The sequence below is a fragment of the Eumetopias jubatus genome, unplaced genomic scaffold (genome assembly GCF_037043125.1).
Source record: "Eumetopias jubatus isolate StellerSeaLion01/CBP00866 unplaced genomic scaffold, mEumJub1_p1.0 scaffold_4, whole genome shotgun sequence".
In the NCBI taxonomy this organism is placed as follows: domain Eukaryota; kingdom Metazoa; phylum Chordata; class Mammalia; order Carnivora; family Otariidae; genus Eumetopias; species Eumetopias jubatus.
Window position 1 is genome coordinate 108,979,535 of NW_028274810.1, and position 69,588 is coordinate 109,049,122.

The 69,588-nt window shown below is 53.5% G+C and overlaps 2 protein-coding genes across 2 annotated transcripts; both read right to left on the reverse strand.

The window, feature by feature from the left end:
- Positions 1 to 4,756: 4,756 nt before the first annotated feature.
- Positions 4,757 to 6,298, reverse strand: LOC114201089 (lymphocyte antigen 6B-like). Its single transcript, XM_028093588.2, has 3 exons — positions 6,243 to 6,298; positions 5,832 to 5,936; positions 4,757 to 5,203 (listed from the first exon to the last, which is right to left on the reverse strand). The coding sequence occupies exons 1-3, from the start codon at positions 6,286 to 6,288 to the stop codon at positions 4,971 to 4,973; spliced, it is 384 nt and encodes a 127-aa protein (XP_027949389.2). The 5' UTR covers positions 6,289 to 6,298; the 3' UTR covers positions 4,757 to 4,970.
- Positions 6,299 to 16,967: 10,669 nt separating this feature from the next.
- Positions 16,968 to 28,328, reverse strand: LOC114204070 (cytochrome P450 11B1, mitochondrial-like). The gene is made up of 9 exons (XM_088022724.1): positions 28,090 to 28,328; positions 27,485 to 27,640; positions 22,592 to 22,791; positions 22,257 to 22,460; positions 21,815 to 21,969; positions 20,642 to 20,808; positions 20,132 to 20,210; positions 19,837 to 20,034; positions 16,968 to 19,596 (listed from the first exon to the last, which is right to left on the reverse strand). Exons 1-9 carry the CDS (start codon positions 28,326 to 28,328, stop codon positions 19,483 to 19,485), a joined length of 1,512 nt encoding a protein of 503 aa, XP_087878850.1. The 3' UTR covers positions 16,968 to 19,482.
- Between the last annotated feature and the right edge of the window lie 41,260 nt (positions 28,329 to 69,588).

The following is a 69,588-nucleotide window of genomic DNA, read 5'->3' on the forward strand; positions in this document are numbered from 1 at the left end:
ACAGGGTCTGTGGCTCTGCAGCTCAGCCTCAGGCAGGCCCTCACTTTCCAATCAGCTTGTAATGCCTGTGTCTGACATGAAATTGGGAAGATAAGTCCTTAGAATAAAAGGCTAGAATGGCCTCAGAAAGGTCAAGAGTGGACAAACGGGTGAACACCTAAAACCGCACACTCTTAGACATGGACCTCGACTATTCTGATTGCTGTAAATTTGGTAAGCTGGATTTTTACGACTGGTCAATCGACCATGGTTTCCCTTGCTAGAACACGGCCGCCAGCCCCGCCTGCCGGTCAGTTCTGCCTTGGGAACAAGGGCAAGTCCAGGCTTAAAGATGCACCTGCAGTTTCTGCCCCTGCCCTGGCCAGGCATACCGACCACCCTCCCGCCCCGCACGCAGCCGACCCCTGCAAGCCTTGTCAGAGATCAGACCCAAAGGACAGACCTGGGGAGAGTTGGCAAGGAGGGGACTGTGCCAGGACAATGGAGGTTCCAGGGGTCTCTGCCATGTCCCACCCCCCATGCAATTCTTCTACTTGACTAACATTCCCTGTGCACCTCCTGCACCTGGCCCAGAGCAGCAGGACTGAATGATGCCCCTGCCCCCAAGGAGGTCACTCAAACAAGCAGGGAACCAGCCCAGTGACAGGTGCTGGGAAAACCTGTTGAGAAATCGCTCACGGGTGGGGAGCTGACGCACCACCCTTTGGCTGTCTTCCCTCGGCCCCTCCTGGGGGGGTGGGGTGGCTGTGAGGGCGTACATTTGCTCCGGCAGACTTACCTCTGCCCATCCACTCGTCAATAGTGGAGTCAACGGGGTTGTGACGGGCCTTGATTTTTAAAAACTAACACCATGTCTTAAAGATACTTTAATTTCAGGACCAAAATCTGGTTCTTTAAATGGTTGTGTCAGGAGCTGGGGTTCAGCGGCTTCTCCTTCAGTTGGTACTTAGTGTGTTTCCAGCTTTTTGTTATTACAGCTCTATAGATTGCCTGCATACCTCTTTGCGCCCAAATCAGTATTTCTGTTGGACAATTCCTAAGAGAGAAATTTCTGGGAAAAGGAGAATTGCCTGCACGTTTAAAATGTTGGTTCTACTAACCAATCGCTACCCCCCTAACCCCCCCAAAAAAGGTTGCATCAGCTTATATGGTGTATAAGCTCATTTCTCCACCCCTTACAAACACAAAGTTCAGCCAGCATGGACATCTTTGCTACTTCCCAGAATATTCAGGAGAAGAGCTGCTTTTCACTTACTTAGTGGTCAGGTGCATTTTCTCACCTATAAACTTCCTACTTACATCCTTTGCTCTTTTTTATGTCGGGATGTATATATTTCATATTAATTTGGGGGCATTATAGGTCCTAGATATTAACCTTTGCTTGTTACACTATTGCAAATATTTCCTCCTTTTTACCGTTTGCTGTTTTTATTTTTTTTTAAGATTTTATTTATTTATATGGGGGGGAAGAGAGAGAGAGAGCATTTGCAGGGGGAGGGGTAGAGGGAGAGGGAGAAGCAGTTTCCCCGCTGAGCAGAGAGCCCCACGTGAGGCTCGATCCCAGGACCCTGGGATCATGACCTGAGGCGAAGGCAGACGCTTAACGACTGAGCCACCCAGGTGTCCCTTGTTTGCTGTTTTTACATCTGTTAAGGTTTGTTATGCAAATATTTTTATTTTTGAATAATTTAAACTTTATAAACATTTGTCCAAGCTATTCTGTACTAAGGCTATCAAGAAGAACCTCTCATCTTCTCTAAATTGGGTCGCCTGGGTGGCTCAGTCGTTGGGCGTCTGCCTTCGGCGCAGGTCATGGTCCCAGGGTCCTGGGATCGAGCCCCGCATGGGTCTCCCTGCTCCGCGGGAAGCCTGCTTCTCCCTCTCCCACTCCCCCTGCTGGTGTTCCCTCTCTCGCTGTGTCTCTCTCTGTCAAAAAATAGGTGGGATCTTAAATAAATAAATAAATAAATAAATAAATAAAATAAATGGTTGTTTCTAGATTTCTTTCTCTTGCCCTGCTCCTGCGTCTGCCTGCCTCTGTGTGGCTCTCTCTGCCTGTCCCTACAGCTGTTTCTCTTCTGCTCATTCCAAACGGGTAGGATCTTGTCCCAATGCTGCAGATTTGGGGCGCTGGCCTGAAACCTCACGTTTATCTTTGCGTTACATTCACACACATGCCCGCATCTGTCTTCCATTTGTCTGTCTGTGCTGCTGGTACCACAATTTCGGAGTATCTCCAGCTTTACTCTAGTTTTGATGTCTGCTAAAGTTCCTTGTTTATTTTTCTTTTCTCTTTTTTCCTAGTATTACATATTTAATCTTCCAGTTGAGTGGACACACACATAAGTCCCGCTGGGAAAGTATTTCGAGTGTCTTTAAATGTAATGACACATCTCCCACTGTAGAAACAGCCCCAAGGCCGGGGTTAAATGCATGAGAGTGGGGCACGCTTGATGCTGTGGAGACCCCAAGAGGCCACGTGGCCACCGGGCCACCTCTGAGTCCTGAAGGCCAGACGGGGCTTGGGCTGAATTGTTAGAGTTCGCGGGATTCCAGGGGCTACATCTCACCTACAGAGAGCAATTTCTTGGACTCTTTTTTATTTTTCAGAGTTCAGTGTTAAGAGTTGTCAGTTAGGTAATTAATTTACAGTTCTGATGTCAAGGTCCATGCGGGGCCAAGGCCGTCAGTGGGCTCAGGGCTTTGGAGCGGAATGGCACGCACTCTACTTTCTTCATTGTTAGGCTTACGTTGCATTCATGCTGCAGGTGCATTGTGACAGGCATCCTCCATCTCACTGGCCCTTCACATCCACTTAAAGAGGCAGTGGATACTAGCTTTTTCATACTATGAAGTGAGGCAGGGGTCCCCGAGACCCTGTCGGGTTCGCTGATTCGCTCGAAGGGCTCCCAGAACTCACGAGAGCTGTCGTGCTCACAGTTACGGTTTATCACAGGGAAAGGACCCAGACCGCCAACAGCCAGGGGAAGGGGCGCCCAGAGCAGGGCCCAGGAGGGTCCATACTGCCTCTCCCCGTGGAGTTGCGGGCCCCGAAGTGACAGCACATACGAGTGTTGCCAGCCGGGGAAGCCCCCAGCCTCGGTGTCCAAGGTCTTTATCTGGTTCCCGTCATGCAGACCCGGTTGGCTGCCCGCGTGGCTGACCTCAGTCTCCAGCCCCTCCGGAGGCCGAGCTGATACCGTGTGGCCCAGAGCCCCAGGGGAACAAGGACACTGGACTCAGGATGTCCCCGGGCTCAGCAGTGACCTCCCAGCAGCTGAGGACAGAGGCCCGACCTCCCTGGGGCAAGATTAAACTTTTTACTCATGAGGACCCATGCAGCTTCCTGCGTTGGACCTTCCTGCCCCTGTTGCACAAAAGCAGCCCCTCTCCCCTGTTTTGACGCAGGCGTCCATGGGATCCTGGTGCATCTTAGCTTGGATTTCAATGGGACCATCCCTCCTCCTGTAAAACGGCCTGAATTGTGTCCTTTCCAAATTCAGAGGTTGAAGTGCTAACCCTCAGGACCCCAGAAGGTGGCTGTGTTTGGAGATGGGCCTTTTAAAAAGGTGATTAAGGACAAGATAAGAACAATTATATAATTGTTGTCCTGATAAGAAGGGAAAACCAGGAGAAAGGTCACAGGAGGACATGCGGAGGAGAGACGCTGGGTGCTCACCAGGAAGAGGCCCCCAGGGGCCCAGCCTGACCCGCACACCTGGGCCCCAGACTTTCAGCCTCCAGGACCAGGGGACACTAAACGCCGTTTGTTAAGGCACCTGGCTCGTGGTGCTTTGTCACAGCAGCCTGAGCCGACCAGCACTCAGACTCTGACCAGGGCCCTTCACCAGATAAAGGAGAAAAGGAGGTGAGAGCCTCCACCCTGAGTGCCTTCTCCCCCAAAGTTTAGTAAGGTCTTTGGGAAGAACCCGCCTCTTCTGACTGTGTAGGGAGGGCCATGAAGCATACCCTCCTGCCCCCCACAGCCACTCTGTCTGCCAGGCCCCAGCTCAGGGGTCTGAGTTGAGGGATGGGCCAGCCCTGCCAGGTGCTCCCGCGGGTCACCCCAAAACCGCAGCTGAAGCCACCGGGACTCCTCCCCCATTGCTTTGGAAGGAGGTGGACGAGGAGGCTAACCGGCCACCAGGCTCTGGCTGGCGTGAATCCTGGCACCCCAGCCTGTGGCCACCTTGTCCCCAGAGGGCACCCAGGTCACTCTTCCTCAGAGCACCCCAAGCACCTCCTGTCTGGCGGCCTCAGCACCACAGGAATGATACACTTTGTGGTTTTGTTTAATGGTTTCGCAAGGAGGAAGGAGGCATTACCCCAGAGACCTTGGGGGAGAACAGAGAACACGTCTCTGCCTGTGCCAGGCAGGCACGCAGCTGGGTTTCAGGTTGGGTTCTCTTGAAGCAGATGCTGAGGCAGGACTCACAGGCACAAATTTTATTCCGGAGGCTTCTGGGGGACCAGTGAGGGAGCGGGGGAGTCAGACACGGACGGGAGGCACCACAGGAAGGGCAAGCTGCAGGCAGAGCCCCAGCCTGACCAGCGGCTCTGGAGTACAAGTCAGGCCTCAGGTTCTGCACTCCAAAGCCACGTCCTGGCTGCCGCCGCCCCCCCCTCCCCGCGGGGGCAAAGGAAACTCTCTTCTGCGCCGCTGGGGGGCAGCTCCCTGAGAACTCTGGCAGGGCTGGTTCTGCCAGCTGAAGGGCTGGGGAGGACACCCAGAAAAAGCTGAAGACCCTGGGAGGTTCTCTGCAGCGGTGTACTGGGGGTGGGGTACCTCTGATGGCCTTGAAGATTTGGGGTAAATTGGCCGGGTCCTTTGTGACCACCCTGCCTAGTCCCCCACCTCCTCTGTACTCTGTCCTCCATTGATGTGCTCACAGACAGCTTGATGGGGATGGGAGCCTCGGGGTCTGGGAGTCCTGAGTTGGGCTGCCTCATGCATGTCCCACACCTCTGGGTCACAGAAAGGCCCCTGGGAGGGTGACAAGGACACTAGCCACAAGCATCAGGCCCATGGCGGTGGCCCCTAGTCCCTGGTTCCCAACTCCGTTACACAGGTCAGTTTCGCAACAGTAGTAGTAGAGGCGCATCTCCTTGACTGAAGCTCTGGGTTGGGTGGGTGGGGGGTTCTCGCAGGACTGCGCGCAGGTCTTCACTGCCATGGTTAACTTCTTGTCATGCAGGTCCATGCCTGTCACATGGGGGAAACATCCAGAGGCTGCGGGTCTGCTGACCGTGCCTAGAACCTTCCTCCTGACCCCAGAATGAACTCATCCTGGAGCCTAAGTCCCGAGAGCCCATGGAGCTCCTCTCCGCCTTGGCACCCACCCCAACAGGGTCGGGAGAACTATGGTGGCCCCAGAGCCCCTGGCTGGACCCATGGTTGAGGAGTGCCCTCGAACCCCGAGTCTGGCTCATGCTATGAAGCCACATTTGGAGTCACAGGAAATCCCCTGAGGATTCTTTCTGACTTCTGGCTTTTTTTTTTTTTTTTAGAGAGAGCGAGGTAGGGAGGGGCAGATGGAGAGCGAATGTGAGAATCCCAAGTAGGCTCCCCACTGAGCGCAGAGCTCCAGCCCTCCACCCTGAGACCCGTGGCCCCAGCAGAAATCAAGAGTCAGATGATCACTGATTGAGCCACCCAGGTGCCCTGGACCTCAGGCTTTTTTTTATGGTGTGAGACTTGTCACACCTCTTCCAGGTAGGGAAGCGGCCCCACCCCATGCCTGCCCTGCCCTGCACCCCCTCCGGGTCCCACCTTACCCTCTTGGCTTCTAGGAAGATGGAACCTGGGAAGAACAGGGAGAAGAGGGACTTACTCAGCTTCTGTGAAAGGCAGGCCTGGGCGCTGCGGGGGCAGACTGTAGGTCCCGAGCACGTGCTCCCCTCCGTGTTAGTACAGTTGTGGCATCTTAAGGCCCAAGCTGTGGGGGGACAGAGGTCAGCATCAGCCACCGGTGTGCCAAAGCCCCAGGGCCTGGCCATGGCAGGAAGGGAGGCAGGTCCCAATCTGCTGCCCAGGACCTGGGACCCAGGAGAGACTTGGGTGCAGAATCAAGGTGCTCAGGGAGGAGGGGCAGGTGAGGGAGGACCAGGAAGGTCGGGAGAGGCCCCTGGAGGAGGAAATCGGGTGAGCTGAGGAGTGGGTCAGAAAGTACAGCGGAAGCCACGCGGCAGGGAGTGGGAGAGATGATGCTGGGCAGAGGTGTGTCTCCGCCCTCCCGTCTCACCTCCACCCTGGCACAACAGGGCCGCCAGCAGAACAATAGCCCTCATCCTGGCAGCTGCCGCCCGCGCAGAGAGCTCTGGGCTGGGCCAGGCAGGGCCTTATGTAGCTGCCACTCTCCTCCTCCTCAGTGGGCTCCTTCCTCCCACTGGACGGGTCACTGTCACATGTGTCTTGGACGTGACGCCCCGCCCCCACCCCCTGCCCGCCCCGCAGCCTGGACCAGACATACCCCTACAATAAATGTCCTTCATCCGAGGCTCAGGCAGACAAGTCATCAAGACAATACCTGGCCGTACTTCTCAAGTCCTCCATCAAGGACGGAGGCAAGGGGGCTTGGACTCATTAGTTCCTTCTGGGGTCTTTGGGGCAAAGAACGTTGAAAGGAGGCAACAGCCTGAAGCAGCCTCTCAGAGACGTGGAGGGCTTAGAAGTCTATATTTATCCCACAGCTGCGTGTGAAAGCCGCATGTCCGTCTACAAGACGCACATGCCTGGCTTAAGAAAACAATGCTTTAAAGCAGCCCTGAGTACACCTGCTCCGAGAAGTGGCACTCTTCTGTGGCTTTGGAGGCCTGGGGCTCCCACGTACCAGAGGTGCCCACGCGGCCTGGGTGCCCACGGGCGCTCACAGACAGGAGTCTGCGCCCGAAGCCACAGCGCAGCAGGTGGGCGGCCTCAGGCATGGAGCTCAGCCTCTCCAGCCTCCCTGCCAGGAGCTAAAGGTCCCTACACCTCCGGGGGGCGCTGACAGGCGGACCAGGTGAGCGGAGGCCTCGTGACCTGGCGCTCAGGGATGGGGGGTCTTTGGGCCCCGGGGGAAATGGAGGGGAGAAGGATGGAGAAGGAAGTGTAGGAGCTGTTCTGCAGCAGGGTAGGACTTGGATGTCATCACTCAGGGGGACCACAGCCGTAGGGGGCCGGGAACAACACCAGGCTGCAGGAGGTGCGAGCAGCAGAGCCGACGGACCACAGGGGGGGGCGCCTGGGGTAGATCGGCTGGTTTTTGTTGGTTTGGGGGCTGTGCGGGGGAAGGAAGAGAGGGACAGCTGTGGGGGCTGCAGGCAGAGGACGCTGTTCAATGGCATCGACGTAAGAAGGCAAAGAAGCAAGCAAGCCACTTATCATTTATGGAAGCCTCAGACCTTCTGAATATCCTCCTTGTATCTTTTTAAAAAATCATGTTGGGGGCACCAGGTGGCTCAGTGGTGGCTCAGACCATCTGCCTTCGGCTCAGGTCATGATCCCAGGGTCCTGGGATCGAGCCCCCCATCGGGCTCCCTGCTTCTCCCTCTCCCTCTGCCGCTCCCCCTACTTATGCTCACTCTCTCTCTGACAAATAAATAAGATCTTTAAAAAAATATAAAAAATCGTGTTAAAATATACATAACATAAAATTTACCATTTTAACCATTGTTAAGTGTGTGGTCTAGTGGCACTAAGCACATGCACACTGTTGTGCGAACTTCACCCTGGCATATCTCCAGGATTTTTCCATCTTCCCACGCGGACACTCTGTCCCCCTCCCCCAACCCCTGGTTTCCCCCACCCCCACTTCCATCTCTGTGAACGGGGCGACTGCAGGTGCTTTACAGGAGTGGAATCCTGAAGGATTTTTTTTTTTTTTTTTTTGGTGGAAGGCTTATTTCACTTATGTCCTCAAGGTTCATCCACATTGTAGCAGGTGTCAGCCTTTCCTTCCTTTTTAAGGCTGAATAATATCCTATGATGTGCACAGTCCGCATTTTTTTGATCCGTCCGTCCATCCGTAGACACTGGGATTGCTTCCATGTTTAGCCATTGTGACTAAGGCTGCTATGAGCGTGGGTCTGCAGATCTCTGAGACCCTGCTTTCCGTATGTGCCTGCAAGTGGAATTATGGCATCCTAAGGGAATTCTGTGTCTAATTTTTTGAGGAGCCTCCATATTGTTTTCCACAGCAGCTACACCATTTTATATCCCCACCAACAGCACATGGGTTCCAGTTTCTCCACATCCTCACCACACTTGTTATTTTATTTAATAACAGCCATCCTAATGGGTGTGACTGGTCCCTCTTCATATCTCAATAGCCCTTCACACTGTGGTGGCCCCTTCCCCCGAGGCGACTTTAGAAATCTACATTTCCTAGCCTCCCCTGCTGCTGTGGGTGGACATGTGACTTGGCTCCACCATTCAGAAGTGCCAGGTGGGACTTGACCGCAGACTGGGTTCCCAAGCCCACCAGCGGGCACAGAGGGTGGCAAGTTCGAGGCAGCCCTGGAGCCAGCTCCTGGGATGGCAGCTGTGCGTGGAGCCTAGGAGGCACGGTGCAGGGGTCAGCGGCCGCTGTGGACAGCCGCAGAGGTCAGAGCAGGCCAGTTCTGCGGGGTGTGTCTGGGAATGGTTTCTGAAAGCCCAGCCTGCAGTTTTGTGCGGGGGGCTGCTGGGGCATTCTCTGCACTGAAACCTCACCACTTGAAGCCTGGCCGCATGGGCTGGCTGGGGTGGCCAGCACCCTGAGGCTCATTCGAGATGGAGAGTTGTGTGTGGCTTTGTCAGAATCTGCACTTTGTGTCACAAGATCCCCATGATGCTCATGCACAGTAGAGCTTGAGAAGGACTGTTAAAAACAGCAACAAGGGGCGCCTGGGTGGCTCAGGCGTTAAGCGTCTGCCTTCAGCTCAGGTCATGATCCCGGTGTCCTGGGATCGAGCCCCGCATCGGGCTCCCTGCTCAACGGGAAGCCTGCTTCTCCCTCTCCCATCCCCCCTGCTTGTGTTCCCTCTCTTGCTGTGTCTCTATAAAATAAATTAATAAAATCTTAAAAAAAAAACAGCAACAAAATATTTCCTTTTAAAGCAGCCTAAGTGAGTTAATCGTGTGCAGAAAGGCCCCTGGTCTACACACATTTGTCATAGAGCTTTGCTCTGGCTCAGACCTCTCTGCTGGCCAGTTCTGCTTCCCTCTCTCTACCCACCAACCTTCTCCTTCCTGGTCAAGCCTGCCCTCCTGGCTCTGCCTTGCCTCACCTCAAGAGGCAAGGAGGGGTCTGGCTGCGGGTGGGGACTGCGGGCTGCCCTGGGAGGGAGGCTATTTGTTTTTTTCTCATGGCTGTTTGTCAAGGGAGAGGGTACTGGTGACTAGGGAGGTGGAGGGCTGTGGTTCCCATGATACTGGGAAACATATGACTCCACGTTGGCACCCGATGAGGAACCCTCAATGCCTCTGTTTATCTGCCCACCCTTTTAGAGCCACTATCTGAGCAGGAAATGTGCATCAGGACTCTGGCATTTACCGAAGGTTTTCAGTCTATTCCGGGAATTTTCAATGTTCATTATGTAATTTAGGCTTAATTACAACCTCCTTCTGTACCTGAGAGTGTGGAAGTAGATGAGGCCAATGACTTGCTCAAGATCATAAACTTGATGGTGATAAAGGATTGAACCCTGAGCCAATGGCTGAATCATTCGGTTCACCAGGCCACTAAATTGGGTGTTGGTTAAGGGTCAGGGATTTTCAGGGCATGAGCGTTGCAAGAACAGAGGCTCAAACATGAGATCTGGGTAGGGTAGATTTCAGTTAAAAGATACTGCATTCTCAGGTAGGGAGAAAACAATAAAACAAGACAAAACCAGGGAGCCAGCAGGCTGACCATGGCTGTGTGTGGGTGTGCGGGGAGGGCCCTAGAGAGATGATGGGGCTTCCTGTCAGCAAGTGGGGTTTGGGGCTTGGGAGAGAATGACTGGCAGATGGCAGGTTCCCAGATGAGGTCATGGGATGGGGTTGCTGGATTCCAACGGAAGGGGGATCATCAGATGAGGCCAGAAACTGGGTGCTGGGGGCCGAGGTCTTCTGTGAACGGAAAGAGAGATCAGGCAGCAGGTGCCCTCGTAGGATGGGCACGGGCAGGACCTTTGGGGCAATGGTATCCCATGAGGAATCTGGGCAGGTGCCTCTGCGGAGAGCAGCATATGACCCCTGGGCTCACTGCCTCGACACCGTGTTGGACAGAGGCTCTTGAGGAGTCCCAGCTCATTCCACTCCCTACTTGCCAGACGGTTCCTCTGGAAGATCCAGGTGCCGAGTGAGTTCCTCAAACTCCACTCTTCCTGGTTTCCCTGTCCTTAAAGCCCAGAAGGAGGAGTGGTGGGGTACCACAGCTGGATGCTGTTTGAGAAGGCGGAGGCCGTTGCCAGATCTGATAAGCCAAGTTCTTCCTGCCCCGAGGCCACGTTGTGCACAGTTTGCATCAGCAACAAGGGAGAGTCCTCTGAAAGCACAGGTTTGGGGAGGCCCCTGCTCTTGAGACAGCACCACAGCCACCTCCTAACTGGAGCCTACAGGGGCGGGGGCAGCCGGGTCTGGCCAGAGAGGGCAGAGACGGTCGCTGCCCAGGGAAGGGCCCTGAGGAGGTTTTTCTAGCAGGCTTATCACCCTGCTGTCCACTCTCAGGGTCTGGGGGTCGGAAGGCGTACACCCAAACCCACTCCCCTCGGCCCGAGCAGCCGTGAGGTCTCACTGCAAAAGAGATGACCCTCACAAGGGTTGATGGTGCCCTGGCTGAGAAATGCTTCTTCAGAATGGCCTGCAACCTTGGCTTTGGTTGGAAGTTGACGGTGGCGAGTGTTGCTTCTCTTCCCTCTCTCCTCTCAAAGGTCACCATCCCAGGGGCCCTCCGTCAAGCATTGTGAGGAGCATCTGAGTCCGGTCCAGTGGTCCCCAGGTCGCTGTGAGTGCCGAGTTACCGCGAGGGTGTGTCTGCCCACAGAGGCTCCCTGAGCGCCCCGAGCAGCCCGGTCCCCTTCTGTCTGCCCCCTTTTTCCTTCCAGCTCTTGGGCCTCCTCCCTCCTGCGTGGTCTTGCCTCCGAAGAACGGACCCATGTTCACCTCCATGGTGTTCACGTCCGCCTCCCGCCGGTTCTAAATGTGGAAGCTTCTCATCGACCCGCTCCCCTGTGGGTGTCGTGGGGCCCGCTAATCCTCTGAAAGCGACAGTGTCCTCTTTTAATTTCTTTTCTTCACAGTTGGGTCCAAGGGCGAGGGCCCCCCCACAAGTGCACTCTTTCCTGAGCGCGATAAGTTGGGGGGTCTAGTGTTTGTGACTCAGAGAGAGTCTACATGGCTCCTGCTGGCGGTGTCCCCCCCTCACTCGTCCCAGGGAGGGTCACAGCTGCAGCGGGGGCTCCGCGGCGGGGGCCTCTGGCTCCTCAAGCCCCCAGCCCCACTGGACCAAGCGCTGCTTGAGAGCGGGGACCGTGACCCTGTATGGAGGCTGCCCTGGCCCCTGTGCCTGCTCCGAGTCACAGTGCCCGTCCGGGAGGGGCACCGACAGCCCTAGCCGGGTCCTCCGTCCGCTCCCTTCCCACTTGATTAGATAATCCTCAGGCTTCCACTACCTCAACTTCCCACACTTGGAAGCCGGTGGCTTTGCTTCTTATTGCACTGAGGACGTCGTGCCCACCACCTCGCCCGCCCTGCCGCTCCAGGGGGCCCCGTGGCCAGCCCCCCACTCCCCAGCAGCACTCGCCCCCTCTCTCTGCTCAAGGACACGGCTCCAGGAGTCGCTCCTCTCTCTGCCGCCCCTTGGTAAGGCATCGCCCCCACTGGCGTATCAGCTGGGACGACACCCTTCTTTTCCTGATCTTTTGTATTCTGCCCGCTATTCCCCAACCCTGTTTGTCTACTTTTTTGTAGGAAAATGGCAGAGGCTCGTCTCTGTGCGCTGTGGCTGCATCTTCTCTTGAACCTGCTCCAGAAGGGTTTGCAGCCCATCACTCCACGACCACAGCTTTGTTCGTGTTCTCCTGTGACTGCTGCAGTGCAAACCTGGGCGTCAACCTCAGCCCCAGACTCACTGCCTTACCAAGGCACTCAGTGCTCCCCCCCCCTTCCTGGACGCCCCCTCCCCCCCGCAGGGTGGCTCCAAGCCCCGCTCTGACAGTGCCCCCTGGCTGGGTTTTCAGACTCCGTAACTGAATTTTCCCGTGGCCTCTCTGGTGGCTTCACGTGTCCCTGTACAAAGGTATTTCCATCTCCTGCTTCCCTGCTCAGGAAAAAAAAAAAAAATCAAAACTTGGAAATAAGGTGAAAAGATGGTGACTTTATCGGGGAGAGGCTTGCTGTCCTCCGCTGAGCTAGCGTACCCTGCTCTCCCCCACCCCTGGCCTCTACCCTGCCCTCAGCGCACATGCCCCTCTGGACCCCGCTACGTGCGGACTCTCTGACTAGCATGTAAACTCCATGCAGAAAAGGCCTGCTTTGGAATCCCGTCTGTACCCCAAACCTGCAAAACTACTTGACGAATGGTAGGTGCTCAATAAATACATATTCAACGCCAAAATGAGCTGCTGTTCGTGCAGCTTCTAAAATACCATCAGTTGTGAAGTCCTTTGAACAGTGTGTGCACGCACGGGATGGACTGAAAGAGAGAGGCCTGGGACTGAGACCACAGGAAACTCCGCCGCCCCGGCCTCATGCTGCTGCGCTCACAGGCCCAAGGCCCGGTCCCTTCATGGGCTCTTCTCTCCATAAAGGAAAATTAACGATTAATTTTATGACTGCACCAGAACAAAGGCAACACTGCCCCAGGTTGGATTCATTACATTATCATATGTATTATGATATTATGATACATCGACACTATCATTATCACTCTTTCACTGTCATTTACAAAAATTAAAATGAAAACATTCCCCTGGACCCGGAAAGATAACTGAAAGCATGGACCCCATGCCTCCCTGGCCTGATGGAGAAGTCCTAGGGGTGCTGGACTCCATAAGCAAGATCAAATCGTTCGGGGAATCCCAGGCCCTGGCATGGAGGAGCACGGCTGGGGAGCAGGGGAGGGAGGAGGGGGAGTGTGCATGGGTGTGGAGGAGGGGTGTTGAGGGAGGAGGGGGAGCGTGCGCGGGCGTGGAGGAGCGCGGGGTGGGGGTATTGAGGGAGGAGGGGGGAGTGTGCGCGGGCGTGGAGGAGCGCGGGGTGGGGGTTGTTGAGGGAGGAGGGGGAGCGTGCGCGGGCGTGGCGGAGTGGGGGAGGAGGGGGAGTGTTCCCCGGGTGCTGCCTTGGGCAGTAGGGCGGGGGAGTCAGGGGCCGGGTGAGGGACTCAGTCGTTCTCCCTCCGCAGGTGTCAGCCAAGGGGGTCGTTCTCACCGCCGAGCTCCTCTGCGAGGGTGGGGTTTTCGTTCCGGATTCACGGATGGCGCCCCGTCGTCCGCTCCGTGTCTGCTGCCTCCTTGCCCTGCCGCCAGCCCCCTCCACCTTGGTCAGGCCTGGTGTGGGACAGAGGAGGAGTGCTTTCTCTAGTGGCCAGGGACACGAGCCTGGCGCCCTCCGCGATCCGCAGGTCCCTCCATGACTGCCCGAGGCAGCCTGGCGCGCGGCTTCTCGCGGGGCTTCACGCCGGGCGCCGGAGCCTCCCCGGACCGAGACAGCAGAGGTGCTTGTGCGGAGGACTGGCTGAGTGTGGCTCTGCCCCGTGCTCCGAGCCATTTCTGGCACAGAGGCCGCGTCTGCGCGTCTGCAAACCCGTCAGGGGGAGCTGAGTGTCGGCTAGGGAAGGCTCTCCTGTCAGAATCTGGGGCGGGCTTGGGTGGGGGGAGCCCGCTGGGTACTTTCAGTGTCTTTGCTGCACTGGATCGGAACCCAAAGTAGACAGAGGGGTGTCCGGCAGCGGGGGAGGTCCCCAGGGGCTCCTGTGGAGCCTCTGCTGCCAGGCCTGACCCCTGGCCTCTGTGGGGGCATGCCCTTTCTGCTTTCCCCCAGATATGGGTCATTTCCTGGCGGACTGTCAGGACATCCTGCCCTCCTGGGGAGTGAGATCAGTGCCTGGTCTGGACCATTCTGGAGCCCCAGGGCCTCCTGGGATCTGGCTCACTGTTTTCCAGATGGACAGGCGTCAGCTTTGCTTCTCCTGGGGTCTTCGGTGGGATGAGGCGGGCCCCAGGCACAGCACCCCAGCAGACACCAGGCCAAGGGCTCCCTGAATCTGGGTCTTCCTCCAGTGGTATCTGCTACAAGGGATTGTGTGCCCACTCACAAGGAGGTGTGCTGGCTGGCTTCCCATCTGGGCGATGTCCCACCTTCCAGGCAGCCCTCGCCTTCTGCTCTGGCTGCTCTCTCAGATCTCACCTGGGAGGAGGGCCAGGGGATCTAGGTAGCAAGTGTTCTTCTCTTGCCTTATTTTGTAAGGACAGAGAGCCTCTGAGCGGAAACAGATCAACCACGTCTCACCCAGGGGCAGTTAGGAGAAGGAGGGCTGTAAAGTTTGCATGCCTGAGCACCAGACCCTGGAACTCTGGAGGCTCCACCTGGGTGAGAAGCACAGGTGCACCAGAAGGGCTCCTGGGACGGAAGACCTGAGGGTGCGGGAAGTCTCTGTTAGCAGAGCATCCCGGACCTGGCCGGTGATCGCAGGGGCTAGTGTGCACGCTGCATGTGCGCAGCCCTCCTTGGGTGGGTGGGTACAGGGTGGCGTCAGGCCCTGGGGAGACGTTAGTCCAGTTTCCTGGGGGCGGGGAGGGGCGGCCTACTTGCTTCTCATTTCAACTGCTGAGGCATGGAGGGAATGCAGGACACGGGGCCTCGTAGACCCCGCTGAATCCGAGTTAGTCCCAGTCGGACCAGAGTCCTTCAGGCAGTCCAGCGGGGGTCTGCTTCCCCAGGGCAGCTCCTCCTCCTGTCCCCTGACCCCAACCCCCCCTGGCAGGAAGGCCGCCCCCTGCCTGGCTTTGTGGGGGAGCCCAGGAGGACACCGGGCCATGTAGTCACGGGGACGAGGGTTCCAATCCCCACTGTCTCACGCCTTAGCCTTTTGTCCTCAGGCAAAGATCTTCTTATTTTGGGCCTCCATTTGCTGATTGATAAGGTGGAAGAATGACAGTTCATCCTCCATAGCCTTGTTGACATGTGACCATTAGAAACTGTGGAACAGGTAACACCTAAGGACTCGAGGCTGCTAGTGGTTGATATGTTAAAGCAATATCATAACTCCTGTGGTTATGCCTTCAGCATGGTTTTGCAGATGAAGGAAAAATCCAGAAGACCAGGAGTTAAATTGCCCGTCCAGGCTCAAGCAGTGGGGACTAACCCTGCGGCTCAGGCTGCCCAGGCTCCCCACAGGGATGCCCACAGCGGGCCAGCAGGGAGAGCTCATGGTTGCCGGAGGGAGCCTGGCCCTGGGCAGGAGCCCCTGCTGCTGTGCCCGAAGGCCCAACCTCAGCACGGTGCCCTTGGCATCTGCCGAAGGCAGAGACAGGGTGATTGGGAGTGTGCTGCTGAGGGACAGGCGCCACAGCCGGGAGCCGGTCGCATCCGGACGTCCCAATACTCCAGAGCTCAGTGCTGAAGGGTGTGGCCCACGGGCCCTGGGGTCAGAGACTGGTCAGTGTGTCTGCACACGGCCGCCGCCGCTGCTGCTGGGCCCACGCTCACGCTGTATATCCCGCATCGTAGCTCAGCTCACGTGCCTTTTTCTTCCCTTTAAAGGGAAGCTCTAGGCCCAACATGGGGAAGAGGGGCTCGAACTCCGGAGTCTGTCAGGCATCCGCCCCTCCCCCCAACTTTCCTTTCTTTGAAGCAGATTCTTTTTTTTTTATTTTTTAAAGATTTTTATTTATTTATTAGAGAGAGAGAATGAGAGACAGAGAGCACGAGAGGGAAGAGGGTCAGAGGGAGCAGCAGACTTCCTGCTGAGCAGGGAGCCCGATGTGGGACTCGATCCCGGGACTCCAGGATCATGACCTGAGCCGAAGGCAGTCGCTTAACCAACTGAGCCACCCAGGCGCCCTGAAGCAGATTCTGAGTAGTCCCTTTGGTGAGGGTCTGTGGTTAATGAGCTGCTTGATTGAGTGTTTCCTTCAGCAGGTACTTGTGGCTTTGGAGGGGGCTGAGCTAGGTTCCGTCTTATAAGTCATTCCCTTCTGCATTGTGGACACTTGTGCCCTGCTCCTCTGACATCTGATGATGTCATCACAGATGCAGGGGACATTTGTCTATGATTTCTTTTTTTTAAAGATTTTATTTATTTGACAGAGAAAGACACAGCGAGAGAGGGAACACAAGCAGGGGGAGCAGGAGAGGGAGAAGCAGGCTTCCCGCGGAGCAGGGAGCCCGATGCGGGGCTCGATCCCAGGACCCTGGGATCACGACCTGAGCCGAAGGCAGACACTTAATGACTGAGCCACCCAGGCGCCCAAATGATTTCTATGCTTTTGAAAGATTACTTATTTACTTGAGAGAGAGAGGAGGAACAGAGGCAGAGGGAGAAGCAGACTCCCCGCTGAGCAAAGAGTGGACGCCCAGGACCCTGGGATCATGACCTGAGCTGAAGTCAAGTTGGACGCTCAACTGACTGAGCCACACAGGGACCCCTATCTCTGATTTCTAGAGGCTTTTAGATTTTTCTCTTCACTATTAATGTTTTGCTTAAAATACAGTACAATCTACACATGTGCTATGTGGTATATGAGTGTGTGGAGTGGAGCAAGGTGTTTGCAAGAACATATGACCCCATGTACACACCACTATAACGGTGACCTGACTGGTTAATACCTGGTGAACATCACTGTTGCAAACACTTATGTATGAACCTTATTTTCTTTTTGGTTTACTGATGGCTAGCGTTCCAGTGAATGGACACACCAAAAATCAGCAAACCTTTTCTTTTAATTTAAATTCAATTAGCTAACATAGAGTACATCATTAGCTTTTTTTAAATTTTATTTTATTTATTTACTTGAGAGAGAGACAGAGCAGGAGCTGGGGGAGGGGCAGCGGCAGAGGGAGAGGCAGACTCCCCGCTGAGCAGGGAGCCCAGTGCAGGGCTCCATCCCAGGACCCTGGGATCAGGACCCAAGCCCGAGGCAGATCCCTAACCGGCGCAGCCCCCCAGGCGCCCCAGGGCAGGACTTTGAAAGACTATGCCTGTATCAGGAGAAGAGAAGGAAGCTGAGTTCCGCAAGGCGGGGGGTGAGGTGGAACACCCATCCGTTCCCGCCTGAGAACCAGGATAAACGCCCTCACGTTGGCTCAGGATTCTTGTCCCTCGCGTCTTCGGGGAACCCCCAGGCTGAGTAATGAACACAAAAGGTGGCCCTGGGCAGGGGACCATGCTTGGGGGACTGGAAGGAGCCAGAGAATCGCTCAGGTGCAGCGCAGCCTCAGCCCAGGCCCCCTGCCCGAGGAACACATGTCCCGGTTGTGGACGTCCGCGATGTTAAAGGCAAGGCTATTCCTGCACGGGAAGTCCTGACGAGGCACTGGAACGAGGATCATCAAGCGGGGTCCCTCCAGATCACCTGGAGGATTTTCAGAAAGAGCCCAGTGGACGTCCGCAGCCAAGAGCCTCGGGGAATTCCAAGCAGGACACACGAAAAGGGACTTCCACAGAGCGCTGGACAGTGAGACTGCAGGAGCGCCGCGGACATAGAGACGATTTTGACCCCAAGACGCTTTACTGCGAGGTTGTTTCCAAGATGTGTGCGGTCACTCCCAACCCCACGTCCTTTGATGGGGGGGAAGAGGCGCGGGGAGGGCCCGAGGAGCGGGGTTCTCGTGGCACCTCTGCCACGGATGAGCCGCGAGGCTGTGCAGCTGGACGGATTCTCCGAGCCTCGGTTTCCCGGCCTGGGCCACACGGGTCAGCTCAGTGCTCCCCTGCCAGGGCTGCTGTGAAGAGGAGGGAACACGTGTGCCCCGCAGCACAGAGGGACACACACAGGCTCTCTCCGGGGGGGGGGGGGCTTCCATTCCAGGCCTGCCTGCCACCTCGCGTCACCACAGAGCAGGGCCTCAAATAGAGAGGCGACTTTTGAGCGGCGGAGAAGGAATCTGCGTTCATCGAGCGCCTGCTGAAGCAGAGAGCTGGGCACCTTCCAGATGCCAACTTGCTGGGTCCTCCCCGGGGCCTGTGAGGTGGGAGTTCTCGAACACAATGCCCCGGGAAGAACTCGAGGCTCAGACGGATGAAGGGCTGGGCGCGATGGAAAGGCCGGGCCCCGGCTTGTGCCCGTGTGCCCGCAGGGTCTGGAGCCCCTCTTCTCCGCGGCCCCACGGCCCCTTCAGCCGTCTCTGGCCGGAGCGGGGAGAAGCCGACGCTACTGGCAGCAGTCCTCCTCCACCACCGATCGGCCAGGAGGGTGCAAATCCTTTCCCTCTCCAGGGAATCTGCACGGGAACATAGGCCCTAGGGGCACCTGGGCGCGGGCAGGGCTGGCTCAGCCAGGGTGCGGCCCCGCCTCCCTCCCTGCCTTGCTGTGAGCTCAGGGTCTGGTTCTCCCTAGTGGAGGTGGGGGTGGTGTTAGGAGGGAGGGCGAGCAGAGCGACCCCACCACCCAGCCTTGCCTCCCGGCCCCTTTCTACTCGGGGGCGGGGGCACCTGGCCCCAGGCAGCACGGGACAGGCTGCTCGCTTCTGCCAGCCAGGAGACCCCAGCCGGCTCTCAGCTGTTCAGAGCCTCTTCCTCCCACGACGTCAGGGCTGGCTCCTCTCCTGAGGGCCACTGCCAGAGGGCCGCCAGGCACTGCACACAGAGGGCTTCATTAAGGGGAACACGTGGCTGTGCCTGGCTGAGATGGCCCCAAGCCGCCTTCTAGAGACTTCTCTGTGGTCACCCTGTGGCCAGCCAGAGGAGTTCACCATCCTCCCTGCTTTCAGAGGAGTACCATTGGCCCAGGTGTCCACGTCAGCGCCGCAGTGGCTATTCTTCTAATACACACTGCTCTTGACCCACTTCTCCGGGCCCTTGGCTGGGTGCTTCAGCCACAACGCAGAGGACTGGCAGTGCCAGGAGGAGCCCAAGTGGACTGAGCAGAACAGCTGGGGGGGCGACCAACAGCCGAGCTTGAAGCTCTAGGCTGGGCAAGAGCATTGCCGAAAATGAGTACGGCGTTTGAAATGGCAACGAGCAGGACAGGGACCCCAAGCTGGCAGCTCTTCATGGGGGCAGAGTTGAGTACAGAGGGGAAAAGAGATTGGACAGGGAGGCGGGGGGTTCGGCGGTTCCGAAGACCCTGGAGCTAGTGTTGGGGCGACAGAGGCTCAAAGGCCCTCCGATGGTGCTCCTTGCTGGAGAAGGTGCTGGGGGGACTGGGCACACAGCCAGGACCTGCAATCAAGGGTCATCCCCCTGACCCTTTGTGCAAGGTGCTGGCTGCCCAGTGCCGTGGCTCAAGAAGCAGGGCCCTTGGGAGAAAACAGGGGTGACCTGGGGTCAGGCAGAGGGGGGCTGGCGGAGTGGCTGGCCTGACAGCGTGGTGACGTGACTAGCTGATGGCCCGGAAAGTGAGGAGGGGGAGGGTGGAGGGTATCAGTATGAACTGGTAGATCATCTTTACATCCTCGTGTGTTAGGGTCTCCACCAGAAAGTTGTTCAGCACCTAGGACAGAGGCGCGGGTTCCAGGAGCACAACTCCTCAGTCCCATGGTCCGGGCCTCACCTCCCCCGCCCTCCTGGACCCTACTCCTTGGGCTGGGTGCAGCGAAGGAGAAGCCAGTGGTTCTCAGCCAGGCCGCCCAGCACGCCCAGCCCCCACCCTGCCCACAGGCCAGGCCCTGCCCAGTGGCATCTCATTCTTCCCCCCGCCCCCCGCGCCCCGGGGCGGCCCAGGCCTGCTCACATGGTGCAGCAGGAGCAGCATCTCTGTCTCTGCCAGGCGCCGCCCCAAGCACTGGCGCAGGCCAAAGCCGAAGGCCAGGTTGGGGGACCTGGTGCCAGAGCTCCTGTTGTCCAGCCAGCGCTGGGGATGGTAGCGCTCGGGCCTTGGGAACACAGAGGGGTTTCGACCCAGGGAGTAGAGCTGCACCTTGACCAAGGTCTGCGGACAGGTGGGGAGGGGCAGTGTCAGTGGCCCCCTGTGGGCAACGGTCTTTGGGGCTTGGCATCTGCCGGAGGGACTGTGGGGCCCCACTCACCCCTGCCGGGATGTGGTAGTTCTGCAGCACCACGTCCGAGCCCACCTGTCGGTCCACTGAGATACCCACAGGGTACAGCCTGTGCATAGGGACATCCAACAGGGTCCTCACCTGTCACAGGGACCCTCGCCTCCCTTCTGCGGCCTTCCTAGCCCAGGAGCCACTGGCCAAGGGGAGCGCCCCGCCTCCCTCACAAGTCGCTTCTGGCACCGGGAAGCCCAGATCATGAGGAGCTGGTTCTTTGCACCTCCTGAGCTCAGACAAAACTCTCCCAGCCTGAGCAGCCCCGGCCAAGGAGGGCACGGCCGAGGATGGCACCCAGGGCACTGGAGCGGGATCCCAGAGGAAGAAGTGTCCCTATCCCTTCAGGGAGAAGGAGAGGAGGTACGGGGCATGCATCTTGGGCAAACTGCTCCTCAGCCCCAGGATCTGTCTGCAGGCCCCACTGAGCACTCCTCTCCGGGCAGTGGGGCCAGAGCAGCCGGGGCAGCCAGGGTCTGCCACACCCACCTCAAGGTCTCCTTGAGGGCCGCCCGCAGCAGGGGCAGGTCTGTGGTTGCCCTTTGGGGATTCTCAGCAATTCTGGCCTCGGCCACCAGGCTCTCCTGGCGTAGGGCCTGCTGCACATCAGGGTTCCGAGCCAGCTCGAAGAGAGTCATCAACAAGGGGTAGGCTGTCTGCAGGAGCCACGGGTACGGGGTTCAGACCTTGGCACAGGCCATGCACCTCTGTCCCCCAGGGCATCTCCCCCAGGAAGATGGTCTTCCCTTGGGGGATCTGAGACCTCAAGATCTAAAACCCGCCTCATCTACCTCCCTTGAATCCCTCAGGGAAGGTGTCCCCGAGTTTGGTGAAGATCCAGGCCTCCTCCTCCAGCCACCTCAGGGCCAGCTTCTCACCCTCCTGGGGGTCCACCTACTCAGCTGTGGGGGCGGTGCAGGTAGGGTGTTGTTCTACATCCCTGGACCTGTTGGCACCCATTGGGTGATCTCCCCTGGGCACCCAGAGGCAGGTCAGCCCAGACCCTGGGGTCCTAACATGAAGGGTCCAGGGTGGACCCTAACTCAGGCTGCACCTCAGCCTCTGCTCGGGGAGTCTCTCCACCCTGGGGTCTGTGCCTCTGCTCAGAAGCCTGGGTGCCTGGCCCAGAGTGGGACCTCGGGGATGCAGGCAGATGAAGGTTGGGTCTAGGGGCAGGAGGCTTCGGCCGCACTCCACGCCCTGGGACCTGCCTGCACCTCCCTACACCGCACCCCTGCGAGCTGGGTCGCTATCTGCTCTCTCTTCTACAAGCTGGAGCCCCGTGCTGCCCTTTCCGTCATCAGCCCGTCACCTCCAAAGCGTCTGTAATGAGAGCCAAATGTACTCTGTCCCTAGGAGGGGCTCCTTGTGCAGGCATCCCTCCAGCTGCATCTCAGCCCTCCCCCCTTCCCAGGACCCAGACGTTTGAAGGGCGTCTGTGCTGCTGCATGTCCCTGGGCCTCAGCCATTCTGCAATGGGCCTGTAGCATGGCTTCTCTCCCAAGCAACTGCAACCCCTTCCCTGCCCCCCCCCACACCCCCCTCAGATCAGAGCCTTCCATCGGCTCCAAACAGGGGCCTGTAGGAACCACTTGGCATGTGGGGATGCTGCCTGTAGTTTGAGGCTCCATGTCCTAGGGCAGAGCGGGTCGCTAGCCTGACCGTGTCCACGCTCCCGGCGGTGAGTTCGATGGAGTTGGCCCTGACTGACTCCAGGGTCATGTCCGCGTGCATCAGCAGCTCCCCCACGATGCCACTATAGTGCTGCGGGCGGCCGAGGGCCAGCTCCTGGTAGATCTTCTGGATGGCATTGTTGGCTGTGGGGCACAGAGGGACCCGGGCCTGGTGCTGGGCAGGCTTCTCCTCAATCCCCTGCCCGGGCAGCCCACCACACCCCCAGGACTCCCTGCTCCTGTGCCACATGCTCAGGACCAGCCCAGCCCAGCCCGGCCTCCTTGCCAAGTCTCTTGGGCCACAGAGACGCCACGAGCCCCCCGAGGTGGCCTCGGCCCTCCCCCCAGAATTTGGGGAGTGGACACTGGGGACCCTGGTGTCCTTGCTACCCAACTCTCTTCCACAAGCTGGCGCCGTCTCTGGCCCTCACCATACTGGAAGATGTAGTCCCAGGACTCAAAGTGCTCCTTCCACACCTTGGTGCTTGTCCAGCGTGATAGGCCCCTGGGCATGAACATGAGCTGTGCGGTGGACTTCAACATGGCCTCCAGAGCCTGGATAAAGTTCAGGCTGGCAGGACTGGGGCTATGGCCGAGGAGACCCAGCCGCTCTCCAAAAAGGGCTAAATTGCTTGCTGTGGAGAGGGTACGGTTGCTGAGCCTCGCGCAGCCAGTGGCCTCATGGAGGCCTCCTCCTGCACACCTGCCCCGTCCCAGTCCAGGTCCCTGGCCTGCCCCTGCCACAGCGAGCCTGGCACCTCCCTACCTTCTATGGTGTAGTAGAAGATGCTTGTCTGGATGTCCAGGGTCAGACTCCCCCGGGCATTCTGCAGCACTCTTGACTTCAGGGCCTTTGAGAAATCCCTCGCCACCCCGTCCACCATAGGGATGTACTTCTGCACGGCCTGTGGCGACAGCACGTCTGGGTTGAGCTTCATTCGGTTCGAGTGCCATTCAGGCCCGTTTCTGTAGAGTAGAGAGAGGAGCTTCAGGGAAGCCAGGGTCAGCAGCTGGGGACCAGCCCTGGACCCCATCTTCCTTGTCTCCAAGGGGAAGGAGTGAGGCAGGGAGCTGCCTCTGGTCCTAGGGAGCAGGCTGCCCACCTGTCGGCCTCGGCTGCAGCCCTTTCTCTCAGGGAGGCCCTGTGTGCTGTGCCCAGCATGCTCCAATCTAAAGTGGGTTGAGCCCAGAACTTCTGCCTGGCCGTACCACGTGGGTTCATGGCGTTTGTTTGTGCACACCCACGGGGTCCCTTGCTGGCACATCAGCACCCATCCGGGCCCTCCCTTTCCCGGGAGGAAGGAGGAAGGCTGGCCCTCCTGTCGACCTTTGCCACCCTGCTCACACCACGTCCCAGTGTGAGAGGCCCCTGGCACCCCTCACCTCCCACCCTCCCTGTTGCTGAGAATGCTGCCCCTGTGCCAGTCACACCTAGTCCTGTCCTCGCCTGTCTCTTGCTCCTCCAGGGCAGGAGCCAAACCGCCTCTCACGTAATATACTCCAAACAGAGCCCAGACTTTTACTTCTTCCTTTCCAATTTGCGTGTCTTTTATTTCTTTTTCTTGTCTGATTGCTGTGGCTATGACTTAAATGGGTAAGGCAGAAGTAATAAAATGTTCTCCCCACCTATAGATGGCATGATATTATATATAGAAAACCCTAAAGGCTCCACCAAAAAACAAAACCATACAAAACAAAAACTAGAACTGATAACTGAATTCAGTAAGGTCACAGGATACAAAATCAGTATACAGAAACCTGTTGCATTTCTGTAGGCTAATAACGAAGTAGCAGAAAAGGACATGAAGGAAGCACTCCCATTTACAATTGCACCAAAAATAACAAAATGCCTAGGAATAGACTTAACCAAGGAGGTGAAAGCCCCGTACTCTGACAACTATAAGACACAGATGAAAGAAACTGAAGACGACACAAAGAAATGGAAAGCTATGCCACGCTGAGGGTTTGGAAGAACAAATCTTGTTAAAATGTACACATGACCCAAAGCAATCTACAGATTCAGTGCAATCCTTATCAAAAGACCAAAACATTCTTCACGGAACTAGAACAAATGATGCCAAAATTTGTATGGAACCACCAAAGACCTTGAACAGCCAAAGCAACCTGGAGAAAGAAGAACAAGGCTGGAGGTACCACAATCCCAGATTTCAAGCTATACGACAAAGCGGTAGTGATCATTCTGTATGGTGCTGGCACAGAAGCAGGCACATAGATCAGTGAAACAGGAGAGAAAGCCCAGAAGCAAACCCACGACTGTATGTTCAATTAATCTAGACAGTCTCTTCAACAAATGGTGCTGGGAAACCTGGGCAGCCCCACGCGGGAGAATGAAACTAGACCGCTTCCTTACACCATACACAAAAATAAACTCGAAATGGATGAAAGACCAAAGTGTGAGACCCAAAACCATAAAACTCCAAGAAGAGAACACAGGCAGTAATGTCTCTGCCATGGGCTGTAGAAATATTTTCCTAGACGTGTCTCCTGAGGCAAGGGAAAGAAAAGCAAAATTAAGCTATCGGGACCTCACCAAAATGAAAAGGTTTTGCACGGCGAAGGAAACCATCAACAGAAGGAAAAGGGGAAGCTACTGAGTGGCAGACGATATTTGCCAATGATACATATGATAGCCTAAATATCCAAAACAGATAAAGAATTCATGCGATCGCACACCAAACAAATAAACGGTCCGATTAAAAACGGCAGAAGACCTGAACAGACATTTTTCCAAGGAAGACATAGTGATGGTCAACAGACACACGAAAAGAGGTTCAACATCACCCATCATCAGGGAAATACATATCAAACTACAATGAGACATCACCTCACACCTGTCAGAATGGCTAAAATCAAAACCACAAGAAATGACAGGTGTTGGCGAGGATGTGGAGAAAGGGGAGCCCTCATGCACTGTTGCTGGGAATGCAGACTGCTGCAGCCGCTCTGGAGAAGAGTATGGAGGTTCCTCAAAAAGTTAAAACTAGCTCCACTACTGGCTATTTACCCAAAGAAAATGAAAACACCAATCCGAAAAGATACCTGCACCCCGATGTTTACTGCAGCACTATTTACGATTGTCAGGATATACAGATAGATATTTATAAATAAGATGGAATATTACCCAGTCACTAGAAAGAATGGGAGCTTGCCATTTGCAACAACACGGATGGATCTAGAAGGTAACATGCTAAGCGAAAAAAGTCAGAGAAGATTAGCATAAGATTTCACTCATATGTAGATTTTAAGAGACAAAGCAAAGGAACAAACACAGAAAGAAAGAGACAAACAAAAATCAGAGTCTTAAATACAGAGAACAAACTGGTGGTTGCCAGAGGGGAGGGGGTGGGGGTGGGGGGGAATGGGGGATGGGGATCAAGAGTACACTCGTCATGATGAACACTGAGTAATGTATAGAAGTGTTGAATCATTCCATTGTACACCTGATACTAATATAACAGTGTATGTTAATTATATCTCAATTAGAAAGAAGGAAGAGGAGCAGGAGGAGGAGAAGCAGGAGGAGGAGGAGGAGAAGAGGAAGAGAAGGAGAAAAGGAAGAAGAGGAAGGAAAAGAAGAGGAGGAAGAAGAGGAAGAGGAGGAGGAGGAAGAAGAAGAGGGGGAGGAAGAGGAGAAGGAAAAAAGAAGAGGAAGGAAAAGAAGAAGAGGAAAAAGAGGAGGAGAGAGAGGAAGAAGAAGAAGAAGAAGAGGAAGAAGAAGAAGAAGAAGAAGAAGAAGAAGAAGAAGAAGAAAGATGAAGAAGAGGAAGAGGAAGAAGAGGAAGAGGAAGAAGAGGAAGAAGAAGAGGAGGAGGAGGAAGAAGAAGAAGAAGAAAGAAGAAAGAAGAAGAGGAAGAGGAAGAAAAAGAAAGAAGAGAAGAAGAGGAAGAAGAAGAAGAGAAAGAGGAAGAAGAGGAGGAAGAGGAAGAAGAAGAGGAGGAAGAGGAAGAAGAAGAGGAAGAAGAGGAGGAAGAAGAGGAAGAAGAAGAAGAAAAAGAAGAAGAAAGAATCAGAAGAGGAAGAAGAAGAAAGAAGAAGAGGAAGAAGAAGAAGAAGAAAAATGAAGAAGAGGAAGAAGAAGAAGAGGAGGAAGAGGAAGAAGAAGAAGAAGAGGAAGAGGAAGAAGAGGAGGAAGAGGAAGAAGAAGAAAGAAGAAGAAGAAGAGGAAGAAAAAGAAGAAAGAAGAAGAGGAAGAAGAAGAAGAGGAAGAGGAGGAAGAGGAAGAAGAGGAAGAAGAAGAAGATGAAGAAGACGAAGAGGAAGAAGAGGAGGAAGAGGAAGAAGAAGAGGAGGAGGAGGAGCAAGAAGAAGAAGAAGAAAGATGAAGAAGAGGAAGAAGAAGAAGAGGAAGAAGAAGAAGAGGAGGAGGAGGAGAAGGAAGAAGAAGAAGAAAGAAGAAGAGGAAGAAGAAGAAGAAGAAGGGGAGGAGGAGGAGGAGGAGGATGGGGGCAGGTGGGGGAGGAGGAGGAGAAAAGCATTCTCCCCAACAGGGTGATGATGATTAAATTAGACCAGATTTCTCCAAGCAAACCAGAGCCCAAAGCAACGGGGGGCTCCGCAGATGTCTCCAGCGAATGGTGGGTAGGGATCTGCATTCTCAGCCACATTCGAGCAGAAACACGTTCTTTTCTTTGGCTGGCTGCCTGCAGGTAGTGCGAATGATCGCATGCACACACGTGCACATTTGCACACCAGTGCACACACATATGCCCAGAAAGAGGCACATGACACACCGGGACACCTGTATATGTGCTCGCTGACACAGACAACACACGTGAACACACCCACAGTTCCCACAAGCACAGCTGGAACGCTCAGAACCATGCACACACATGCAGGCACACTCATACGTATGCAGGTACGTACAAAACCACATGCGTGCACACACAATGAGCAAAAACATGCACACGTGCCAACACGCATGCAGTGGCATGAACACAAACGGAAGCAAGCCAACGTGGGCAAACACACCGGCATTCACACGCTTATGACAGGTGAGCACCCACACACACCACAGGCATCTTATGACATGAGCGCCCACACACACACCACAGGCATATTCCGAGGGCCCAGAGAGGTCCACCCAGTCAGACACTCCCCCCAGACACACACACACACACACACACACACAGGGGCACATGCACAGACTCATGCTCATGCAGGCACCCACTTAGAGTTTAGCTTCTGAACAAAGGTGCCTTCTACTGGCCGCCCTCTCCCCATCCCCCAGCCTCTCCGTCCCAAGCTACCTGTGCTCAACTCTAAATCCCACAGGGGTCCTCCTGCGGAGGGCTGCAGTCCCGGGGGGCCGTCAGACCCCGCACACGCTGACAGGGACCCCTGGCCAGTAACTCCCCTCCCCCAGGCCTGGGCTTCCCGACCCATAGGAAGGGAGAAGCCCACCCTGCTGGGACAAGCTGCGGAGGTGGGCGCAGGGTGGGTGCCCCCTAATGGCAGTGGTCGTCCTTCCTCCTCTCTAGGGCCAGGGCCCCACCGCCCCTCCCCAGCCCCGGGACACACAGGACATCCCCTGCCCAGGCCCTGGGCGGGGGGCGCCTGCGGGCTTCCCGGCCTCGCCATCCCTGCACCGGGCTGCGCCCACGCCCCGCCCCACCCCCCCACCCCCCCGACTGGCTCTCACAGCAAGAACACGCCACATTTGTGCCCACGATGCTGTCGGTAGGCCAGCCAGGGGTCCAGGGGCGGCCGCCAGGGCTGAGGGCTCTCCACTCGCTGCAGCCTCTCCACGTCCTCGGGCAGCATCACGTACACCATGTGCGTCCCTCCCACGTCATACCTGTGGGACAAAGCTCAGAGCCCTGCTGGGGGGCCGAGTCCCACCCTGGGCCTCAGGCCGCAGAACCAAGCCGGCCTGTCTCCTGTTGGCCCCTCCGTTCTCCCGGACCGTGGACCGGGGCTCGGAGCAGGCGCTCCCTCCCGCTGTCTAACCCAGCAAGCCTCTCCTGCTCTCCTGTCTGCGCTCTGCCCTCTCAGCGGCCAGCCGGGGAGTGCTCCGTCCTCCCCAAGAGCCGCGGTGTCCGTGGTCAAAGGCACAGAGCAGCTCCCAGGCACTGCTCAGCTCCCAGCCTGCCTTCCGAAGGACGCAGACGGAGCAGAAGGAGCACAGGCCGCCGGCCGCCGGGTGGGATGTGGCAGTGCGCCTGCGCGGCGCCCAGCCGGGCCTCAGCAGCCAGTAAGGAGAGCCGGGGAGGGTGCTCTCCCCGAGGCGGGCAGGAAGGGCTTTACCTGAAAATGGGCCCCAGCTCCTGGAAGGTCCGGTGCATCTCCAGGTGAAAGTTCTCAGAGCCCTGCTCCTTCCAGATCTGCAGCACCCTCATCCACTTGTTGCCGGGACACTGGGGTATGGCTTCGAAGGGCAGCACCGCCTTGGGGGCCGGAGCGGCTCTGGTGCCCAGCGCGCGTGCCCAGCTCAGGGACAGCCAGCGCCCTGCCAGCCACCCTCGTGCCTTTGCCCTGAATGCCATTCTGATGCTCCCTCCCGCCCCCGGTCAGCGCAATCCTTTTATCTCGCCCGGAGGCCTGGACCGGCTGACTTGATCACGTCATGGGAGAAGCTGTCCCTGGACCAGGCCAGGAAACCCAGGGCAGGGGTCAGGGCTGGAGGCCTCCGGCTGGAGGAGGAGGAAAGAGATGGATGGGTGCCTTGTCTCGCACTTACGCAAGGCCTGCTGGCGGGTGGGTGTCGAGAGCAGGTGCAGGGTCTGGACTGGGGGCTCAGTGGGGTTGGCAGGGGTAGGGGCCCTTCCTTCCTCCCCAGTGGGGAAGGGAGCAAGATGGATGGGTCCCTTATCTTATCAAGAGATGAGAGGGGCCTGCGCTATTTTCCTCTCCTTTCTACAAGGACCAGAGCAGGGAGGAGGGGGAGGGCATTAATCGCATTAACCCACGGGCCTTTTTTGACTGCTCTTCCCCAGGCCTTAGGCTGGGTGCAGGGGACCGAGACGTGCGCCCTGAGCTGGCAAGGGTCCCTGCCAGTGAGGGCTCTCAGTCCCAGGGGGGCAGTTAGAGGAATCCAAGGACCCACCTGGGGATGGCACTGATGTGGCCAAGGCCCTGTCCGTCTGGCCTGGCTGGTTCAGCTCAGCAGCAGGGAGTGCCCAGGACACGAGGGTCACTGATGGGGTGGCCTGCAAACCACTCCTGGGGCAGGGAAGTGAGAGGCACGGTTCGCCTTGGCCCACGCTTGGCCGGCCTGCCCGGGCCTGTGCTCAGTGCCCAGACCCTCCTTTTGTCATCCTTCGGAAGCGTGCTCTTGGGGGGCGCAGACGCGGAGCTCAGGCCGGGGGCGCGTTATCGAGTCTGTAGCGGGGGTGGGGGGTGGGGGGGGAAGAGGGGTTGGTGTGGGCACGGGCTCCCCACCCTCTGGGGGGTGGATCCACGGTTTGGGGTCCTGGGGCATCTATCTCCCCGACGCCTGGTGGCATTCCCACGAGGTGGCTGTCGCTGTCATTGTTCCCATGTTCAGAGGAGGGGACAGAGGCCCCGGGCTTCTGCCACCTCCCAGGGTCCCCCCTCCAACTGAATCCGTTCCCTGCTCCTGCCCCTTCCGTGGGCTGGGGGGGGGGCGGGGGAGGAGTCAGAACTGCCAAGGCCCCTTCAGCAAGCGGAGATGTGCGCGGTGCCTCAGCCCCCGCCGCCGGTGTACAAGCTGTCCTCGGACAGAGGGCCCGGCCGGAGCCGCACCGGCCCAGGCCACGCTGGACACTCCTGCTGCCCGTCCCTGCCCGTGGGCCCTCCAGCCCCAGCCCCTCGTGGTCTCTGCTGCTCTACTCTCGGGCCCGTCAGCGCTGTCGCCGCGGGCCAGCTTTCCGTGGCCCCACACAGCCTGCCACGAGGAAGCTGGGGATCCGGATGGCCGGCCGTCAGCCTCTCCTGCCCAGAGGAACCGTGGGGCCGGCTCCAACAGGGAAGTGCGGGCAGCAGACGCTCCTGTACGTGCCCCGAACGAACTCCCGGGGCCTCCCGGCGCCCCGGCCCCCTGGCCCCGGGACCCAGGAGCAGGTCCCAGAAAAACTTTCTTGCGAAGCTTCCTCCTTGGTGCGCACACAGGAGGGCTGTCAGTGCTTCCGCTCCCCGCGGCCCCACAGGCCTGGCAGGCCCTCCCTGGAGGGCTCCTCTGGGGAAGGCAGTCCCTGGGGGGGCGGGCGGGTGTCTCCTCTGAGGCCGAGCTGGGGGGGCAAGGGGCCAAGCGGGCCCAGGCCGGCCCCAAGGCCCAGTGTCCGGAAGAGGGGCCGTCAGCTGAGGGGCAGCCTGAGCCCCGGGCCCGTCTCTGCAAAAAAAGAGCTGAGGTGTGCGGGCTGCTGGGAGCAAGTCCATCGGGGTCCGCCCTCCTTCCTGTCCTGGGGCTTGCGCCCCGGCTCGTCCACACTTCATCCCCGGTCCTTCCTGCCCCCAACTCCAGGGACTGAGGCTGCTCCCCCAACGGGCTTCTCTGACTCCCTCCCCTCGGCTGCGGGAGGCAGCCCCAAGCCCAGCGCGGCCGCAGCAGCTGCCGGGCGGCGCCCCCCGCGGAGCTCCAGGGCCCTAGCCGCCCAGACGACGGGACTCCGGGTCGCCCTCTGGAGGCCGGCAGGCCAACTGCAGCCGCGCCTCGAGCCCCGACCACAGGGACGGCTGGCAACCGGCAGGGCGCGGGGGCGGGGGAAGGGGGGGCGACACAGGGGACCCCCTCTTCCGGAAGCAGGAAGCACCGCACAGAACGTGCCCTAGCATCCAGCAGTTTCCACCCCCTTATTTCCATGGTATTCTGCTCCCAACCTGGTATCATGTGTGCACTTGTGCCCTAGGGAAAGCCGGCGAGAAACCGGGAACAAGCGCGCCCAGATGCCCAGTCGGGGGTGGGGGGTGGGGGAAGGCTTTTACAGGCCGCCCGTGCACACCACTGAAGTTCAGGTGATGGAAACGGGGGTCCTGCCTTCCTTCCTTCCCGTGCTCAGCACGAACCACCACACGTGACGTGGTGCGAGAGAAGCGCGTGGTTGCCTTCCGTGCTCGCAGCTGACTTCCCCACAGCGGCGGGCAGCGCTGCCACAGGGCATGCAGGGAGAAGGACCCACAGCGATGGCAGGGCCAGGTGGCAAGACAGAGCACCGAGTGGCCAGGCACACGTGTCAGCCGCTCACAACAGCACGATGTTTCAAGCACAGCCTTTGAAAACGAGACAAGGACGTGCACTAAACACAGCTGTTTTGTTTTGTTTTGTTTGTTTTTAATTTTTTAAAAGATTTTATTTATTTGAGAGGGAGACACAGCTGTTTAAAGTAAGGACCCGAGCGGGCCTGGGAGACCCCGCGATGGGGCCTTGCGTTGGGGGAAACAGGGAGGTAGGTGCGCTGCCGGTGGGGAGGTAGATAGATGGACGCTGCTGCCCGTCTTCTAGGGCTTGGGTTGGGTCCGGTGTTCCTTCCACCCCGAAGAGGGCGCCCGCGAGAAGGCAACGGACCTCGAGGCCCGCAGGCCAGTGTGGGTGCCGGGGAGCCTGCTTGGGGCCGGCGGGACACAGTCGGGACACAGTCAGGCCCCAGGCTGGGGACAGCGGCTTCTCCCCTGCTGCAGCCTGCAGACCAGCGGAGGGCAGGGCCCCGGCCACCTGGTCAAGTGCTGTGAAGACAGGGACGGTTCTCACAGCCGCCCAGGGAGGGGAGATGCACCCGGGCTCCTCCCAGCAGACAGACCAAGGAGCAGACAAACGGCCTTGACCCTACCCGAGCTCCCCCTTCCAGGCTGATCTCCAGTAGGAGACACACCGGCAATCCGAAAGCCAGACAGAGAGTGGACCCCACAGGGGCCTGCAGCTTCTGTGTGGAATCTGCGCTCTCTGCGCAGCTGCTGTGCGCAGCTCGGGGAAGACATGGGACTCCAAGTGCAGCGGGCTGGCCTTTAGCTTGTCCTTCAACCCTGGACCAACAACTCGCCTGGCCTCATGGGTGGCAGGTGTGACGTGGGTGAAGACGCAGGCAGTGTTTCCTGAGTGGACGAACGGCCCCGGTAAGCAGACACCCTCGGCCGCCCAGCACCCTGTGCCTCCACCCCACTAGGGTCTTTGACGCCGTGGAGCCCACGGGTGCCTTTCCATGGAACACGGGCATCTCCAACCGCTGTACCTTTGTGCTCCCTGCTTCCTCCCCGGGATCGTCTCGTGGACTCCGGGTTTCCGTCACCGCGTTCACGTTCTGCTTCCTGTCCTCCACGTTGAAAACCCGCAGCGCTCACTGCTTTGAACTTGGGTCTCCGTGGGGTGGCGGGAGTGTGTGTCTGTGTGTGTGTGTGTGTGTGTGTGTGTGTGTGTGCGCGCGTGCGCGCCTGCCTCTTCCTATTGTCCCCATCGGTTTCAGACGGGACAGCGGTGAGACAGTGAAAAGGCTGTTAGCGAATCCTGTCATCCTCAGTGGACATCGCGCTCCCTAAGCCAGGCAGCTGTACAGACCCGAAGCTTTCTGTGGTGGGGGCTTCTCCCGCGCGGCTCTCTCTGGCAGTGTCCCTGACGTCGCCAGATGCATCGGTACTCCAGCTGGGCGCGGAGAAGACTCTGACAGCCCGAGGGCTGGCTCGTGCAGTGTGTTCATCGCCACCTGCGGCGGCTCTGGTGCCTCCATCCCTCTAGGCAGCCTACTGAGTGGGTGGCAAGAGGGCCCCATGCTGGCTCTCGGTCCCAGGGGGCCCTCCCCTGGTCCACTGAAGACACTAGTGCACTTCCCACCCCAGCATCATGGGTGCATCTTTTGGTCGCGGTTGCCTGGGATGTATAGTTCCATCCTGCGAATTTCAACCTCTCGGGAACTTGACGGCCCCCCACCCCCTCCCCACCCCGGAGCGCCATGCAACGGTGTCTTCTTGCCAGCTTCAACTCGTTGTCTTTTCCTCCCAAATTCATTCTGTTTACATACATGTGATAACTGACGTAGAATGATTATACTTTACGTCCTATTTTCAGTTTACCCCATGTTTTCCATTTCTTTTTTTATGGTTTTAAAATACGCATAGTAAGAACGTTACCTCCTTCACTATTTTTTAGTGCTCAGTTCAGTGCTATTAATTTTGATCAACTCGTTGTGTGTCCATCACTGTCACCCATCCGCACGTCTCTTTTCATCCCATAAAACTGAAAGTTTGGGCCGAGGAAACGATGCCTCCCCTCTCGCTCGCCTCGATCCTTGATCCCCTTGGCAAATCCTCCACGATTCTTACTGTGAATATTGCCTGTGCTCTATTCCCTCAACTTCTTTGGGGTTCTCCCTACTTCTCTATTACACTATGCCCTCCCATTGTCCGCGCATTCCGGTCTCTTTGCGTTTCCCATCTCTTTTCTTCTGTGAGTTTCATTTAAGCAATGTGTTCAGCTTTTTTTTTTTTTTAAGATTTTATTTATTTATTTGAGAGAGAGAGAATGAGAGATAGAGAGCGCGAGAGGGAAGAGGGTCAGAGGGAGGAGCAGACTCCCCGCCGAGCAGGGAGCCCGATGCGGGACTCGATCCCGGGACTCCGGGATCATGACCTGAGCCGAAGGCAGTCGCCCAACCAACTGAGCCACCCAGGCGCCCGCAATGTGTTCAGCTTTGTGAAAAAGAGTAAAGGGAAAACTTCATGAGAGTCGACTCTGGGAGCTAGAAGGGGAGGCTGGCAGGGGGCACCTACCCCTCCGTGTCCATCCCAGGAAGCATCATCAGTTATGGGCCCCACAGGGAAAGATGGGGCTCCCATGGGACGCCTGGGTGGCTCAGTCATTGGGCCTCTGCCTTCGGCTCAGGTCATGATCGCAGGGTCCTGATCCCAGGGTCCTGCGATCGGGCCCTGCATCGGGCTCCCTGCTCGGCGGGAAGCCTGCTTCTCCCTCTCCCACTCCCCCTGCCTGTGTTCCCTCTCTCACTGTCTCTCTGTCAAATAAATAAAGAAATAAAGAAAGAAGGAAAGAAAGAAATCTTAAAAAACAAAAAAAAGATGGGGCTCCCACATGAAATCCACCGCCCCTGCAGCTCAGCTGCCAGTACCCAGCGTCAGCCTGAAGCCCTGCTAGCCTCCGGCGGACTTTCCTTCAAAACCACCCTCCCAACTTCCTCCTCCTTCACCCTGAATTAACGTTCCTCCCCTTGTTTGTGGGACTAGCCTGTGGTTCACCTGTCGCTTGTTCGTCCTGAGCTGCAATTCTCTGAAACGCCTATTTTCCTGGCAAAATCACTGCTGTGAGGTTAACAGCTGACACCGCAGTTTCTTACTCACTCTTCACCTATGTGTCGTATGTAATATTACACCGATCCCCCAATTTCTATGCTCCACTTCTTTATTTCTCATTCCTAGGTGTTCTCTGTAGATTTTTTTTTTCTTTCGGGGCAATCCCCCTACTATTTTTTGACTGTATCTTGTTCTTTTGTCATGTTTTCTATGCTCTTTTCCTTCCTTAAGCAAATTTACTTGGGGTGGGGCATGCTCGCCCCCATGGCCTCCTGTGGACATGGCAGTCACCTGCCCCTCTAGTTTTGCTCGGATTTCATTAAGCTTTTTAGATTGGCAGCAGACCTATCCACAGAGACCTGGCAGGCCAGAAAGGACTGGCATGACATATTCAGGGCACTAAATGAGAAAAATATGCAGTCAAGAATACTATATCCAGCTACGCTGTCATTGAAAATAGTAGGAGAGATAAAAAGCTTCCAGGACAAACAGAAACTAAAAGAATCTGTGATCACCAAACCAGCCCTACAAGAAATATTGAAAGGGGTCCTCTAAGAAAAGAGAGAGCCTAAAAGTACATAGATCAGAAAGGAACAAAGACAATATACAGTAACAGTCACCTTACAGGCAATACAATGGCACTAAACTCATATCTTTCAGTAGTTGCCCTGAATGTAAATGGGCTCAATGCCCCAATCAAAAGACACAGGGTATCAGACTGGATAAAACAAAACAACAACAACAAAAAACCACACAAGACCCCCATCGATATGCTGTCTGCAAGAGACTCATTCTAGACCCAAAGACACCTCCAGGTTTAAAGTGAGGGGCTGGAAAACCATCTACCATGCTAATGGACACCAAAAGAAAGCTGGGGTGGCAATCCTTATATCAGACAAATTAGATTTTAAACCAAAGTCTATAATAAGAGATGAGGAAGGACACTCTATCATACTTAAAGCGTCTATCCAACAAGAAGATCTAACAATTGTAAATATTTATGTCCCTAACATGGGAGCAGCCAATTATATAAGCCAATGAATAACAAAAATCAAAGAAACACATCGACATAATACAATAATAGTAGGGCGCTTTAACACCCACCACAGTGAAATGGACAGATCATCCAAGTAAAAGATCAACAAGGAAATAAGGGCCTTAAATGACACACTGGACCAGATGGGCTTCACAGATATATTCAGAACATTCCATCCCAAAGCAACAGAATACACATTCTTCTCTACTGCACATGGAACACTCTCCAGAATAGATCACATCCTGAGTCACAAATCAGGTCTCAACCAGTACCAAAAGACTGGGATCATTTCCTGCATATTTTCAGACCATACTGCTTTGAAACTTGAACTCAATCACGAGAGGAAAGTTGGAAAGAACTCAAATACATGGAGGCTAAAGAGCATCCTATTAAGGAATGAATGGGTCAACCAGGAAATTAAAGAAGAATTTTTAAAAATCATGGAAACAAATGAAAATGAAAACACAACTGTTCAAAATCTTTGGGATGCAGCAAAAGCAGTCCTACGAGGGAAGTATAGAGCAGTACAAGCCTTTCTCAAGAAACAAGAAAGGTCTCAAATACACAACCTAACCCTATACCTAAAGAATCTGGAGAAAGAACAGCAATAGAGCCTAAACCAAGGAGCAGAAGAGAAATAACAAAGATCAGAGCAGAAATCAGTGAAGTAGAAACCAAAAGAACAGTAGAACAGACAACGAGACTAGGAGCTGGTTCTTTGAAAGAATTAGTAAGATTGATAAAGCCCTGGCCAGATTTATCACAAAGAAAACAGAAAGGATCCAAATAAATAAACATCATGAATGAAAGAGGAGAGATCACAACCAACACTGAAGAAATACAAACAATTATAAGAACATATTATGAGCAACTGTATGCCAACAAATTAGGCAATCGGGAAGAAATGGATGCATTCCTAGAGACATATGAACTACCAAAACTGGTAGAAACAGAAAACCTAAACAGACCCATAAGCAGCAAGGAAATTGAAGCAGTAATAAAAAATCTCCCAAAAAAACTAGAGTCCAGGGCCAGATGCCCTCCCAGCGGAAACCTACCAAACATTTAAAGAAGAATTAATACCTATTCTTCCGAAACTGTTCCAAGAAATAGAAATGGAAGGAAAACTTCCAAACTCATTTTATGAGGCCAGCCTTACCTTGATCCCAATACCAAACAAAGACCCCATCAAAAAGGAGAATTACAGACCGATATCCCTGAGTGAACATGGATGCAAAAATTCTCACCAAAATACCAGCCAATGGGATCCAACAGTACATTAAAAGGATTGTTCACCATGACCAAGTGGGATTTATCTCTGGGCTGCAAGGTTGGTTCAACATCCACAAATCAATCAACATGATACACTACCTTAATAAAAGAAAGAACAAGAACCATATGATGCTCTCAATAGATGCAGAAAAAGCATTTGACAAAGTACAGCATCCTTTCTTGATTAAAACTCTTCACAGTGTAGCGATAGAGGGTACATACCTCAAGATCATAAAAGCCATCTATGAAAAACCCCCAGCGAATATCATTCTCAACGGGGAAAAATTGAGAGCTTGTCCCCTAAGGTCAGGAACACGGCAGGGATGTCCACTATCACCACTGCTATTCAACATAGTATTAGAAGTCCCAGCCTCAGCAATCAGACAACAAAAAGGAATAAAAGGCATCCGAATCTGCAAAGAAGAAGTCAAGCTCTCACTCTTTGCAGGTGACATGATACTCTATGTGAAAACGTAGAAGACTCCACCCCAGAAATGCTAGAACTCATACAGGAACTCAGTAAAGTGGCAGGATAGAAAACCAATGCACAGAAGTCAGCTGCATTTTATATACTAACAACGACACAGAAGAAAGAGAAATTAAGGAATCGATCCCATTTACAATTGCACCCAAAACCGTAAGATACCTAGGAATAAATCTAACCAAAGAGGGAAGGAATCTGTACTCAGAAAACTATAGAATACTCATGAAAGAAATTGAGTAAGACACAAAGAAATGGAAAAATGTTCCATGTTCATGCATTGGAAGAACAAATATTGTGAAAATGTCTATGCTACCCAGAGCAAACAAATAGAGCCTAAACCCAGGCTGCAATCCCTATCAAAATACCATCAACTTTTTTCACAGAAATGGAACAAATAATCCTAAAATTTGTATGGAACCAGAAAAGACCCCGAATAGCCAGAGGAATGTTGAAAAAGAAAAGCAAAGCTGGCGGCATCACAATTCCGGACATCAAGCTCTATTACAAAGCTGGCATCATCAAGACAGTATGCTACTGGCACAAAAACAGACACGTAGGTCAATGGAACAGAATAGAGAGCCCAGAAATGGACCCTCAACTAACGGTCAACTATGGTTGACCTATAGTCAACTAATCTTCGACAAAGCGGGAAAGACTATCCAATGGAAAAAAGACAGTCTCTTCAACAAATGCTGTTGCGAAGATTAGACAACCACATGCAAAAGAATGAAACTGGACCATTTCCTTACACCACACACAGAAATAGACTCAAAATGGAGGAGAGACCTAAATGTGAGACAGGAATCCATCAAAATCCTTGAGGAGAACACAGGCAGCAACCTCTGTGACCTCAGCTGCAGCAACTTCTTCCTAGAAACATCACCAAAGGCAAGGGAAGCAAGGGCAAAAATGAACTATTGGGACTTCATCAAGATAAAAAGCTTTTGCAGAGCAAAAGAAACAGTCCACAAAACCAAAAGACAACCGACAGAATGGGAGAAGATATTTGCAAATGACATATCAGATAAAGGGCTAGTATCCAAAATCTATAAAGAACTTATCAAACTCGACACCCAAAGAACAAATGACCCAATCAAGAAACGGGCAGAAGACATGAACAGACATTTCTGCAAAGAAGACATCCAAATGGCCAACAGACGCATGAAAAAGTGCTCAACATCACTGGGCATCAGGGAAATACAAATCAAAACCACAATGAGATACCACCTCACACCAGTCAGGATGGCAAAAATTAAGAAGTCAGGAAACGACAGATGTTGGTGAGGATGCGGAGAAAGGGGAACCCTCCTTCACTGTTGGTGGGAATGCAAGCTGGTGCAGCCACTCTGGAAAACAGTATAGAGGTTCCTCAAAAAGTTGAAAATAGAGCTACCATATGATCCAGCAATTGCACTGCTGGGTATTTACCCCAAAGATACAAATGTAGGGATCGAAGGGGTACGGGCACCCCAATGTTTATAGCAGCAATGTCCACTACAGCCAAACTATGGAAAGAGCTTAGATGGCCATCGTCAGATGAATGGATAAAGAAGAGGTGGTATACTCACACACACACACACACACACACACACGGGAGTATTATGCAGCCAACATAAAAAGAGAAATCTTCCCATTTGCAACGACGTGGAAGGAACTAGAGGGTATTATGCTAAGCGAAATAAGTCAAACAGAGAAAGACAATTATCATATGATCTCACTGATATGTGGAATTTGAGAAACAAGACAGAGGATCATAGGGGAAGAGAGGAAAAAAATGAAACAAGACAAAACCAGAGACGGGGACAAACCATAAGAGACTCTTAATCTCAGGAAACAAACTGAGGGTTGCTGGAGTGGAGGGGCATGGGAGGGATGGGGTGGCTGGTTGGTGGACACTGGGGAGAGTATGTGCTATGGTGAGTGCTGTGAATTGTGTAAGACTGATGAATCACAGACCTGTACCCCTGAAACAAATAATACATTATATGTTAATAAAAGAAATTTACTTTGTATCCTGTATCTATTGTTTTCAGTGTTTGACACCCCTGGTGGTCTATTTCTACTTATCCATTGTATCTTGTTTCCTTGTGTCTTTTGTAAATTTTAGTATTTTAGCAGGTATTTATGAGGTAATAACGAAAAGGTTCTATGAATTCTGAGTTTTGGTGTTTGTTTTAGGTATCAGGGAGGTAACTTTTATTAAATGATTGAAATTCTCTTCTATTCCGGAATCTCTAGAAAATCATGTTAAGTGAATGTTGATGATCATAGGGTTCTTACCCGTATTCTCTTGAGAGCGCGCGACATCCTTCTGTGAGGACGGGACTCTTGCCCATCCAGGCCATGGCCCAGGACTCAGCACTGGGCTCTTGATGAGCCACCGGCCAGGGCCTGGGCGCCCATGCCGTCGCCGTGCACCTGCCAGGGGCAGCATGGTTCAGCACTGGCTGCACGGCACTCTTCTGGCTTCACCTCATCGTCAGGTCATCGTGCCAATCGCTTTTCCCTAGGAGCTCGTGAAGTCGGCCTGGGGCTAGCGCCAGTCCTAAGCCTCCACTCTGCACCCCACACATTTCCGGGAACGTGGGCGGGACCTCCGGAAGTGCTGCCACGCTGCCTCTGAATTCCTGAGCCCTGACCATGCCACTGCTGGATGGTGCTGGGCCTCCAGACACCTCTTTGGTGGGGGCAGCTTCGTGTGGCCAGAAGTTCTTGGGTGATTAATAGGTGACAGAGCAATGGTCTCCCATTTAACAGCACACACATTCCTTCCAGAACATATAGTAAGCCCACACCCCTAATTATGTAGCTCTTTTGTAAAACTATTCTCCGCGGGACAGGTGAAATATTAAGGCTTCATTTTTCACTTAAAAATGAATACAGGTAGGGGCGCCTCTGTGGCTTAGTCCATTAACCGTCTACATTCGGCTCAGGTCATGACCCTAGGGTTGTGGGATTGAGTCCCTTGTTGGGCACCCTGCTCAGCGTGGGGCCTTTTTCTCTCTCTTCTGCTGCTCCCCTGCTTGTGTAAGTGCTCTTTCTCTCTCTCTCTGACAAATAAGTAAAATCTTTTTTAAAACATGCATATAAATAGAGGTGCCTGGGTGGCGCACTCGGTTGAACATCCAACTCTTAGTTTCGGCTCAGGTGGTGATCTTGGGGTCCTGAGATCGACCCCCCACCCTGTTTGGCTACATGCTCCGCAAGCAGTCGGCTTGGGAGTCTCTCTCCCTTTACACGTCCCAATGTGCCCCCCTTTTTCTTTAAGGTAGATAAATAAATCTTTTTAAAAAAATAAAAATAAATACAAATAAACCTCTACTACTTTCTTCCTGCACCCCATTATTTCCCCTTGTCCAAGTCTTCGCGGGCTGCCTTATATCAGTACTGGTCTTCCATAAGCTTCCATAAGCTGGTCTCCTCAGCCACTCACTTTCAGTCCGGATGTCTCAGAACCTTGCTCTCCACTTTTTTTATATGTCACTTTATGTTATTATTCGCTTTTGAGAAAAACTAGACAGACCCTAATTCCGGTAAGTGTTTGCTGACTTCCCATTAACCAGACCCTGAGCTCACAGCAAGGGAGGGAGGGAGGCGGGGCCGCACCCTGGCTGAGCCAGCCCTGCCCGCGCCCAGGTGCCCCTAGGGCCTATGTTCCCGTGCAGATTCCCTGGAGAGGGAAAGGATTTGCACCCTCCTGGCCAATCGGTGGTGGAGGAGGACTGCTGCCAGTAGCGTCGGCTTCTCCCCGCTCTGGCCAGAGACGGCTGAAGGGGCCGTGGGGCCGCGGAGAAGAGGGGCTCCAGACCCTGCGGGCACACGGGCACAAGCCGGGGCCCGGCCTTTCCATCGCGCCCAGCCCTTCATCCCTCTGAGCCTCGAGTTCTTCCCGGGGGCATTGTGTTCGAGAACTCCCACCTCACAGGCCCCGGGGAGGACCCAGCAAGTTGGCATCTGGAAGGTGCCCAGCTCTCTGCTTCAGCAGGTGCTCGATGAAGGTGGATTGCTTCTGCCACCGCTCAAAAGTTGCCTCTCTATTTGAGGCCCTGCTCTGTGGTGACGCGAGGTGGCAGGCAGGCCTGGAATGGAAGCCGCACCCCTGGAGGGAGCCTGTGTGTGTCCCTCTGTGCCGCGGGTACACGTGTTCCCTCCTCTTAGATTAGGATTAGAAGTTGCGAATGGAACCCCACTGAAGGGCAGGACTTTTTTTTTTTTTTTTAGGATTTTATTTATTTCAGAGCAAGAGAGAGCAGGAGCTGGGGGAGGGGCAGCGGCAGAGGGAGAGGCAGACTCCCCGCTGAGCAGGGAGCCCAGTGCAGGGCTCCATCCCAGGACCCTGGGATCAGGACCCAAGCCCGAGGCAGATCCCTAACCGGCACAGCCCCCCAGGCGCCCCAGGGCAGGACTTCACAGCAGCCCTGGCAGGGGAGCACTGAGCTGACCCATGTGGCCCAGGCCGGGAAACCGAGGCTCGGAGAATCCGTCCAGCTGCACAGCCTCGCGGCTCATCCGTGGCAGAGGTGCCACGAGAACCCCGCTCCTCGGGCCCTCCCCGCGCCTCTTCCCCCCCATCAAAGGACGTGGGGTTGGGAGTGACCGCACACATCTTGGAAACAACCTCGCAGTAAAGCGTCTTGGGGTCAAAATCGTCTCTATGTCCGCGGCGCTCCTGCAGTCTCACTGTCCAGCGCTCTGTGGAAGTCCCTTTTCGTGTGTCCTGCTTGGAATTCCCCGAGGCTCTTGGCTGCGGACGTCCACTGGGCTCTTTCTGAAAATCCTCCAGGTGATCTGGAGGGACCCCGCTTGATGATCCTCGTTCCAGTGCCTCGTCAGGACTTCCCGTGCAGGAATAGCCTTGCCTTTAACATCGCGGACGTCCACAACCGGGACATGTGTTCCTCGGGCAGGGGGCCTGGGCTGAGGCTGCGCTGCACCTGAGCGATTCTCTGGCTCCTTCCAGTCCCCCAAGCATGGTCCCCTGCCCAGGGCCACCTTTTGTGTTCATTACTCAGCCTGGGGGTTCCCCGAAGACGCGAGGGACAAGAATCCTGAGCCAACGTGAGGGCGTTTATCCTGGTTCTCAGGCGGGAACGGATGGGTGTTCCACCTCACCCCCCGCCTTGCGGAACTCAGCTTCCTTCTCTTCTCCTGATACAGGCATAGTCTTTCAAAGTCCTGCCCTGGGGCGCCTGGGGGGCTGCGCCGGTTAGGGATCTGCCTCGGGCTTGGGTCCTGATCCCAGGGTCCTGGGATGGAGCCCTGCACTGGGCTCCCTGCTCAGCGGGGAGTCTGCCTCTCCCTCTGCCGCTGCCCCTCCCCCAGCTCCTGCTCTCTCTTGCTCTGAAATAAATAAAATCCTAAAAAAAAAAAAAAGTCCTGCCCTTCAGTGGGGTTCCAATCGCAACTTCTAATCCTGCTTGGGTCCTATGCCTCACATCCTTTCCCCCATAGAACCGGACCCTCCCTGACCCGCAGGGGCTGCTGGGCTGGCTGCTCCCTTGCCCGTCATTCTACTCGTTTCTGGATTTTGAAGATGTCCAGCTCAGGCATGCATATTCTTTTTTCCATGTTTGTGGTTATTTTTGTTTCTAGAAGAGGAAAGACTGAAACAGTATCAGCCTCCTGACTGGTCATAATCTGAGCACCCTGTCGCACGCTGTCATGGTGCTCCTGGGGGAGCACGGGGCTGACAACGTGTGGCACAGCCTCACTGAAATCTCACTCTGTTTGCAAACATTTTTCCTCTTTCTTGCAGAAATATCTGCCTACCTTGCAAGACAGGTCCTAAAGTGACTGGCTGTTTGTCGAAGCAGGATTTCCCTTTGGGCTGCAAAATGTTCCAGAATTCGACGGTGGTGATGGCTGCACAGCATGGGGAATATACTAAAAAAGACCAAATTACACACTTTGAAATGATGAATTTTCTGTTGTGTGGATTCTATCTAATTTAAAATCAAGTTTAAGAAGGAGGAGAGGACAGGGCAAAAGAAGGTGTAGCTCTTGTGCTCCCTTCACGTCTCTTTTCTGACCCGGACCCTGTGTGCAATGAGAATGACAGCAGCAGCCCAAGAGTCCCCCTGCCATTTCAAGGCGCTCACCAGCTGGCCCTCAGCCCCTTACCCTTCTCAGAGGTCAGCAGCTGAGGAAACGTCTCGCCGGCGTGAAGACAGGTGCCATTTTGACGGAGGACTCTGGTTCATGCACGACTGGTCTGACCCACACAAAGGCACCGGGCACAGTGTCCAATGTCAGGCGCTCATTGTCTATGTGCTACCTTGTCGCCAAGCACCCTCCTGCGACCATCGTCCCGACCTGAAACCGGAAGCATGGAGCCTCAGGTGGCCTCAGCTGCCTGTGGTCTGGGCACAGCTGGGATTGCTCTTTCAGCCGACACATGCACTGTCCCCTGTAACTGTTCTGCTTTTCATTCGAAGACTCGATCTCTGTATGCTAAAGTGGCAAGAGGTTTTGGTCTACTTGTGAGATGATGTCTAAAGAGGAACGAACAGATCAAACGCTAAAACCACAAAGAAATCTCCGGGTAAGCAGTACCCAAACAATGATGTTCTTTATTTCTCTCTTGAAATAAGCTGAAAAGGGGTAACCGGCCAACTGGGAGGCGTGTGGGTCAGGGTCCCTGCTCACAAGGGAGGAAAGGAGAGTGAACTTGCTCTGAGGAATGGGGGGAGAGATCAGGCCCTCCAAGAGGGCTTCTCATGTCAGTGTATTGCTGACTAGGATGGAGGCAACGCTCAGGAAAAATGTTGATTCTCCCAGGCGCACAGTTCCCTCTAACGCCTCCTCAATGGTATAATCGGGTAGAATATCCTTATCCAGGATAAGAGGTCCTCCTTCATTGCAATTAATAGTGTTACAACAACGAACAAAATAGAAACTATTGGTTTTGAAATATTTGGATCTTGGGGCTTCAGGAGGTACTTCGGATGGATATACAAAGGTGCAGTTGTTTGTACAGTTCTTGTAAACAAGTATTTCCCGGTCATTCAAACCTAGAAAAGTAGAGATGATATTCATTGACGTCACGTTTTCTGCTTGCAAATATCAAAGCACACTTCACCCAGTACTAACTAGCTCCATGCCCACATTCTACATCCGCAAATGCTACGTTGCCTAGAATTCTTCACTGATAAAGAATGTCCAAGTAAGGCCACTAGAGGGTCTGGTTCCTCCTTCAACAACTTCCGGAGATGTTTTTCTGTCTACACTGCCACCTCGCCTCTGCCTCGGTCTCTCCCTAAATAGTAGGATGGCACCTTGGCACATAGCTGTACACATGAAATGCCCTGTTCGTTATTTGTCCCAAGAATTCCAGGGCTCTATAAATACAATTGCTTGTGTCCCACAGGATCACACAGCCCCTGAAGTGGAGTGCCCCTGGAAGTGTGGCCCTCACCTGAGTTTCTGCAGTTAGAGTGGCCCCTTGGCCAGATGTTCCCAGCTCCCGGCCCAACATATAAACGTCGATGCACGCTTAATGCCAACCTGCTCCCCAGCACAGACTGGGCGCTCTGTCCCACGGAGGGTCCCACAACTACTGTGATGACCTTCCCTGGTGGGCACACCCAATAGCCTCGGCCAACAAATGCCACTGGAGCAAGGCTCCATCTGAGGCCTCCTTCGAGAGTCCTTCAGTTCAATTCCTCGGCTCTCATTCATGAGTTCTGTTCCCCTGGTGACCCCAGTGTTTACACCATACTTTCTCCCTGGAACTTGCCACAGTTGATGTATCCACTCATGGCTCTGGGGTTAAAGAGAAGGAATGAACAACTGGCTCCAGTCACTTGCTTTTCTTTATTTGCCGTGTAACGGACTTTAGAAAGTTCAGTACTGTACTGCAGAGTGCATATTCATAAGTCGACTGCCGAGTGGCTTTTCATGAAGTGCTGCTCCTAACCATATCACCAACATCAAGGTCCAGAAACAGAACTGGATGAAAACCCTTGTTTCCTGCTTCTGTCCCTCCATCAGGCACTATAAGCAGCCAAGGCCAAAGATAAGAAGTGTCTTGATTTGAAAGCCTGTATGTTAATTTTGTCTGTTGTTGAACTTTGTGATTATGAAATCCTGCATTGTTTCTTTTGGTGTCTGGCTTATTTCTCTACTTTGTGTTTTTCTCTCTCCACCCCTGCTATGGCCCTCGTTTTACATTGTTTACTCTCATAGTTGTATACTTTTCCACTGATGAATATTCCACGGTTGATGGTTGATGGACATTAGGATTGTTTCTGGCTTTTGTCTATCCCCAAAGAGTGCTGCAAGGAATATTCTTGTCCTCATCTTGAGGTGAGCATGTGTGAGTTCTTTATAGGTGGTAACGCTGAGTCTTTACGATGCATGTATATGGCTTTAGCAGATGCTGCTGAAGAGTTTTCCAGAACGGTTGTACCTATTTACACTCCAAAGGATCATGTACACTTTGAAATCCTGCCACCACACGAGTGGTCATTTGTGAATGTTTAATCATTTTGGGGGGTTACCGTATCATGGTTTTGAATTGCGTTTCCAACAAAAACAATGATGTTGAGCATCTTTTTGTAGATTTATTACCCATTTGGATATCATTTTCTCGTAAACAGCCTTCAAGCCTTTTTGCTCGAATTTCTACCCAATGATCTGCTTGTTCAATTGTTCATTCATAGGATGAAGTTCATTCTATATACTGAACACAAGCTCCTGCGCAGACAGTGTTTTGACGGGCTTTCTCTTCATCTGTGGCATCGTTTTCACAGTCTTTCCATATCTTCTCGTGGCTAGGAGTTGTGAATTTTTATGTAATTCCATTTGCCACTTTTCCCACACGTAACCGGCACTATACTGTACGGTTTTCTTAAATTCGTAATTATCCTACAATACAAAGATATTCTTCCCCATTTCTCTTTAAAAAACAAAACTACCCTTTTCTTTTTTTAAATTTATTTTAGAAAGCATCTTTTGAAAAAGATTTTATTTTTTTATTTGAGAGAGAGAGAGTGATTGCACACACAAGCTGGGGGAGAGGCAGAGGGAGAAGCAGACTCCCCTGCCGAGCAGGGAGCCCGATGAGGGGTTCAATCCCAGAACGCTGGGATCATGACCTGAGCCAAATGCAGAAGTTTAACTGATTGGAACCAACCAGGCACCACTAGAAGGCATCTTTCAACTAACGTTTTTAAAAATTTTACTTAAATTCAATATAGGTAACGTAGTGTATTATTAGTTGTAGAGGTGGAATTTAATTATTCATCAGTAGCATACAGCACCCAGTGCTCATCATAGCAAGTGCCCTCCTTAATGCCCGTCTCCCAGTTACCCCATTCCCCACCCACTTCCCATTAAGCAACCTTCAGTTTCTTTCCTACAGTTAGAGTCTTTATGGTTTGCTTCCCTCTCTGCTTTCATCTTATTTTATGTTCCCTTCTCTTCCCCTACATTCACCTGTTTTGTTTCTTAAATTCCACGTATGAGTGAGATCATATGGTATTGTCTTTCTCTGACTTATTTCACTTGGTTAATACCCTCTAATTACATCCACGTCGTTGCAATTGGCAAGATTTCATTCTTTCGGTGGCTGAGTAATATTCCATTGTACATAGAGACCACATCTTCTTTATCCGTTCATCTTGTCGATCCACATCTGGGCGCTTTCCATATTTTGGGTATTGTGGACACTGCTGCTATAAACATTGGGGTGCAAGTGCCCCTTCAAATCACTATATTTGTGTTCTTTGGATAAATACCTAGTAGCCCCTGGCTCTTTTAGTATTTATATGGAGATCCACAAAGCACCTGAAGCTGCTTCTTTTGTGTAAAGTAAATACAGCAAATAAGATCTCATCTACCCACCAGTGTTGAGTACAGACAAGCATCTTTCCCCAATCCCTGCAGGGCCAACCTTGTCAGAAAGCACGTAACTAGACACCTGTGAGATCTCTTTTCTCCTCGATAGGTCTAGTTTTCAACCATGACACCAACATCAGACTGTCAAAATGACTGACGAAATGATATAATCTTGAGAGTTAAGAGTGCAAGTCCTCCAGCTTTTCTCCTCTTCCACACGATTGCCTTGGACATTCCTAGCCCTTCATATTTCCATAAACTTTCGGATATTTGGAATCAACGGGCACACCCACTCGCAAATGTGCGGGCGCACATGCAGACACACACACACTCACACACATTGACCTGCTGAGACTCTGACTGGAATATCATGGAAGTTTTCGATTAATTTGGGGAGAACAGCCACCTTACCCCTACCAGGTTTCACCATCCATAAGCCTGGTGTATCCGTTTATTTAATCTTCCATTTCAATTGCATTTTTGCTGTTTCGATGTGGAAATCTTGGAGAGATCTGCTTGCATTTCTTTCTGGGTATTGCGGTGCTTTTTAAAATGCTACGGGTTTCTTGAAAATTTCATTTTGAATTTGTTGTTGCATAAAAATACAATTGATTTTTTTTTGAACTGATTTTGGAGTACTGACCTTGTATCCAGGCCATTGCCTGATTGTGTGTGTGTGTGTTCTACACACCTCACACCCAATCCCCTCTAGTCTCTCATTACTTACTGTCCTATGGCACATCTGTCAAACACAATGAATGACCGCCGATAAAGTCTTATTAACTCAACTCCACACTTTATTCAGATTTCGTTCATTTTTCCTTAACATTCTTTTCCTGTTCCACGACCCCATGCAGGATACTGCATCACATTGGGTGGGGCATAACTTATCGACAGTAGGATTCTATTCCGATTTGGGTAGTATTTTTAAATCTCTAGTCATAAGAGAGGATCATCTGTGATTTCCATTCTTCCGATGTCTTTGCTGGGCTTTTGGGTTGGGGTGAGGCTGTCATCAGGCAGGGGGAATGTGTTGGGGAGCAATCCTCCTTGTTTTTCTCTGGAAGCGTTTGTGTAAGATTGGGCCGATTTCTCCCTTAAAGCTAGTGGGGAATTTGCCAGAAAAGCACTCTCTACTTGGGTAGGTTTTCCAGAAATGAGTCGGGACACTTCGGCTTTACGATGTCATTGTGGGTCAGATGTAGTTAAAATGCATTTTTCAAGGTACTGTTCATTTCATCGCGCAGCTCAGATTGATCACAAGAAGGCTATTCATAGTGGCTCTTATTATCTATACAAGGTCTGTACGGTCTCAGGGATGCCTCCCTTTTCATTTCTGATAATGAAATTATGAATTTTATGTTTCTCTCTTTGATTTCTCCTACTGTTTTACCAATACTATGAATCCGTCCAAAGAACCAGCTATTGGCTTTGTGGGGATTTTATCTGGTTTGCGTTGTTTTTGTCTTCCTATTTCAAGGATTTCTGCTATCCTCTTTACATTTCCTTCCTATTGCTTTGGGTGGATTTCCTATTCTCCTCCTACCTTCCTGAGTGGAAGCCTAGGGACTTTTCCACCTTTATGTCCTCTACTAGATGCCGGGAGTGTTCCCTATTTGGCTCTCGGCACCGCTTTACCTGCTCTCCACTCGTTTTCCCATGTCATAGCTTTCTAATCGTTGAGACCTCAATATTTTCTCATTTCGGTTGTGGCTTCTCTTTTGGTGACTGGTAGTAATTCCTAAGAAGTGGAGGATTTCCCAGTTCTCTTCTGAGTCATGATTTCTAGTTTAATTCCACCGTAACAGAGAAGGAACTCTAAATAATTTCAGTCCTTATTGCAAACGTCATAAGCGACCTTGTAAAGCGTGGGTACTTGCTCATGCGTGGCTCTGCTGCTATATATATAATGATTACTCCTGGTCTGTAAATGGCATCGTTCAGACCTTCAGGAGCAGAGGCCGGCAAACAAGAGCCCGCGGGACGACCCCAGTCCACCAGCTGCATCTAGCAGTCAAGATTTGTTGGGACATAGGGACGATCACTATGTGTCCCCATCCTCTGTGGTGGCTTCCACCTCCTCACGGGCAGTGCTGGGTGCTTGCAATTAGGACTAGAAGGCTTACAGAGCTGAACACGTTTCCTCCCTGATCCTTTACAGAAAGACTTCATCCACCGGGGGTGTACCGCTGCGGTAAGTTTTGCCTCCTTGCTCTAGCACCTAGAAGCTATGGGGAGAGACGTGTTAACGACAATCACGCTGTCATTGTGGATCTACCTACAGTTCCTAAATTCTGTGGAGGATTTTTCTGTGTGGATCTTCATCCTGTGATTGGGCGTGTGTGCATTTCCACGGTGGTTTCTTCCAGGTTTTCTTACCCCTTCCTCTCCATACAGTGGTGCTCTTCACACAAGTGACGTTCTTGTGTTAATGTTCCTTTGCCTCAGTGTGGGCGGAAGAACTTTCTTTGGCCAATATTTAAGTTGTATACCACGTTCTATATTTTATTTGCAACCTTTTTACATTCCTTTTATTTTATTTATTATTTTTTATTAAAGATTTTAATTATTTATTTGAGAGAGAGTGACAGAGAGCACAGGTGGGGAGGAGAGGGAGAGGCAGGCTACCCGCCGAGCAGGGAGCCTGACGCGGGGCTCGATCCCAGGACCCTGAGATCATGACCTGAGCCAAAGGCAGACGCTTAACCAACTGGGCCACCCAGGAGCCCCTACATTCTCATTTTCTTATTTTTTTTATTTTTTTAAAGTTTTTAAAAATTTATTGGTCAGAGAGACTGTGCACAAGCAGGAGGAGTGGCAGGCAGAGGGAGAAGCAGACTCCCCCCTGAGCAGGGAGCCCGACATGGACTCAATCCCAGGACCCTGAGATCATGACCTGAGCCTAAGGCAGCCGCTTAACTGACTGAGCCACCCAGGCGTCCCTACAGTCTCATTTTTTAAAAAAGATTTTATTGATTTATTTGACAGAGAGAGACAGCCAGAGAAGGAACACAAGCAGGGGGAGGGGGAGAAGGAGAGAGAGAAGCAGGCTTCTGGCGGAGCCGGGAGCCCGATCAGGGCTCGATTCCAGGACCGTGGGACCATGACCTGAGCCGAAGTGGGACCATGACCTGAGCCGAAGGCAGACGTTCAACAACTGAGCCACCCAGGTGCCCCAAGAAACCAGATTTTCATACATTGCCAGTGACAATAAAAAATGGGGCAGCCAAGATGGGGACCACTGTCCAGTTTCTTAAAAACGAACCGCACAGCTACCATACATCCCCAAAATTGGACTTCTGAGGGTTTCCCCCAGAGTAATTAGATAAAACAATGCATAGTTGTTGATGGCAGATTAATTTGTAACACGACACCCCCAGACTCATCCTGGGTGTTCTTCAGTGCGTAAAGGGTAAAGAAACCATGGTACATCCTCCCCGTGGGTATTCCTCGGCAGTAAAAAAGAGCAGATATTGATACATCCACCTGAATGAATATCCGGGTAATTACGCTACACGAGAAAGGCAAACTCCATGGTCCATGGTCCCTGTTAGAGGCCATTCTTGAAATGACCAACTTAGAGAAGTGGACCCCAGATTAGTTTTGTGCACATGGGGAGGTGGGTCCATGGCAGGGCATTTAGGTGGGAAAGATGTCTGTGCGTCCATATGAGGGATGATTATGGTGATACGACTGTTCTTTCTCCTTACTATTTTGAAAGCCAGTGCCCTGGCTGTGGCAGTGAACTATGGTCTTGCAAGATGTTATCACTGGAAGTGACTGAGTAAAGCTGTACAGGATCTTTCTGTATTTCCTGCGACTGCTTTCAATATACAATTGTCAAAAGGAAAACGTTTAACAGAAAAGGAATTTAAAATCTAACATACCATTACTTGCATTAACATTTAAATGGCTACACTTAGAAACCCAAGACTTTCAGAGTACACAGAAATTAATATATTCTGCTTCATAGAGGCATGCTTTAAAATGAGAATGTAGGGCACCTGGGTGGCTCAGTCGTTAAGCGTCTGCCTTCGGCTCAGGTCCTGGGATCGAGTCCCACATCGGGCTCCCTGCTCAGCGGGAGGCCTGCTTCTCCCTCTCCCACTCCCCCTGCTTGTGTTCCCTCCCTTGCTGTCTCTCTCTCTGTCAAATAAATAAAATCTTTTTAAAAAAATGAGAATGTAGGGATGCCTGGACACCTGTCAAATAGATAAGATTTTTTTAAAAAAAAATCTGGTTTCTTTACCGTCCTGGCCAGCATTTGGGATGGTCCCTCTTTTTTACTTTGGCCACTCTTGATTCATGATATCTAACACTGTTTGTCAATTTTCATTATCCTAGTGGCCAAAGATGTTGAAAATCTGTTCACGGGTTTACCGCTACATGTGAATCCACATCGGTGAAATCTCTCTTCGTGTCGTTGGCCTCGTTCAAACGAGACCGGCTGCATTTCTGCTGTTGGATTGTGCGTATGCTCGAGACATCAGTCTTCTGTTGGATATGTGGTTTGCGCGCTTTTCCTCCCGGTGTGGAGCCTGCCTTTCCCTCTTCTGAACAGGGCCTTCCACACGGAAACAGTGATCACTGGTGGACGTCCCATGTCACCAATTCCCTTCTTATTGGTCGTGCTTTGTCACCAAAGCTAGGCCCTCGTTGCCTAGCCACAGATGCCAACGACTTTCTCCTCTGTGCTCTCTTTTCCTAAAAGTTGGTAGATTTTACCTTTTACATATAGCCCATGATCCTCTGGAGGTAATTTTTGAATACGATTTGAGGTTTAGGTCAAGATTCACTTTTGCCCGATCAAGTTGAAGAGGCTATCTTTCCCCCACCAACTATGTTTGCACCGTTGCCCCAAATCACTCGGGCATATGTGAGTGCAACCCTTTCTGGGGTCTCTGTTGTGTTCTGGGGACTGTGTCTGTCCACTGCTGAGACATCACTGAGTTTGAGTGTGGGTCGAAACTCAGTCTCTGAGGTTCAGAATTTTTCCGAAGAGGTGTTCCGTTTACTTGCACAACCCCAGAAGTCAGCAAATATCCTGCAGGGGAAAATATGTAAGCATTCCAGCCCTCTGAAGGCTCTTGTCAACTCATTGTTTCGGTATCCACCAGGGCCGCTCGGGAAAACTGAGCCCCTGGAGCCCTATGGGGGTCAGTTATTAAATCCAGGTGTTCTAGCTTCCATGACTGGGGGGAGGAGCTGAGAGATGGACGTGTATCAAGGGCAGGCTGGTGATCAGAAGGATAGTCCAGAACCAGGTCTACTACTTGGAGCTGAGGCTGGGGGAAAGAGCCCACTTGGCAGGAAAATATCGACGCCATGCTTCTCTGCCCTCCCGTTCCAGGCCATGCAGAGAGAACTCTTAGTGATGTCTAAAGTGCTCACCCACACACCTGTCGCCTCTGCAGCCCAGCAGCCAAGCAACGACTGTGCTCTTAGGAAGTACTCTTGGGAGAGGGGGCGGAGCAAGATGGCGGAGGAGTGGGAGACCTGGATTTCCTCTGGTCCCAGGGATTTAGCTGGATAGGGATCAAACCATTCTGAACACCTACAAACTCAACAGGAGATCGACGAAAAAAATAGCAACAACCGTCTGAATAGAAAGGCGACCACTTTCTGGAAGGTAGGACGTGCGGAGAAGTGAATCCGAGGCGATATTCGGGAGGATAGACGGCGGGGGAGCGGGCCTCCGTTGGCCACTTCTGGCAAGTGATAGAGCCGCGCAGCACAAAATCGGACCTTTTAGAACTCGGCTCTGCTGAGGGACGTCACTCCAGTGGCTAAGCGGGGGGTGGATACTTCGCGGGACAGTGTGGTCTCAGGAACCTCGGGGTCACAGAAAGACCGGGGGTGCCTGAGTGCGGCAGAGCTCCCAGGTATCGGAGCGGGGAAGCCGGCTGCAGAGACGGAGCCGAGGCGCGGGCTCTCAGCTCAGGTTTGCCATAAACTGTGATCCGCGGCCCAGTCGGGCCACTGCTCCTCCAGCAGGGACACAACAAACGGCAGATCCGGGGAGACTCCCCTTCCTCCCGCGGGAGGAGCGGCGCGGGAGCGCACCGCAGGGATCTGCTGGGTTTGGAGACTCCACACGGGGTCGGGTGCCAGAGACAGAAATGCTCGGTCACAGGCCGGAGAGCACGGAGTGCAGATGAGGAATGCTGCAGATGGCACATCAATGGACTCAAGACACAGTTGTGGAAAGACTCAGCGAGCTTGAAGACAGGTCAGTAGAAATCTCCCCAGCCAAAAATCAAAGACAAAAAATGATGAGAGAACAGAACGGAATATCCAAGAACTGTGGGAAGGTGTTTTTTAAGTAACATACAGGTAGTTGAAAGACCAAAAGGAGGAGGAGAGAACAGCACAGAAGAATTACCTGAAATAGTCAGGGCTAAGGGCTTACCAGTGTTACTGACGGACATCACCGGGAAGACTCTGGAAGCTTAGAGAACAAAACAAGTACCAGACCAAAACGAACAAAGGCACACACACACACACTCAAACAACACGGACACACACGCGCATGCACACGCGCACACACACACACACACACGAATTACGTACACCTGGGCATGTTCAAACCTACAATCTGAAATGCCACGAGTGTTCGGTTCAAAGAGAAAACTTTAAGGAACCCGCACAAAGGAATAATAAGGGGAATTACAGTGCACTTCACATCAGAAACCATATAAGCAAAAGGATCGTAATAAGACATGTCAAGTGTTGGAAGGCAAATCCTGCCAACCTAGAATTCTGTACCTAGAGGAATTATCTTTCCCAAAGTGCAGCAGAACATAGTTGTGAAAAGGCACGTAACATGTAACATACATTTGGTCCACTATTGACTTCAACTTTCTTTTAGTGTTGAGTCTACAATAAAATATATCCAACACGTTTGCAGCATACACTCCCGTCAGTTTCAAATATCCAAAGAAATAAAACGAAGATAAACGTTAAAAAGAACTGCAAGGAAACTCTCTTGATATAGTTATCTGCACGTTCTATACCTCCACACCTTTTTAAATACCACAGAGGCACTGAGCGTGTCAACACTCCCTGCACATCAGCAGAGAGAACAGCTCCTCGGGAGGGTCAGCATGCACCAGCCACCTGCACACGCCTCTCGGCTCCTCTCCCCACCTGCACCTGCATCCCCGCCCAGCAGGGCCCCAAGCTGCTCCACGCAGGCACTGGGGGCAGTAGGCCTTTCCCAGCACGAAGGCTTCCTCCCCCGTGACTTCATCTTGCAGGAAGTCATCCTGCCTGCTCTCCATCAGGCAATGCTCTGCCAAGGCAGCCAGGTCCCGGTGCCGCCTCCACCTGGGGCTCACCCGAGGTCCCTGCGCCCCCAGATGCTTCTCCTTATGTACTCGTTGACCCCCACCTCAAGAGCAACTTGGGGAAAGTGCCAGAACATTGTCCATGCAGATATTCCCTGCTCCTACCAGCGTCCGGAAAAACGTGCGGGGAAGAGGGGGTGACTACAGTGTGGGAGATGCCGGAAGCCTCACGTGCACACAGGCTGCAGTGTGACCCAGGAACCTTCCGCCACACCCAACCCCCACCCGTCCCCTCCCCGCAGAATCAAGTGGCCCCAAAGTGTGCGCAGTGAGGGGCTGGGCCCCCAACACCTGAGTCCAGACCCTGGCACTCTACTCCAGGACGGCCCCCCAGGCACCAGGCAGCGCCTGCTCTTGCAGCGGGGTCTCGCGGCGGGAACGCATGCGGGTTTCATGTCCAAAAGGACTCGAGAAACTCTGAGTACCTTTTCCTCAATACCGGCCGAGCAAGAAGTGAGTCCCAGGGAAAAAGGAGGAAATCCTCCCGTTTTCCAATTCACACCCTTGCAAACCTCGCACCCCCTCCCCCAGCACTCCCAGCAGAAGATGGAAAGTATTTGGGACAGCGTGGTAATGACAAGGAGACAAAACACAGCCCGACATGGAAGGCCCCCAGGGCCGGGCAAGGAAAGGCAGGCTCCACCAGCATTCGTTAGGAAAGGTCGCAGGGCTGGCAGCCCAGGCTCTCGTTTCCATCTCGGAAACTAAGAAAAGGACATCAAATTCAGCCCGCACAAAGGGCCTGAAAGGAGGAAGCGCAGAGCCAGGGGAGAGGCCCTGGTGGGGCCGAGACCCCAGGGCAGAGGGATGGCCCCCACCCCAGGCCCGCCCTGGGCCACGCCCAGAACCTTCTGGAACCGCCCTCGCCGTCCCTCCCCTCCCCCTTCCCAGAGACACCCAACCTTCTCTCAGTGAACTGCCGTGCTGCCGGGCCTGTGAGGTAAGTCGCCAGAACCTACTGGAACCTTCCGCGCCTCCCGGCTCTGTGAGGGCGGGGCCTTCGATGCCTGCCGAACCTTCTAGAATCCCTAGAACCTCAGAGCGCAGGCGCGCCGGCACGCGCACGCGCGCGCAGAGACCCTCGGGAGTTGGCCACGCCCACGCAGACATCCTTGGGGACGTGCCCCTGCTGTGAGAAGCGCGACTGTGGTGCGGAGGGTCCTCCTGCTCCCCTGCTGCGGCTGTGCCTCCGAACCCCGCTGTGCCCACGGTCTCCGGCCGCGCCAGCCCAGGGTTCCAGAAGGTTCTCTGTGGTCGTCATGGGTCGTTGCGGACCGTGGGCTCAGGGAGCCGGCCGGGCGGAGTGGGAAGGGGCTGTCGTGGGGGAGCGGCGGCGGAGGCCTGGGGCGGGAGGCAGGCCGGCCCCACCGCCAGGAGGGGCTGCCACCGGCTGGGGCGGGAGGGGGCTCCTCACAGGGCGGGGACAGCAGGGGTGCAGGCGGCCCCCGCCGACAGGGAAGGCGTTCTCCCCCTGCGGCAAGGGGGCTGCGCAGACAGGCGGCCCCCCTCTCCCAGGGGCTCCCCTCAGACAGCGGCCACTGCCCTCAGCCAGCTGCTCCCCCCTCCGGCTGGTGGCCGTCCTCCCCCAGGCAGCTGCTCCCCCCTCCGGCTGGTGGCCGTCCTCCCTCAGGCAGCTGCTCCTCCCTCCGGCTGGTGGCCGTCCTCCCTCAGGCAGCTGCTCCTCCCTCCGGCTGGTGGCCGTCCTCCCTCAGGCAGCTGCTCCCCCCTCCGGCTGGTGGCCGTCCTCCCTCAGGCAGCTGCTCCCCCCTCCGGCTGGTGGCCGTCCTCCCTCAGCCAGCTGCTCCTCCCTCCGGCTGGTGGCCGTGCTCCCTCAGGCAGGTGCTCCCCCCTCCGGCTGGTGGCCGTCCTCCCTCAGGCAGCTGCTCCTCCCTCCGGCTGGTGGCCGTCCTCCCTCAGCCAGCTGCTCCCCCCTCCGGCTGGTGGCCGTCCTCCCTCAGCCAGCTGCTCCTCCCTCCGGCTGGTGGCCGTCCTCCCTCAGGCAGGTGCTCCCCCCTCCGGCTGGTGGCCGTCCTCCCTCAGGCAGGTGCTCCTCCCTCCGGCTGGTGGCCGTCCTCCCTCAGCCAGCTGCTCCTCCTTCCGGCTGGTGGCCGTCCTCCCTCAGGCAGGTGCTCCTCCCTCCGGCTGGTGGCCGTCCTCCCTCAGGCAGGTGCTCCTCCCTCCGGCTGGTGGCCGTCCTCCCTCAGGCAGGTGCTCCTCCCTCCGGCTGGTGGCCGTCCTCCCTCAGGCAGGTGCTCCTCCCTCCGGCTGGTGGCCGTCCTCCCTCAGGCAGCTGCTCCTCCCTCCGGCTGGTGGCCGTCCTCCCTCAGGCAGGTGCTCCCCCCTCCGGCTGGTGGCCGTCCTCCCTCAGGCAGGTGCTCCTCCCTCCGGCTGGTGGCCGTCCTCCCTCAGGCAGCTGCTCCTCCCTCCGGCTGGTGGCCGTCCTCCCTCAGCCAGCTGCTCCCCCCTCCGGCTGGTGGCCGTCCTCCCTCAGGCAGCTGCTCCCCCCTCCGGCTGGTGGCCGTCCTCCCTCAGGCAGGTGCTCCCCCCTCCGGCTGGTGGCCGTCCTCCCTCAGGCAGGTGCTCCCCCCTCCGGCTGGTGGCCGTCCTCCCTCAGGCAGGTGCTCCCCCCTCCGGCTGGTGGCCGTCCTCCCTCAGCCAGCTGCTCCCCCCTCCGGCTGGTGGCCGTCCTCCCTCAGGCAGGTGCTCCCCCCTCCGGCTGGTGGCCGTCCTCCCTCAGGCAGGTGCTCCTCCCTCCGGCTGGTGGCCGTCCTCCCTCAGGCAGGTGCTCCCCCCTCCGGCTGGTGGCCGTCCTCCCTCAGGCAGGTGCTCCCCCCTCCGGCTGGTGGCCGTCCTCCCTCAGCCAGCTGCTCCCCCCTCCGGCTGGTGGCCGTCCTCCCTCAGGCAGGTGCTCCCCCCTCCGGCTGGTGGCCGTCCTCCCTCAGCCAGCTGCTCCCCCCTCCGGCTGGTGGCCGTCCTCCCTCAGGCAGGTGCTCCCCCCTCCGGCTGGTGGCCGTCCTCCCTCAGGCAGGTGCTCCTCCCTCCGGCTGGTGGCCGTCCTCCCTCAGGCAGGTGCTCCCCCCTCCGGCTGGTGGCCGTCCTCCCTCAGCCAGCTGCTCCCCCCTCCGGCTGGTGGCCGTCCTCCCTCAGCCAGCTGCTCCTCCCTCCGGCTGGTGGCCGTCCTCCCTCAGCCAGCTGCTCCTCCCTCCGGTTGGTGGCCGTCCTCCCTCAGGCAGGTGCTCCCCCCTCCGGCTGGTGGCCGTCCTCCCTCAGGCAGGTGCTCCTCCCTCCGGCTGGTGGCCGTCCTCCCTCAGCCAGCTGCTCCTCCCTCCGGCTGGTGGCCGTCCTCCCTCAGCCAGCTGCTCCTCCCTCCGGCTGGTGGCCGTCCTCCCTCAGGCAGGTGCTCCCCCCTCCGGCTGGTGGCCGTCCTCCCTCAGGCAGGTGCTCCTCCCTCCGGCTGGTGGCCGTCCTCCCTCAGGCAGGTGCTCCTCCCTCCGGCTGGTGGCCGTCCTCCCTCAGGCAGGTGCTCCTCCCTCCGGCTGGTGGCCGTCCTCCCTCAGCCAGCTGCTCCTCCCTCCGGCTGGTGGCCGTCCTCCCTCAGGCAGGTGCTCCCCCCTCCGGCTGGTGGCCGTCCTCCATCAGCCAGCTGCTCCCCCCTCCGGCTGGTGGCCGTCCTCCCTCAGGCAGGTGCTCCTCCCTCCGGCTGGTGGCCGTCCTCCCTCAGCCAGCTGCTCCCCCCGCAAAGGCCAAGTCCATCCCAGCCAAGTGCTCATCTCGCCCCCAGTGAGGCGGCCGTCACCCCCTCAGAAGGTGCTTCCCCCCGACAGGCGGCAACCCCCCTTAGCCAGGCGCTTCCCTCTCTCAGCCGGGTGCTCAGCCCCCGTGACCGGCGGCCCCTTTCTCAGGCAGATGCTTCTTCCTGGACAGGTGACCCCTAATCAGGCAGGCGCTCCCCTACCCAGACAGGCAGATGCTCCCCGACAGGTGGCCTCCCCCCCACCCCGTTCAGCCAGGGATTCCCCCTCAAAAGGGCAGCCACCACCTCTCAGGAAGGTGGTCCCCCACACACAGGTGGACGCCCCTCAGCCAGGGACACCCCCTCCGACAGGTGGCCGACCCCCCTCAGGGACCTGGTTCCCCCACCGGCTCCTCAGACAAGTGGCCCCCATCCCCTCACCCCCTTCCCCACTCTCCATTACCTCAGGCGGGTGCTTCCCCTCAGGCACCCCCCTCACCCCCTCAGGCTGTCACCCCTCCCTTCAGACAGGAGTCCCCCACTCTCAGGCAGGTGGCCTCCCTCACCCTCAGGGAGGCCCCAGTCAGGCAGGTGCCAGGCTCCTCCTCAGTCAAGCTCCCCCTCCGGGCAGGCGACACCCCCACCCCCCTGCAGAGATGCATCCCCCTGAGCACTGATGACTGATCCTGACCCTGAAAAGGCAGATGGGGCATCCAGGGAGACGAGCTGCTGGGGCAGGGGAGGCGGTTTCCGAAGGACCCTGGGCACACAGCGTTGGGGGTGCAGGTGGGGCCCCATGGGAACATAGTACAGAGGCAGGCACTGCCCGGTGCCTTGGGGGCCGTCGTGGAGCAGAGCGCCAGGGTCTGGGCTCAGCTGTGGGGTCCCCAGCCCCTCCGTGGCCTGCACTTCGGGGCCACCTGATTCCACAGAGGCGGGGCGGCTAGCAGAACGTTCCTGGCGCGCACGGTGGCCCGCGTGCAAGGGAGGCTTCTGGCATCTTCCCTTCCCCCCACGTTTGTCCAGATGCTGGTGGGAGCAGGGAACACCCGGTGGACAATGTTCTGGCACTTTCCCCAAGTTGCTCTTGTCATCAACGCGTACATAAGGAGAAGCACCTGGGGGCGCATGGACCTCGGGTGAGCTCCGGGTGGAGGCGGCCCCAGGGCCTGGCTGTCTTGGCGGAACTCTGCCTGTTGGAGCGCAGGCAGGATGACTTCCTGCAAGATGAAGGCAGGAGTGACGAAGGCTTCCTACTGGGAAAGGCCTATCCCCCAGTCCCTGTGTGGAGCAGCTTGGGGCCCTGCAGGGCGGGGATGCAGGTGCAGGTGGGGAGAGGAGCTGAGAGGTGCGTGCGGGACCTGGTGCATGCTGACCCTCCTTGAGGAGCCCTGTTCGCTGCTCATGTGGGTCTGGCAGACACACATCCTGTGAGGGGCGCTCTGTAGATATGGAGCCTGCTGACATGCACCCTGTGTCTCCTCACCTATAGGTTCAAGTTCAAGAAATGATGCTTCTCTGTGCCTTGCTCCTAGCCGTTGGCTGGCTGCAGGTCACTGATGGAGACGCACCTTGTAAGTATCCCCTCTGGCTGTCTGGGAAGCAATAAGAATTTATGTGTTATCCAGGGTCAGAGAAAGAATTTGAGTGGAATTTCTGTCATCTTAGCCAGCGGAGCCGTCCGTCTTCAGTGCAATTGGTGGGCACGGGGTGGATTTGGAAGTGTCCCTGAGCTAGGAGAGGGTCAGGAGGGGTTTTCTAGATGAGGCCCTTCCTCTTCTGGAGTGGGCAGGAGTGGCTGAGTCCAGCGACATCTGGGAGGGCACTGGCCTTTTAGGACGGTCAGGCTTCCTTGGACAGATGAAGCTTATCTGCAGAGCGCAGGGTTCCCTCACTTGGTCTCTGGGAACAGGAGCAACTCCTGGCTTCTGCCTATAGCAGTGTGTCCTTTAAGGCAGGGGGAAGGGGTCACCCGCCAGGGGAGGGTGTAACCAGCTGGTAAGAGGGTGGAAAATGCTGGAGCCTGATGCTGCTTATTCTTCGCTTAGGGGCCTATCATATGAAATGCTACAACTGTTGGATGATCAACAACTTCTTTTGTGCAGAAACTAGAGCATGTCCCATAAATCTCAGGCGCTGCATGACAATCTCTGCTCGTAAGTACCTGTCTTTCCTACACCTTGTGATTTAGTGAGTTTCAGGGAGCAGGTCCAATCTGTTCTTTCTCTGCACCCAGCCCCATGGCCCTTGGCCTGCACTGCCCCCATCCTGGGAGCACATCCCAGGCACTAGGCTCAGCCCCAGGAAAGGGTAGTGTGCACCATCTTGGAGAGCCCCATAATCTGCAAGGTCGGGCTGCAGTGTGCACACCTCCTGAGATGTGTCCAGGGGCCAGGGGGATGATTGCACCTCTAGGGCTCCACCCCCCTGTCAGGCCTTGGTCACAGGGGTTGACACCCCTGGGTAACCTGGGTGATTCCTCGTGGCCCGTTTGATTCTGGCCGTCTTAGCAGAGGGCTTCCAGCTAAGCAGACCCAGGAAGTGGATGTACCAGGGACTTGTCAGGACAGCGCCTACCTCACACAGAAGCCAAGGCCAAGTGTGGGCTTAGGCAGAAAGGTCAGGCAGAGCGTCCTTTCAGGATGCTCTTGCCTCTCACTCAGAGGCTCTCGTGCCCTGAGAAATGTGTCCCACTCCCCTGAAGAACGTGAACAGCCAGAGGCCAGTGACCACTCGCTTACCCTGGGAGCTGCAGCCACAGTAGGGACTGGGAAGGGAGGCAGAGGCCTTGTCTTGGGCCCTGCTCAGGGCCTGTCCTCCAGCCCCTGTTCTTCCCCAGCGTCCCTATGAATCTTCACGTGCCATTCTGTGTTCGAAGCACCCTGCAAAACAGTCCTCTTACTGCCACCTCTTGGTTGTACCAAGTGCCGATGCCCGCACTGGGGACTCGGGCAGGAACTAGGATCTGTCCTTTGTTCCTGCAGGGGGCACCTACGGTGTGCAGGTCTCAGCCTCTCAGTAATGTGGCGATGTGGCTGGAATGGTCCTCATGGTTCTTAATAGGATTGCAAGAGGCCCTCAGCAGTAACCATCAGGGGACTTTGAAATGACAGGGGTTGTCACTTACAAGTCTGGAGCTTACGAGGCGCTCCTGGAGGCACACAGCGATGTACTGGGTAGTAGAGACAGAGGGCATGGGCTGGGACTTCTGCTTTTATTGGGGTCAAGGGTGGGGACCCAGGGTTTCTTGGGCCCATCTTTTATGGGTGAATTTAAAACATGACAGTTGGGGGGGTGGCGCCTGGGTGGCTCAGTTGTTAAGCATCTGCCTTCGGCTCAGGTCATGGTCCCAGGGTCATGGGATCGAGCCCCGCATCGGGCTCCCTGCTCAGCGGGAAGGCTGCTTCTCCCTCTGCCACTCCCCCTGCTTGTGTTCCCTCTCTCGCTGTGTCTCTCTCTCTCTCAGATAAATAAAATCTTAAATAAATAAATAAAACATGAGTAGGAATTGAAAGCGCAGGAAGAGAAAACACAGGACACCCAAGTGATCACCTATGGAAACCAACCAAGATCCCTAAAGCAAAGGAGCCGGGGGGGGGAGGTGTGGGCTTCTTGCTCTTTATCTCGTCCAGTGGCTGGTGACTCGTTTATTCCAGACAGCCATCTTTGAAGTGGATGGCTTAGCAGTCATGGCTTGTGTGGCACTTGCATTACAAAAGGAGTAAAGACCCACCATCAGGGCTACACTCCCTCTGGGAGACCTGGATGAGTTGTGCATCCACACGTTGGGATGACTGCTCCTGAAGTGGGCTGTGGACTCTGCTTCCAAGCACCTCACCCTCTATGGCTCTGGGGTAGACTTGGCCCAGAGAGAACTTGCCTGAGGTCTGCAGGGCTGAGGTGAAGCAGAGACTTGCTCTGGAAGGTCGCTGTGGTTTTCCACAGTGTGGACAGCAGGGAACTCTGGCGTCTTCTCACTTTATCCTGCTGCACGTCCATCCCTTCATCCTCGTTGCCAGGCCTTTTGACCAAGAGCGCTTCCTTTTTTTAAAAAATTTTTTATAATTATGTTAATCACCTTACGTTACATCATTAGTTTTTGATGTAGTGGTCCATGATTCATTGTTTGTGTATAACACCCAGTGCTCCATGCAGAACGTGCCCTCTTTAATACCCATCACCAGGGTAACCCATACTCCCACCCCCTCCCTTCTAGAACCCTCAGTTTTTCAGAGTCCATCGTCTCTCATGGTTCGTCTCCCCCACCTCCGGTTTCCCCCGCTTCACTCTTCCCCTCCTGTTATCTTCTTCTTCTTCTTTTTTTTTAAGCATCTATTGTATTACTTCCGAGGTACAGCTCTGTGATTCAACAGTCTTGCACAATTCACAGTGCTCACCATGCCGCATATCCTCCCCAATGTCTATCACCCAGCCACCCCATCCCTCCCACCCCCCCATCACTCCAGCAACCCTCACTTTGTTTCCTGAGATTAAGAATTCCTCATATCAGCGCACCTGGGTGGCTCAGTTGGTTAAGCGACTGCCTTCGGCTCAGGTCATGATCCTGGAGTCCCGGGATCGAGTCTCGCATCAGGCTCCCTGCTCAGCGAGGAACCTGCTTCTCCCTCTGGTCCTTGCCCTTCTCATGTCTCTCTCTCTCTCTCTCTCTCATTCTCACTCTCTCAAAATAACTAAATAAATCTTAAAAAAAAGAATTCCTCATATCAGTGAGGTCATATGACACATGTCTTTCTCTGATTGACTTATTTCGCTCAGCATAACACCATCTAGTTCCATCCACATGGTTGCAAATGGCAAGATCTCCTTCCTTTTGATGGCTGCATAGTAGTCCATTATATATATATATAACCTCTTCTTTATCCGTTCATCTGTCAATGGGCATCTTGGCTCTTTCCACAGTTTGGCTATGGTGGACATTGCTGCTATAAACATGGGGTGCACGTACCCCTTCGGATCCCTACATTTGTATCTTTGGGGTAAATACCAAGTAGTGAAATTGCTGGGTTGTAGGGTAGCTCTATTTTCAACTTTTTGAGGAACCTCCATACTGTTTTCCAGAGTGGCTGCACCACCTTGCATTCCCACCAACAGTGTAGGAGGGTTCCCCTTTCTCCACATCCCCACCAACATCTGTCGTTTCCTGACTTGTTAATTCTAGCCATTCTGACTGGTGTGAGTTGCTATCTCATTGAGGTTTTGGTTTGGATTTCCCTGATGCCGAGCGATGTTGAGCACTTTTTCATGCGTCTGTTGGCCATCTGGATGTCTGTTTTGGAAAAATGTCTGTTCATGTCTTCTCCCAGTTTCTTGATTGGATCATTTGTTCTTTGGGTGTCGAGTTTGATAAGTTCTTTATAGATTTTGGATACTAGCCCTTTATCTGATATGTCATTTGCAAATATCTTCTCCCATTCTGTCGGTTGTCTTTTGGTTTTGTTGACTATTTCTTTTGCTGTGCAAAAGCTTTTTATCTCAATGAAGTCCCAATAGTTCATTTTTGCCCTTGCCTCCTTTGCCTTTGGTGATGTTTCTAGGAAGAAGTTGCTGCAGCTGAGGTCGAAGGGGTTGCTGCCTGTGTTCTCTCTTAGGATTTTGATGGACTCCTGTCTCACATTTAGGTCTTTCAACCATTTTGAGTCTATTTTTGTGTGTGGTGTAAGGAAATGGTCCAGTTTCATTCTTCTGCATGTGGCTGTCCAGTTTTCCCAACACCATTTGTTGAAGAGACTGTCTTTTTTCCTTTGGGCATTCTTTCCTGCTTTGTCAAAGATTAGTTGACCATAGAGTTGAGGGCCCATTTCTGGGCTCTCTATTCTGTTCCATTGATCTACGTGTCTGTTTTTGTGCCAGTACCATACTGTCTTGATGATGCCAGCTTTGTAATAGAGCTTGATATCCGGAATTGTGATGCCGCCAGCTTTGCTTTTCTTTTTCAACATTCCTCTGGCTATTCGGGGTCTTTTCTGGTTCCATACAAATTTTAGGATTATTTGTTCCATTTCTTTGAGAAATGTTCATGGTATTTCATGGGGATTGCATTGAATGTGTGGATTGCTTTAGGTAGCATTGACATCTTCACAATGTTTGTTCTTCCAATCCATGAGCATGGAACGTTTTTCCATTTCTTTGTGTCTTCCTCAATTTCTTTCATGAGTATTTTATAGTTTTCTGAGTACAGATCCTTTGCCTCTTTGGTTAGGTTTATTCCTAGGCATCCTATGGTTTTGGGTGCAATTGTAAATGGGATCGACTCCTAATTTCTCTTTCTTCTGTCTTGTTGTTGATGTATAGAAATGCCACTGATTTCTATGCATTGAATTTATATCCTGCCACTTGACTGAATTTGTGTATGAGTTCTAGCAGTTTCGGGGTGGAGTCTTTTGGGTTTTCCACAGAAAGTGTCATATCATCTGTAAAGAGTGAGTGTTTGACTTCTTTTTTGCTGATTTGGATGCCTTTGATTTCTTTTTGTTGTCTGATTGCTGTGGCTAGGACTTCTAATACTATGTTGAATAGCAGTGGTGATAGTGGACATCCCTGCCTCATTCCTGACCTTAGAGGGAAAGCTCTCAGTTTTTCCCCATTGAGAATGATTTTCGCTGTAGGTTTTTCATAGATGGCTTTTATGATCTTGAGGTTTGTACCGTCTATCCCTTTACTCTGAAGAGTTTTGATCAAGAAAGGATGCTGTACTTTGTCAAATGCTTTTTCTGCATCTATTGAGAGGATCATATGATTCTCGTTCTTTCTTTTGTTAATGTATTGTATCACGTTGATTGATATGCGGATGTTGAACCAAACTTGCAGCCCAGGGATAAATCCCACTTGGTCGTGGTGAATAATCCTTTTAATGTACTGTTGGATCCTATTGGCTAGAATTTTGGTGAGAATTTTGCATCCATGTTCATCAAGGATATTGGTCTATAATTCTCCTTTTTGATGGGGTCTATGTCTGCTTTTGCAATCAAGGTAAGGCTGGCCTCATAAAATGAGTTTGGAAGTTTCCTTCCATTTCTATTTTTTGGAACAGTTTCAGAAGAATAGGTATTAATTCTTCTTTAAATCTTTGGTAGAATTCCCCTGGGAAGCCATCTGGCCCTGGGCTTTTGTTTGTTGGGGGATTTTTGATGACTGCTTCAATTTCCGTAGTGGTTATAAGTCTGTTCAGGTTTTCTATTTCTTCCTGGTTCAGTTTTGGTAGTTGATACATCTCTAGGAATGCATCCATTTCTTCCAGGTTATCTAATCTGCTGGCATATAGTTGCTCATAATATGTTCTTATAATTGTTTGTATTTCTCTGGTGTTGGTTATGATCTCTCCTCTTTCATTCATGATTTTGTTGATTTGGGTCATTTCTCTTTTCGTTTTGATAACTCTGGCCAGGGGTTTATCAATCTTGTTAATTCTTTCAAAGAACCAGCTCCTAGTTTCGTTGATCTGTTCTACTGTTCTTCTGGTTTCTACTTCACTGATCTCTGCTCTGATCTTTTTTATTTTTCTTCTCCTACTGGGTTTAGGCTTTATTTGCTGTTCTTTCTCCAGCTCCTTTAGGTGGAGGGTTAGGTTGTGTATTTGAGACTTTTCTTGTTCCTTGAGAAAGGCTTGTGTTGCTATATGCTTTCCTCTTAGGACTGCCTTTGCTGTATCCCAAAGATTTTGAACAGTTGTGTTTTCATTTTCATTTGTTTCCGTGATTTTTAAAAATTCTTCTTTAATTTCCTGGTTGACCCATTCATTCCTTAGTAGGATGCTCTTTAGCCTCCATGTATTTGAGTTCTTTCCGACTTTCCTCTTGTGACTGAGTTCTAGCTTCAAAGCATTGTGGTCTGAAAATATGCAGGGAATGATCCCAATCTTTTGGTGCCAGTTGAGACCTGATTTGTGACCTAGGATGTGATCTATTCTGGAGAATGTTCCATGGGCACTAGAGAAGAATGTGTATTCTGTTCCTTTGGGATGGAATGTTCTGAATATGTCTGTGAAGTCCATTTGGTCCAGTGTGTCATTTAAAGTCTTTATTTCCTTGTTGATCTTTTGCTTAGATGATCTGTCCATTTCAGTGAGGGGGGGTGTTAAAGTCCCCCACTATTATTGTATTGTTGTCGATGTATTTCTTTGCTTTTGTTGTTAACTGGCTTCTATAATTGGCTGCTCCCATGTTAGGAGCATAGAAATTTACAATTGTTAGATCTTGTTGGATAGACCCTTTAGGATATAGTGTCCTTCCTCATCTCTTAGTACAGTCTTTGTTTTAAAATCTAATTTGTCTGATATAAGGATTGCCATCCCAGCTTTCTTTTGGTGTCCATGAGCATGGTAAATGGTTTTCCACCTCCTCACTTTCAATGTGGGGGTGTCTTTGGGTCTAAAAGGAGTCTCTTGCAGACAGCATATCGATGGGTCTTGTTTTTTATTCCAGTCTGATAGCCTGTGTCTTTTGACTGGGGCATTGAGCCCATTTACATTCATGGCAAAAACTGAAAGATATGAGTTTAGTGCCATTGTATTGCCTGTAAGGTGACTGTTACTGTATATTGTCTGTGTTCCTTTCTGGTCTGTGTTGCTTTTAGGCTCTGTCTTTGCTTAGAGGACCCCTTTCAATATTTCTTGTAGGGCTGGTTTCATGTTTGCAAATTCCTTGGTTTTTGTTTGTCTTGGAAGCTTTTTATCTCTCCTTCTATTTTCAATGACAGCCTAGGTGGATATAGTATTCTTGGCTGCATATTTTTCTGATTTAGTGCTCTGAATATGTCATGCCAGTCCTTTCTGGCCTTCCAGGTCTCTGTGGATAGGTCTGTTGCCAATCTAATGTTTCTACCAGTGTAGGTTACATATCTCTTCTCCCGAGCTGCTTTCAGGATTTTCTCTTTGTCTCTGAGACTCGTAAGTTTTACTATTAGATGTCGGGGTGTTGTCCTATTTTTACTGATTTTGAGAGGGGTTCTCTGTGCCTCCTGGATTTTGATGCCTGTTTCCTTCCCCACATTAGGGAAGTTCTCTGCTATAATTTGCTCCAATATACCCTCTGCCCCTCTCTCTCTTTCTTCTTCTTCTGGGATCCCAACTATTCTAATGTTGTTTCGTCTTATGGTATCATTTATCTCTCAAATTCTGCCCTCGTGATCCAGTAGTTGTTTCTCTCTCTTTTTCTCAGCTTCTTTATTTTCCATCATTTGGTCTTTTATATCACTGATTCTCTCTTCTGCCTCATTTACCCTAGCAGTTAGCGCCCCCATTTTTGATTGCACCTCATTAATAGCCTTTTTGATTTCAACTTGGTTAGATTTTAGTTCTTTTACTTCTCCAGAAAGCGTTTCTCTAATAACTTCCACGCTTTTTTCAAGCCCAACTAGTATCTTTAAAATCATCACTCTGAACTCTTAGTTGCGACATTGTACTAAGGTCTGTATTGAGTAGATCCCTGGCAGTCAGTACTGCCTCTTGTTCTTTTTGTTGGTGATTTTTCCGTCTTGTCATTTTGTCCAGAGGAGAATAGATGAATGAGAGAACAAAATGCTAACAGGGTAACCACGTCCCCAGAAAATATACTCTAAACAAATCAGAAAAGACTTGAAGCTGGGGGAAAAGAAAGGGAAAGGAAAAAAAAGAAAAAAAAAAGAAAAAGATAAAAACAAAAACAGAACAAAACAAAACAGAATATGATCAAATATGATCAGGCTGGTGCATAGATCATTGCCACACACTAGATTTTGGGTGTATTTTGGTCTGTTAGAAGAAAGTGCCTCCCAAAATTTTAAAGAAAGAAAAACTTATATATGTATAAAAATAAGGGTTAATACGATGAAGGGAAGGAATGTGACTGTAAAGATGAAAATTATAAGAAACTTTATAGAAGGAATTGATGAGATAAGAAGTTGTGTGAAAAAAGAAGAGGATTTTTAAAAAAAGGGAAAAAAAGGGAGAGAATGTGATCAGGCAGGAGACTAGAACAAAGTCATACACTATTTAGGGTATATTTTGATCTGTTTGAACAAACGTATCTCAAAATTTTAAAGAGAGAACAACTTATATATATGCCAAAAATAAGGGTAACTACTATAAAGGGATAGAATATGACTCTAAAAATGAAAAATAAAAATGTTTTTTAAAAAAGGGATTGATAAGATGTTGGTTGAAAAGGGGAAAAAGAAAAATTCACAAAAAAAGTTAAAAAAATTAACTTTGAAAAACTAAAGAATCATGGTAAAAAAGCCATGAATTCTATGTGCAGTATTCCCCTAGCGCTGGAGTTCTCCCGTTCTCCTTGATCGGTAAACTTGGTCTTGGCTTGCTGGCTGTTCGTGTTGATCTTCTGGGGGAGGGGCCTGTTGCCGTGGTTCCCAAGTGTCTTCACCGGAGGCGGAATTGCCCCGCCCTTGTCTGTCCAGGCTAAGTAATCTGCTCGGGTTTGCTCTCGGGAGCTTTTGTTCCCTGCAAGCTCTCGGTACAGCTTTGGAGGATGAGAGTGAAAATGGTGGCCTCCCAATCTCCGTCGAGAGGAGCGGAGGAGGAGCGGAGAACTCGGGACCCCGCTCCTCAGTGCGCCCCCAGAGAAAAGCAGTCAGTCACTCCCATCTCCCCGGTCTCCACCTGCACTCTGTGCTCTCCGGCCTGTGACCGAGCATTTCTGTCTCTGGCACCCGACCCCGTGTGGAGTCGCCAAACCCAGCAGATCTCTGCTGTGCGCTCCCGCGCCGCTCCTCCCGCGGGAGGAAGGGGAGTCTCCCCGGATCTGCCGTTTGTTGTGTCCCTGCTGGAGGAGCAGTGGCCCGACTGGGCCGCGGATCACAGTTTATGGCAAACCTGAGCTGAGAGCCCGCGCCTCGGCTCCGTCTCTGCAGCCGGCTTCCCCGCTCCGATACCTGGGAGCTCTGCCGCACTCAGGCACCCCCGGTCTTTCTGTGACCCCGAGGTTCCTGAGACCACACTGTCCCGCGAAGTATCCACCCCCCGCTTAGCCACTGGAGTGACGTCCCTCAGCAGAGCCGAGTTCTAAAAGGTCCGATTTTGTGCTGCGCGGCTCTATCACTTGCCAGAAGTGGCCAACGGAGGCCTGCTCCCCCGCCGTCTATCCTCCCGAATATCGCCTCGGATTCACTTCTCCGCACGTCCTACCTTCCAGAAAGTGGTCGCCTTTCTATTCAGACGGTTGTTGCTATTTTTTTCGTCGATCTCCTGTTGAGTTTGTAGGTATTCAGAATGGTTTGATCCCTATCCAGCTAAATCCCTGGGACCAGAGGAAATCCAGGTCTCCCACTCCTCCGCCATCTTGCTCCGCCCCCTCTCCCAAGAGTACTTCCTAAGAGCACAGTCGTTGCTTGGCTGCTGGGCTGCAGAGGCGACAGGTGTGTGGGTGAGCACTTTAGACATCTCTAAGAGTTCTCTCTGCATGGCCCGGAACGGGAGGGCAGAGAAGCATGGCGTCGATATTTTCCTGCCAAGTGGGCTCTTTCCCCCAGCCTCAGCTCCAAGTAGTAGACCTGGTTCTGGACTATCCTTCTGATCACCAGCCTGCCCTTGATACACGTCCATCTCTCAGCTCCTCCCCCCAGTCATGGAAGCTAGAACACCTGGATTTAATAACTGACCCCCATAGGGCTCCAGGGGCTCAGTTTTCCCGAGCGGCCCTGGTGGATACCGAAACAATGAGTTGACAAGATCCTTCAGAGGGCTGGAATGCCTGCATATTTTCCCCTGCAGGATATTTGCTGACTTCTGGGGTTGTGCAAGTAAACGGAACACCTCTTCGGAAAAATTCTGAACCTCAGAGACTGAGTTTCGACCCACACTCAAACTCAGTGATGTCTCAGCAGTGGACAGACACAG

What these genes read in the sequence shown, in the direction of transcription:
- LOC114201089 (XM_028093588.2), bottom strand. Translation starts at nt 6,288, where the DNA reads ATGAGGGCTATTGTTCTGCTGGCGGCCCTGTTGTGCCAGGGTGGAG. An exon ending in CCTGTTGTGCCAGGGTGGAG is followed by an intron (nt 5,937 to 6,242) that starts GTGAGACGGGAG and finishes GTCCCCCCACAG; the next exon opens with CTTGGGCCTTAAGATGCCAC. An exon ending in CTGCCTTTCACAGAAGCTGA is followed by an intron (nt 5,204 to 5,831) that starts GTAAGTCCCTCT and finishes CCCATGTGACAG; the next exon opens with GCATGGACCTGCATGACAAG.
- LOC114204070 (XM_088022724.1), bottom strand. Translation starts at nt 28,328, where the DNA reads ATGGCATTCAGGGCAAAGGCACGAGGGTGGCTGGCAGGGCGCTGGCTG. An exon ending in GAGCTGGGGCCCATTTTCAG is followed by an intron (nt 27,641 to 28,089) that starts GTAAAGCCCTTC and finishes TTTGTCCCACAG; the next exon opens with GTATGACGTGGGAGGGACGC. An exon ending in AAATGTGGCGTGTTCTTGCT is followed by an intron (nt 22,792 to 27,484) that starts GTGAGAGCCAGT and finishes TCTACTCTACAG; the next exon opens with AAACGGGCCTGAATGGCACT.